The sequence below is a fragment of the Mirounga leonina genome, unplaced genomic scaffold (genome assembly GCF_011800145.1).
Source record: "Mirounga leonina isolate KUSES-001 unplaced genomic scaffold, KU_Mleo_1.0 Mir_204, whole genome shotgun sequence".
NCBI lineage: Eukaryota > Metazoa > Chordata > Mammalia > Carnivora > Phocidae > Mirounga > Mirounga leonina.
This window is the reverse complement of record NW_023270513.1, coordinates 14,686,759-14,758,847: the sequence shown is the minus strand read 5'-3', so window position 1 is coordinate 14,758,847 and position 72,089 is coordinate 14,686,759. Positions and strand designations below refer to the sequence as shown.

The following is a 72,089-nucleotide window of genomic DNA, read 5'->3' as shown; positions in this document are numbered from 1 at the left end:
TCTCAGAAAGCATATAAATGGAGGGATCTTGAATGCCAACAATTTCATTTAGATAGGAGTTGATATACAATAAACTATCATTCACTTGTCTATTTCTATAGGTTGGGAATATTGCTCTACCAGCCATCTTGCAACAAACACAAAGTGTTGTATATTATTTAATGCAAGTAAAACACCTGTAAAACCACTTTGGAAATGAACTTAAATTGAAATCTCTTTGAGAAGATGAAGTTTTATAGGATTAACCTAACGGTATTTCATTTTCTTAAAATATTTGGATGAATTGTATAGTGGAATATATTCATCAATTAATGAATTTATTAAGTCATTAATAGATCCATGAATGTTGTTATAAGAGTCTGAAAGCTGTTTTCAGTATTTTAGAAAACTTAAAGAAATTAGGTATTTAGATATAAAAAAGATGCACAGGTATACAAAATGCCAAATTTAGAGATAGGAAGATTTAATACTGTTAAGATGTCAGTTCTTCCCAAATGGACATATGTATGTGTATACATATATAATATACATGTACATACATAATATATAGGTTTGATATAATCCCAATCAAATTTTCAGCAAGTTATTTTGTAGATATCAACAAATTGATTCTAAAGTTTATATGGAATGATAAAAGACCCAGAATAATCAACACAGTATCAAAGGGAAACAAAGTTGACTGACACTGACTTCAAGACTTAATATAAAACTGCTGTAATCATGATGGAGTGATATTGGTGAAAGAACAACAATAAAAAATCAATTGATACAACAGAATAGCCCAGAAACAGACCCACATAAATTGCTAAAGGAACAAAAGCAATACAATGGAGAAAGAATAGTCTTTTCAAAACATTAGGGAATTGTAAACTAAAACACCATTGAGATACCATTACACACTTACCAGAATGGTTCAAATCCAAACCACTGATAACAGCAAATGTGTGATGTTGAGCATCTATTCATGTGTCTGTTGACTATTTTGATGTCTTCTTCAGAAAAACATCAATGTCAAATAGGTTACTGCGGTGTTCTCTAGGATTTTAATGGTTTCCTGTCTCAAATTTGTCTTTAATCCATTTTAAATTAATTTTTGTGTATGGTGTAAGAAAGTGGAAAACAGTATGGAGATTCTGCAAAAAATCAAAAATAGGCCTACCCTACCATCCAGTAATTGCACTACTAGGTGTTTACCTAAAGAATACAAAATACCTAATTCAAAGGGATACATGCACCCTGATGTTTATAGCAGGATTATCTACAATAGCCAAATTATGGAAACAGCCCAAATGTCCATCAACTGATGAATGGATAAAGATGTGTCCTATATTTACAATGGAATATTACTCATCCAAAGAAAAGAATGAACTCTTGCCATTTGCAACAACATGGATGGAACTAGAGTAGTATCATGCTAAGTGAAATAAGTTAGAGAAAAACAAATAGCATATGATTTCTCTCATATGTGGAATTTAGGAAACAAAACAAATGAGTAAAGGAAAAAAAGAGAGAGAGGAAAATCAAGAAACACATCCTTAAATACAGAGAACAAAGTGATGGTTACCAGAGGGGAAGTGGGTGGGGGGATGGGTTAAATAGGTGATGGGGATTAAGGAGTTCACTTGTGATGAGCACTGGGTGTTGTTTGTAAGTGCTGAATCACTAAATTGTGCACCTGAAACTAATATTATACTGTATGTTAACTAACCAGAATTTAAATAAAAACTAAAAAAAAACAACAACAAATGTTGTCAGGATGTGAATCAACAAGAGCTCTCATCATTGCTGGTTAGAATGTAAAATGATACAGCCACTTTGGGAGACAGTTTGGCAGTTTCCTACAAAATTCAACATATTTTACCATAAAATCCAGCAATCACATTCCTTGGTATTTACTCAAAGGAGTTTAAAACATATCCACACCAAAACCTGCACAGAAATGTTTACAGCAGCTTTATTCCCAATTGCTAAATTGTGGAAGCAACCAAGATATCCTTCAGCAAATGAATGGATAAGTAAACTGTGGGACATCCAGACAATGAATTTTTATTCAGCAGTAAAAAGAAATGAGCTATAAAACCATGAGAAGATAAGAAACAACCTTAAAAGCATATAACCAAGTGAAAGAAGCCAATTTGAAAAGGCTACATTCTGTCTGTATATATATATATATATCTATATGACATTTGGAAAAGGCAAATTTATGGAGACAGTAAAAAGATTAAGTGGTTGCCAGTGGTTAGGTTGTGTAGGGCCTAAGGGCAGGCCACCTCAAAATGGGCCACTTTGACATACTGATCATTTTAAATAAAAGTTACTCAAGAAATAACCAGTGCAAGGACACTCAAACCCTCCTCTTTCCCAAAAAAGCAGGAAATAAAACTCTCATATGAAAAGTACCCTCCCTGTAGAAGTAGAGAGACAGTCTTATCATCAGAGATAGGAAATTTAAAGCTGAGAAAGCTATAGAAACAAACCTTTTTACTTTTTAACTAATCTAGTACCTCAGCCCAAATACTTAGAATTCCTTACTAATTAAAGCTCCCAAACATCTGTTTTCTTTATCTTGTCAATTCCTCACAAGTTTATTGTTTCTTTGTCTAAAAAGTCTAAATACTGCCTGCCTTGGTAATTTCCTTAGGTCTCAATTTCAATATTGGGTCTCCTTGCACATGTAGCAAAACTGTTTGTTTTTGTTTTTATTTTGTTTTTTACTCCTGTTAACCTGTCTCATGTAAATTTAATATTTAGTCCAGATGGGAGTCCTTGAAGGGTAAGGGAAGAAATTTTCTTTTCCTTCAGGTGAAAGGAGGAATGAATAACCAGAGCACAGAGAATTTGGGGGGCAGTAAAACTATTTCATATGTTACTACAATGGCAGGTACATGTCATACATTTGACAAAAACTCAGAGTATGTACAACACCAAGAGTGAACCCTAATGTAAATTATCAGCTTTGGGCGTTAATTATGTGCCAATGTAGGTTGATCAATTGTAATAAATGCATCACTGTGGCTTGGAATGTTGATGGTGGGGGAGACTGCATGTGTGGGAATAGGGAATACATGAAAACTCTATATTTTCTGCTCTATTTTGTTATGAACCTAAAACTGCCCTAAAATATATTTTTAAAAAAACAACTCAGACTTTTAGTTTCTATTATGAATGAAGGGAAAGATTGGGTTCTACCAATAAGTATAATTCTTTTAAATTGAGATTCACTATTTGATTTATATACTGGATATTCAGATATCCTTAGTCCTCTTATCCACAGACCATTACCAGAAATAAAGGTAAAGATTGCCTTGGTTTTGTCAAAAAGCTCAGCTCAGGTTTGTTGGAGGCATGGCGGGGATTGAAGAAAGCACAGAAGCCTTATAATGCCATGCTTTTTGGTGAAGAACTGCATTCTTCAATGAAGCTAAGAAGATCTGCTTTGGAAGAAAACTAAAAAAGATACTGAGGAATTACTATAAATATAGTCACTTTTCCATCAACCATTCAGGACAAAAGCAAAAAGCCTATAAGCAGACAAAAAGAAATTGATGGAAACAATAAGAACACTTATACAAATTATTTCAAACTGTGATAGATACTAATACTGTCAAAATATTGCAGATATATATCTATATACGTCATGCTTAACCACCTGGTAACTCTGACAACCAATATGGGAAATGAATATTCTTCAATGCAAGAATGTGTTCCTAGTCTTTACACCTCCATGCTTTTTTTTTTTTCTTTATGCATACTATACAACTATAACTTCTCACTTGGGAGAAACTGCTTAGGTGTTTTAAATCTGAGCAATATGCTTAGAAATGTGGGAAAATATTGAAGACAAAAGGAAAGAAAGATCTGCTCATCACACATTAATGATTCATTACTTAGTGAAGAAGTTCCTTGGTCTGGAATACTGGTGTACAAACCGTCTGATTGTCATGATATACAAAATAGAGAACATATGTATATTTTGAAGGAGAGAGTCTATAGTTTTCATCAAATTTTCAAAGGGATTAGGACTTGTGACACTTAAATGTTTAAGAAGTCATCTTCTATGCAATGCCATAGGTTGCTGGCATCTATTACAGACTGTTAAGCAAAACAATTATATCAGTATACTCAGTAATAGCATCTGGAACTCTGAAAGCTAAAGCAGCTCCCCAGGTACCCAAATTACAATTTGAACGTAAATAACTTACTATTGTAAATTTGTGTATAACAGTATATAAACAGCAGTGGTAGTCATCCCCACCTGGTATTAATTATCAGGGCAAAATCTCCATCCCCAGAACTTGAATAAGGATAGAAACCAGGAAGGGTGGCATCTTTTTTTTTTTTTTTTCAGAACTGTCCTGCTACTCAATACTAGCCTTAGACATGAGATAAAGACAGCACAGCCAGTCATCTGTGAAATATAATTTAAGAAGCATTTGAAAGAGCCTTACCCACAAGTAAAAAACTTTCTCTCTTGTTAACGCATCATATTTCATAACTGGTGATTTGTACCCAACCTCTTCCAAAATCTATATAGGTATTTTTATTATTTCAGGGAATAGGCTATAACAGTTACTTGGTCTCTTTCCTGATGTTTTGATACCAACCATTCTTATTTTTAATATGAAGCCCTTCTGTTCATTCACAAGTCTCTTCCAGAATGATAATTCAATATTGTCATAGTCACTATAGTAGAATGATTTCCCTTATCAAATATATCTTGCATAGCTTATGATTTTGACAATATCAGTGTACATCAGCAGTGAGGGAAGAGGACCATGGCTGCCCATTATTATGAACTTTCCTAATTTACTAATTTTGTAAGCTCTCCAATTTAATTAATCTTTTCCAGACAAATATTCTCTTAATGAAAATTATCCACTAATTAATGCTTTCTAATCAGAGGTATACCTGGTTTTATGTTATTAAAATCCATATATAGATAGAGATAACAATCTTCTAAACCTGTAGGATCCAAGAAATTTGATAAACAGTAACAATATGTTGGTGCTTCTGACAGTGTAGACACTAGCCTAATAATAACAATAGTTGAATTGATAGTGGGATAAAAATAAGAAGAACAATGATAAAATACATTCCATATTTATTTTGAACTTTAATCATCCCCAAACATTTATTATTGATTTTTAAAAGATTTTATTTATTTATTTGAGAAAGAGAGAGAGAGAAAGAAAGAGAGAGCACAAGCAGGTGGAACAGTAGGCAGAGGGTGAGGGAGAGGTAGGATTCCTGCTGAGCAGGGATCCTGACAACACGGAGCTCAATCCCAGGACCCTGAGATCATGACCTGAGCTGAAGGCAGACGCTTAACCAACTGAACCACCCAGGTGCCCCTGATTTTTACTTTTCACTGCAACAAAATTCTCAGACATACATAACTGTATTGCCAATTTGAGAAGAAAAGAAAGAATGAAAGAAGGAAGAAAGGATGAAAGAAAGAAGAAAAGACAAAAAGAAGGAAAGAAAGATACTGAAAGAGAAAGAAAACCAATGTTAAAAAAATAAAGAAAACTTTAGAAATCCTAACAGCCAAGTGCCCGTCTATGGTCCCAATGGAGTTTAGCAGTAATATCAAACCTAGAAGTCAGGGCTCCAAATTCAGCTTATGTTTTTTCAATAGATTCAAGATGCTCCAGCTGTCAAATTTAAATCACATTTTCTGAGGAGGAGCAAGATGGCGGAGGAGTAGGAGACCTAAATTTCATCTGGTCCCAGGAATTCAGCTAGATAGGGATCAAACCATTCTGAACACCTATGATCTCAACAGGAGATCAAAGAAAAGAATAGCAGCAACTCTCTGAACAGAAAAACGACCATTTTCTGGAAGGTAGGATGTGCGGAGAAGTGAATCCGAGGAGATATTCGGGAAGATAGATGGCGGGGTAGGGGGCCTCCGTCAGCCGCTACTTGCAAGTGATAGAGCAGCGGAGCACAAAATCGGAACTTTTAGAGGTCTGTTCCCCTGAGGGACGTCGCTCCAGTGGCTAAGCCAGGGGTGGAACCCTCGCTGGGACAGTGTGGTCTCAGGACCCTCGGGGTCACAGGAAGACCAGGGGTGCCTGAGTGTGGCAGAGCTCCCAGGTATCGTAGCAGGGAGCCAGCTGCAGAGATGGAGCTGAGGAGTGGGCTCTCAGCTCAGGGTTGCCATAAACTGTGGTCCGCAGCACAGTCAGGCCACTGCTCTTCCAGCAGGGACCTAACAAGCGGCAGATCTGGGGAGACTCCCCTTCCTCCCCTGGGAGGAGCAACGTGGGAGTGCACCGCAGGAATCTGCTGGGTTTGGAGACTCCACAAGGGGTCGTGTGCCAGAGATAGAAATGCTCAGTCACAGGCCAGGTGAGCACGGGGTGCAGCCAGATACCGGGGAGACAGGAGTGATTCACTGCTTTTCTCTGGGGGCTCACTGGGGAGTGGGGCTCCGAGGTCTCAGATCCTCCGGGGCAGAGATTGGGAGGCCGCCATTTTCACTCTCATCCTCCAAAGCTGTATGGAAAGCTTTCAGGGAACAAAAGCTCCTGAGAGCAAACCCGAGCAGATTACTTAGCCCAACCTGGCAAGGGCAGGGCAATTCTGCCTCCAGCAAAGACATTTGAGAACCACTGCAACAGGTCCCTCCCCCAGAAGATCAGCAAGAACAGCCAGCCAAGACCAAGTTTACCTATCAATGAGAACGGCAGAACTCCAGCACTGAGGGAATACTGCACATAGAATTCATGGCTTTTTTCCCATGATCTTTTAGCCTTTCAAAGTTAATTTTTTTTATTTTTTTAATTTTTTTTAAATTTTTCTTTTTCCCTTTTTCAACCAACATCTTATCAATCCCTTTTTTAAAAAATCTTTTTTATTTTTCATTTTTAGAGTCATAATCTATCCCTTCATAGTAGTTAACCGTATTTTTGGTATATTTTATATATAAGTTGTTCTGTCTTTAAAATCTTGGGATACAGTTTCTTCTAACAGACCAAAATATACCCTAAATCTTTAGTGTATGGCTTTGTTCTAGTCTGCTGCCAGATCACATTCTCTCCCCCCCTTTTTTTTTTAATCCTCTTCTTTCTTTTTTCAACCAAATAAATAAAATCATGAATGAAAGAGGAGAGATCACAACCAACACCAAAGAAATACAAACAATTATAAGAACATTATGAGCAACTATATGCCAGCACATTCCATAATCTGGAAGAAATAGATGCATTCCTAAAGATGTATGAACTACCAAAACTGAACCAGGAAGAAATAGAAAATCTGAACAGACCTATAACCACTAAGGAGATGCATTCCTAGAGATGTATCAACTAGCAAAACTGAACCAGGAAGAAATAGAAAACTTGAACAGACCTATAACCACTAAGGAAATTGAAGCAGTAATCAAAAATCTCCCAACAAACAAAAGCCCAGGGCCAGATGGCTTCCCATGGGAATTCTACCAAACATTTAAAGAAGAATTAGTACCTATTCTTCCGACACTTTTCCAAAAAATAGAAATGGAAGGAAAACTTCCAAACTCGTTTTATGAGGCTACCATTACCTTGATCCCAAAACCAGACAAAGACCCCATCAAAAAGGAGAATTATAGACCAATATCCTTGATGAACATGGATGCAAAAATTCTCACCAAAATACTAGCCAATAGGCTCCAACAGTACATTAAAAGGATTATTCACCACGACCAAGTGGGATTTATCCCTGGGCTGCAAGCTTGGTTCAACATCCCCAAAACTATCAGTGTGACACAATACATTAATAAAAGAAAGAACAAGAACCATATGATTCAATAGGTGCAGAAAAAGCATTTGACAAAGTACAGCATCCTTTCTTGATCAAAACTCTCCAGAGTATAGGGACAGAAGGTACATACCTCAATATCATAAAAGCCATCTATGAAAAACCCAGAGCGAATATCATTCTCAATGGGGAAAAAACGAGAGCTTTCCCCCTAAGGTCAGGAACACGGCAGGGATGTCCACTATCACCACTGCTATTCAACATAGTATTAGAAGTCCTAGCCACAGCAATCAGACAACAAAAAGAAAAAGGCATCCGAATCAGCAAAGAAGAGGTCAAACTCTCACTCTTTGTAGATGATATGATACTTTATGTGGAAAATCCAAAAGACTCCACCCCAAAACTACTAGAACTCATACAGGAATTCCGTAAAGTGGCAGCATATAAAATCAATGCACAGAAATCAGTGGCATTCCTATACACCAACAACAAGACAGAAGAAAGAGAAATTAAGGAGTTGATCCCATTTACAATTGCACCCCAAACCATAAGATACCTAGGAATAAATCTAACCAAAGAGGCTAAGAATCTGTACTCAGAAAACTATAAAATACTCATTAAAGAAATTGAGAAAGACACAAAGAAATGGGAAAACGTTCCATGCTCATGGATTGGAAGAACAAATATTGTGACAATGCAAATGCTACCTAGAGCAAGCTACACACTTAATGCAATCCCTATCAAAATACCATCTACTTTTTTCAAAGAAATGGAACAAATAATCCTAAAATTTGTACGGAACCAGAAAAGACCCCGCATAGCCAGAGGAATGTTGAAAAAGAAAAGCAAAGCTGGTGGCATCACAATTCCGGACTTCCAGCTCTATTACAAAGCTGTCATCATCAAGACAGCATGGTACTGGCACAAAAACAGACACATAGATCAATGGAACAGAATAGAGAGCCCAGAAATGGACCCTCAACTCTATGGTCAACTCATCTTTGACAAAGCAGGAAAGAATGTCCAGTGGAAAAAAGACAGTGACTTCAACAAATGGTGTTGGGAAAATTGGACAGCCACATGCAGAAGAATGAAACTGGACCATTTCCTTACACCACATACAAAAATAGACTCCAAATGGTTGAAAGACCTCAATGTGAGGCAGGAGTCCATCCAAATCCTAAAGGAGAACACAGGCAGCATCCTCTTTGACCTCAGCCACAGCGAATTCTTCCTAGAAACATCACCAAAGACAAGGGAAGCAAGGGCAAAAATGAACTATTGGGACTTCATCAAGATAAAAAGCTTTTGCACAGCAAAAGAAACAGACAACAAAACCAAAAGACAACCGACAGAATAGGAGAAGATATTTGGAAATGACATATCAGATAAAGGGCTAGTATCCAAAATCTATAAAGAACTTATCAAACTCAACACCCAAAGAACAAATGATCCAATCAAGAAATAGGCAGAAGACATGAACATTTTTCCAAAAAAGACATCCAATGGCCAACAGACACATGGAAAAGTGCTCAACATCGCTCGGCATTAGGGAAATCCATATCAAAACCTAAATGAGATACCACCTCACATCAGTCAGAATGGCTAAAATTAACAAGTCAGGAAATGACAGATGTTGGTGGGGATGCAGAGAAATGGGAACCCTCCTACACTGTTGGTGGGAATGCAAGCTGGTGCAGCCACTCTAGAAAACAGTATGGAGGTTCCTCAAAAAGCTGAAAATAGAGCTACCCTATGACCCAGCAATTGCACTATTGGGTATTTACCCCAAAGATACAAATGTAGGGATCCAAAGGGGTATGTGCACCCTGATGTTTATAGCAGCAATGTCCACAATAGCCAAACTGTGGAAAGAGCCAAGATGTCCATTGACAGATGAATGGATAAAGAAGAGGTGGTATATATATACAATGGAATATTATGCAGCCATCAAAAGGAATGAAATCTTGCCATTTGCAACAACATGGATGGAGCCAGAGACCATAATGCTAAGTGAAATAAGTCAGTCAGAGAAAGACAAATACCATATGATTTCACTCATATGTGGATTTTAGGAAACAAAACAAATGAATAAAGGAAAAAAAGAAAAAGAGAGGGAGGCAAACCAAGCAACAGACCCTTAACTACAAAGTACAAACTGATAGTTACCAGAGGGGAGGTGGGTGGGGAGAAGGGTTAAATAGGTGTTGGGGATTAAGGAGGGCACTTGTCATGATGAACACTGGGTGATTTTTGGAATTGTTGAATCACTATATTATACCCCTGAAACTAATGTAACACTCTATGTTAACTATATTGGAATTTAAATACATACATACATACATATATACTAATATATGATTATGCCTCAATAAAAATAAAATTTAAAAAACATATATATCTCTCACATCTTTATACATTCATACATATACATATGTCAATCACATGGAATATAACTCAGCCATCTAAAAGAATGAAATCCTGCCATTCGCAACAATGTGGATGGAGCTAGAGTGTATAATGCTAAGTGATTCTGCAATTAAATCCACACTGAATGGACTTTCTGTGGGAACCTTTGTTAACTCTGAGGACAACCTGAGAGATTTTGGAAAGCCCAACACCTGAACTGGGCTAGAAATGCAACCTAGGGACACAATCTGTCTACATTGCTCATACAAACAAACAAACACAAATAAAAAGGAAAGACTAAATAATGACTTTTCTAAACACTGGCAGTCTCAATAGCAGTTTATTCCTCTAAAGTATTTTTTGAGTCTCAAACTGCACCCAAACTTCAATAGATAGTGCAATATGACTAATACTCTTAATCTGTTTATGCATGATGATATCTTGGATATGCTACAATAACAGCTCCCTGAAAAACCATCTTGCATTCTCAGTTTTTTGTGTTTTGTTTTGTTTTGTTTTTGCATTTTCAGTTTTAATAGTGCTAGCCTGCTCTAGGTTTTTCCCTCTAAATTAACTGTGTAAAAAGGTCTCCAGTAAGTCAAATTGTTATAATCATCTTTGGTTTTCTGTTCATATAACAGAAACCATTTACCTTTTTAATAATATTGTAACTTACCACTAATCAAAGACAAAATCCAAGCTAGGATACCAATAAGGCATTGAGGTCTGGTGCCTATAATTCATAGCCTGTTTATTTGAAATTACTTTCTTTTACAATTACTGTTATAAGAATATGCCAATATCACCAAACAAAAGTTAACTAAGAGTGACAACCTGAAAGTTTCTGTTTATTAGGCCAATTTTATAGGAAAAATTGAGAAGTGAAATATTAAAGTCATTATTTTGTCAATAATAACAAAAATATTTGCTAAACACCTAGTCTTTGCAAGGTATTGTGCTGAGTGTTGTCAGAGATAAGTAAATTATTACATTTTGCCTTCAAACTATTTGCAGTTTGATAGGAAAAAAGATACCCCCCCAACACACACACACAAATACAGTGATAGGCACAAAATGATTTGAAATGCAAAGGAAATATTATGGAAACACAGGGGGAGGAAGACATTTCTTCTTGCATTAGTATTATTCTCAGTAGTTTGCAAATGCAAGGTCTGAAATTTAAAAGGAATCACTCAGAAAAAAAAATTGCAATGCTGATGAGAAAACTTGGAATTTCTTTTCAAAAGCAGGAACCAATATTTTATTCCCTAAACTAGTAAGTAGGGTGATGTTAAAATGTTTAAGTTTTTTGATGTTAAAGATTATAACATTTATGATTAAAATGTGAGCCAAGAAAACTTGAAGTTTATTCTTCATTTGAAATTCTTCTGCATTAAAATAATTTTGTTGACATAATTGAAATTATTTTTATAATAAACTCACAAATATTGTGCTAGATAACTGTATGTACTTAATTTATTGGGAGGGAAATCTTACTGAACTGAATTTTATGGTGAAGAATTAAAATTTCAAAAAGATACTATAATTCTGTAATGATAATATATTATTTTCATCTATGTAGTACCTAATCCACTCTACTTAACACAACAGAATATACTAAACCAGCTTTACATAAAGAAAACATTGCAATAGAGCAAAGCTTCATAGTAATTAATCATCTTTAGAAGAGTTTCTATAATTAAAAAATGGTGAGCACTGCCAACCTTTCTTAAAGTGCTCCTTGGTATGATGCTAATAAAGACAGCTGATAATATAGAGGACTTTGGATTTTTCCTCCCTCTTAAATCATTGAATATATTATTCTTTAGTACCTATTCACGTAAACACTAAGTGATGGAGGCAGGAAAAGCATTTGCTCTTAAAGGTAAACTACATATTAAATGGAATAAATTATAATTAATAATAAAATTATTTAACTTAATTGCATTTAATTCCTCCTTTCATTGCATCTATTCCTTTACACAATCCATTCTCTTCAGTCAATGGCTCCTTCCAACAGAAGAATGTAAATCTTATCTGTTAGTGTGTTTTACTGTTTATCTAATGTCATTATTTTAGAATATTTGGTTTCTTCCCAAATTCACATATTACTTCTATTAAGAACAAAATCACACATTAATATGTTAATTTAAAATACTATATTAATTATAATATTTATACAAAAATACATTAATCAAGAAAAGGAAATTATTCTTGGAATGTGATTATTAAAACACAATGTTATGACCTTAAAGTTACAGACTTCAGGTTCAAATCTTTAATATTGAAGCATCTTCCTTAAAAGACTGCAAAATAATGTGTTTTTATGCACTAGTACCTGTGAAATCTGCTCAGCTGAGCCTGTAAAAGATGAAATGTGAGGTGCAGAGCTAAGAAGTTTCAAAACATCTTACCTTCTATCCACACACGAACTTCAATAGGAGAGGATGTCACAGTAGGATCTTGTTGAAGAAGGTGAAATAATTGTGCCATGTCTCAGAATGGATACATAGAGAAAATCCTCTGGCGTTCAATGTTTAAGGCTTAGATAATCTGAGTAGCTAAGAATGAAATAACAGAACTTAATCAGGTTCAGGCATTATCAATTCATACAGACTGCATTATATTAGCATATGCTGTCAGGTGTGGGAGTTTGGGATAAAATAGTCCACCATTAATTAAATAATTAATATGTATTGCACATCTCTTTAGTAAAATACAAAAACTCAAATATAAATCTGAATGAAATACTGATACAATATGGATGAACACTGAAAACATTATGCTAGGCGAATGAAGACAGACACATAAGGTTGCATATTGTCTGATTCCATTTAGTTGAAAAATTCAGTATAGGTAAACCCATAGACACAGAAAGATTAGTGGTTGCCAGGAGCTGGGGAGAGACAGGGAAGAGGGACTGTTTAATGGGTACAGGGCTCCCTTTGGGGGTGATGAAAATGTTTTGGAACTAGATAAAAGTGATGGTTGTACAACATAGTGAAAATATTAAGTACCTCTTAATTGCAGACTTTAAAATGGTTAATTTTGTTATGTAAATTTTACCTCACTGAGATAAAATTTAAAAGGCAAAAAAATAAATAAATAAACCTGACACAACTTCTGTCCAAAAAGAACTGTGAACCTATTAAGGAGGATCAAAAACACATGAATAGCATCGTTAATTAGCTTGAGACAAGTACTAAATAGAAAAAGTGCTAAGGAGTTTAACTGCAAGGAAAAGAGAGAGCTTCATGCAGCAAGTGGCATCTGAATCAAGGCAAAGACTAGACAGAAAAGAACCTTGAGAGAAAAATAATATCTTCCCTACCTACATCAGGAGTGTCTTGTGAGACCCAAGAAAAGAAAAAAAAAATTGGGAAGGAGAATGCTTTTTAAAATGTGAAACAGGGGCACCTAGGTGGTGCAGTCGATTAAGCATCAGACTCTTGGTTTCAGCTCAGCTTATGATCTCAGCGTCCTGGGATCTAGCCCAGCTTAGGGCCCCATGCCCAGGAGGGAGTCTGCTTGAGAGTCTTTCTCTCTCTAACCCTCCCCCAGCTCGCACTCTCTCTCCCTCCTTCTCTCTCTAAAATAAATAAATAAATCTTTTTTTTTTTTAAAGTAAAACATTCATTATGGAAATGTGACTCATTATTAGTCCTGGTTTTAAAACTCCAATTTGTTGCTGCTTGCAGTTTTCCTATCTGTATTACTCAGCTCTTGAAACCAAGATACAAAGGACACATTAATCACAATTTAAGAAGTAGTATTGTGTAACTGTGATAATGCTATTAGAATTAACGGTTCTCCCCTTCCATTTACCATCTTTAAACTAAATTGTATGACCTTGTATATAGAAATGCTTTACAAATGTAAATCATTGATGTTCATGTTAAACAAAAGGTCTACAATCATAGCTAAATCCATTCCTGAAAAAAACTTAAACATGGGTAGTGCTTTCCCAGCCTAAATAAGTATGACCAAATCAGATGAGTGGTGCTGCCATGTTTTACTTCTTCACTTAACCAATGAACTCAGACCTTGCCTTTCACAGACACTTTTTCCAACTACTACAGCATATTTGTGTCTACCTTTCTTTATCTTGCCCTGCAAGAAAACTGGGTTTGAGGGGCGCCTGGGTGGCTCAGTTGTTTAAGCGACTGCCTTCGGCTCAGGTCATGATCCTGGAGTCCCGGGATCGAGTCCCGCATCGGGCTCCCTGCTCAGCTGGGAGTCTGCCTCTCCCTCTGACTCTCCCCCTCTCATGCTCTCTCTCTATCACTATCTCTCTCAATAAATAAATAAAAATCTTAAAAAAAAAAGAAAAAAAAGAAAACTGGGTTTGAAACTGAATATCTTTTAAACTGCAGAAATGACAAGGGGTGCTTTCTAGAGCAGCACTGTCCAACAGAACTTTCTGTAATACTGGAATATTATACATCTGCACTATTCAATATAGTAGCTACTGACCACATATGGCTATTAAGCATGAAAAATGTGGCTACTGAGACTTGAAAACACAATTCCTAACTTTATTTAATTTTAATTGATTGAGATTTAAGTAGCCACATGTGGTTACCATATTGGACAACACAGTTCTAGAACCTCTGATCAAGCATTAGGTTTACGTACTTGGTAGACAATCTCAGACTGAAAATGAGGGCTGCTAGGGGAATAGGAAGATCTGAAAGAATCCTGATGCTTACTGTCAGATTATCTGTAGTCTTAAAATGCACAATGAAAGTGGCAGTGAGCCTACCAACACCAGCAAGTCTCTGGTCCTTCTCTGATTTCCCCTTCACCTGAGGTGTGAGGGTAGGAGAGGCTGTACAGAGTGGGGGCGGTGAATAAAGGAAAGATTTAGGTAGCCTCCACTGGTGAACTGAATCTCCAATAGGGTTCAGTTATTCTGAAAAAATAAAAATAAAGTTAGTAAGACAGAAATACATAGTGAAGTTCTCACATTCAGCAGAGAGTGTTAAAATAAATAGGTAAAAATTTCACTCAAGCACATTCAACAATAATGTGCTTACCATGTGCCAGGCAGAGGAAATTTCATTGATTAAAAGATGTGGTTGTGTTTTATATAATTGTACAGCATCACCTAAAGTCCTTTAATTTCAAGGAAAGGGGTTCTTGGTGTGCAGTGGTTTCCCTTTTTTTTTTTTTTTGGCTATTTAACATTTACATTACTTCTGGAATCTACCTAAATGACTTTTTTCTTCCTTTCTCTCTGTTTGTTTGGTCTTTCCAGTTTTCATTGCTTTCTTCCTTTAATTTCAGTTCAGAGGACTATTGCCTGTTTTCTTCTCTTGTCATTCCATATAGCTGTTTATGCAAAATATTCACCAAGGTGTTCCATTTCAGCTTTAAAAGAGCCCCTCCCCCCCCAAAAAAAAAGAAAAGGAGGAAAACAAAACTGCCAAAATAAACAGTAAAAAATAAATAAAAATTAATGATCTAAGATAGTAGTGAAAAATTTCCTTCCTCAAGACTTCAGTGTCTATTCTTATGAATGTTGACTAGCTTTAAAAAATTTTTTTCCAATTACATTTCTTTATGTTGAAAGGCTTGGGTCTATCGCCTATGTAGGGTGGCAAACTAGATGCTAAATGGTTCCTAATTGTTAGCATTTTAATTAAGCCTAATGTATTTTAAACGCACAACCACAGAAGTCCTATTATCCATTTCCTAGACAATAAAGTGTTAAGACTTAAAAAAATTCTAAATTAAATCATCAGCTGTTCTGAGCATGGTGGATTTCTTTTTCCATAAGAGAATAACATAAAATAATGTTGAGATGGATTACTATATTATTACTATAAAGAAAGAATCATTGACTCGGGGGATTTAAAAAAAAAAGAGGTAATATCTAACTATAAGGTTGGAATTCGACGGTTGGAATAGCCGCCAACAGCTAAAATTCTATGGGAAGTTTTCCTCATTTTTGAGCTGAAATCAGCCTTTTCTGAACTCTCGCCCCTACTCCCTATTTTTGTCCTAGCTCTGCCTCACGCTGTTCCTGTGAAGGAGTCTCTAGAGACTTTTACCTCAGAGAGCATCATCCAATCTACCGCCGAGTCCCAATGAGTTGTCAGTTGGACAATCTAACCGTCCCGCACACCCTTTCTCCCTCTTGTTTTCCATAGGACAGTTTCCCAGCGCTGTCCTCACCCAAAGGTCTGCCACTAGTCTATCAGGACTTCCATCCGCGCAATGTGGGGTTCGGAACTGAGATTCAAGGCCAAAGCGGCCTTACCACCTGAGTCTGGGGGGACCAGGTGCCGCTCGGTCACCCTCACACTATCCCTGGCCCCTCTGTCCAGGCAGTCCAGGTAGGCCTCCTCCTATCCAGGGATAATGGCGTTCCCGTCGGACAGCGTCGCCATTTTAGGCTTTAAAAGGGATGCTCCTCAGAAAAGTAAACACCTCCCTCTACAGCCCCACGCGAGGGCTACAGTAAACAATCTTGCTACTTGCCTCTTTCCCTACCCTGTCAGGCCTGACGCCACGGGGACAGGATCCCCTCAGCCACCAATCTGGCGGTTGGATCTGGTTAGGATAGTTCCCAGCGGCCCCGCGCTGCGCGCGCGGCTCAACGCTCGCTCCAACGGCCGCCCCAACGCCTGGCGCGTTTCCGGGCGTTGCTGGTGACGTAGCTCTTGCCCTAACACCGCAGAGGGGAGGGGGATGGTTGGTGGGGAGCTGGTCTTCATCCTTTCCCACTCATAATAGCTGTTGAAAGTTTGTTTTTCTTGTGATACTGCCCAGATACCTGTGGGTGTGCTGTAAGGATTCTCATGAAAAGATTAAACACATACACAAAGTGAATATGAATTCAAGGAAAGAAGAAAACTAACCTGGAGGCAACAAGTGGTCACAGATTTCTCAATAAAAGAGACATTTGCTGGAATGCTGAGCTGAAGACAAGACCCTCACTGGTGTTCATGTGAAATCCACTTTTTTTCTTTTTTTTTTTCAAGTTTTTTTTTTTTTTTCTAAGTGATCTCTGCACCCAACTACAATCCAGAGATCGAGTGGCATGCTCCAGTGACTGAGCCAGCCAAGCGCCCCTTTTCTTAATGTAACTTTATAGACCATAAAACTGAGGCCCAGACTTGGGGGTGGGGAAAGACTAGAATTAGGATCTCTAGCAGGCTTACATTCTCAGATTACTTCAAGTAGCTCCCATTTTGATGTGCCATGGATTTAGATAATGCCAGTTTAAAAGTGGACTTGAAGTAGTACTCCGTGTTCAAAATGAAATTTAAAATAGTTTGTTTCATTTGAACACAAATTATCACCAGAACACTGCATTCCTTGACTTTGTGAGTTTGTGAACCCCATTTTGACCAAAGCTGAAATTATTCTTTCATGCTATTGTAGTACTCCTCAACATCATACCTATACCATTTTTGAAGCTGTGAGCCCAGATATGGTACCATAATAGGTGAATGCATTTGTGTTTAAAGTCCTTTATCAAAGCAAACGTCTAAAAGCAGTAATAAACTAAATCAAATTTCTATTACTGGTCCTATTCACTGGAAAACATTTCCCTAGGCATTCCATACCACCAAAGGAGGCCATCTAGCCCACCAACTAGAATAATCAAATGCTAAATGTAGCTGAAATGAACCTGAAAAATAATTTTATCTAATTCTTTCATTTACAATTGAGGAAACTGAGCCCCAGGTAGAAGAGACATTTTTTAAGTTACACAACAATTTAGTGCCAGAACTAGAAAAAGAGCCCAGGTATCTGAACTTTGGTGGTCCTTCCACCAAACCCCATACATACCAAAATTAAATGGCATCTCAAGCAAATGGAGAAAGTTTTGGGAAGAAGTCACACAAAGTTTTTCTGTCTCCCAAGATTTAGACACAAGAAGGGGTGAGAAAAACAAAATGAAACAACCAAAAAACACCCAAACACTCTCTAATGATGAGAAAGGAAAGCAGGGGATGATGAGTGGGAAGAGGTAGAAGCAATATTTACAAGAAAACAGTGAGTTTTTTACAAGTGTGAGCATCCATGAATCACTTCTGGCCACATGAAATTATTAGAATCAGCACACAGGGTAAAAGATTTTGGCTCACATCCACTTTTACAAAGACAGATATTTGCCATTTTAATCAGCTGTCTCAAAGTAGTTTCTCTCCTGTTTGCTCAACCACTGAATCTTATACATACTTAATCTTATATACAAATTTAAGTAATTATCATGATGATTATGGTTATAAATAACATAACTTATGTATTCGTGCAGTCAAAAACTATCTTTTTGGTAGTTGAATGTGTCATTCAAAAGCCTTTGTATTACAGAAGGTAGATTAACGCTGGCATATCCAAATTGTGGAAATTTTACTTTTTTTGTCATTTAACTAATAGAATATATCTCTTTGGAGTTGAAGCATAACACTTTTATTTTATTCCCCAAGGTTTCAACTTTGTACAAATTAATCTGACAAACCAATCTGTGCCAATTTGTTAATAATTGTTGCCAAACTCCATTGAAATATACTTGCAATTTAGCAGTAGCTTTGTGTACTGAATGGCAATCAGGGAAACCTGGAAAGGTTTAGTTACTCTTCAATTCCTTTTCTGTTTGTTCCTTAAAACTATATATATACATACATATATATATATAATACATGCATAAATAAATGTAATATATTAATATATTGAAGTGTTCAGAATGGCTAAAATTAACACAGGAAACAATGGGTGGGAGTGTGAAGAAAGGGGAACCCTCTTACACTGTTGGTGGGAATGCATACTGATGCAGTCACTGTGGAAAACAGTATGGAGTTTCCTCAAAAAGTTAAAGTTAGAACTACCCTAGGATCCAGCAATTGCACTACTAAGTATTTACCAAAAGAATACAAAAATACAATAATTCAAAGGGATATATGTACCCCAATGTTCATAACAGCATTATCTACAATAGCCAAATTGTGGAAATAGCCCAAGTGTCCATTGACTGATGAATGGATAAGGAAGTGGTATGTGTATATATATATATATATGTATATGTATACATATATATATATATGTATACATATACATATATATATATATATATATATATGGAATATTATTCAGCCATAATAAGAATGAAATCTTGGGGCACCTGGGTGGCTCAGTCATTGAGCATCTGCCTTTGGCTCAGGTAATGATCTCGGGGTCCTGGGATCGAGCCCCGCATTGGGCTTCTTGCTCCGCGGGAAGCCAGCTTCTCCCTCTCCCACTCCCCCTGCTTGTGTTCCCTCTCTAGCTGTGTCTCTCTGTCAAATAAATAAATAAAATTTTAAAAAAAAGAATGAAATCTTGCCAATGGCAATGACATGGATGGAGCTAAATATGCTGAGTGAAATAAGTCAGTCTGAGAAAAACAAATACCATATGATTTCACTCATATTTGCAATTTAAGAAACAAAAAAATGAACAAAGGGGGGGAAAGAGATAGAGGCAAACCAAGAAACAGGCTCTTAACTATAGAGAACAAAGTGACGGTTATCAGAAGGTAGGTGGGTGGGGGGTATGGGTTAAATAGGTGATGGGGATTAAGGAGTGCAGTTGTCATCATGAGAACCCAGTGTTGCATGTAAGTGTTGAATCACTAAATTGTACACTTGAAACTAATATTACACTGTATTTTAACTAACTGGAATTTAAATAAAAACTTTTTAAAAAGTTCATGTACTTACAAATGCTTATAATTATAAATATTTAAAATATATATAATAAAAAACAACGAAAAATACAGGAGTAAGCTTCTGAATATCATGTCACAGATTTCAAATGGCTTTCAAATGTATTTTCTCATTTCCTTCCAGTGATATACTATTGGCCAGAAAACAAGACTAAATTCTTATGAGTACATAGCCACTGCTGTGTTTTGTTAACAAAGACAGTTAAATTCATGGCTTGATAATAACTATTAATTAACATGTAATAAAAGTCAATAACTCATTTTGATGAATATTACAACTACATCCTATTTGGTGAGTTTCATATTACTACTATGGAGTATTTGCAAAGAATCCTTGGCACAATTTCCATAATAATAACCATACCAAATATTAGTATAGAAGGTACAGCTTCCCAAGCTTCTCAGAGACATTATTGATTTGCCATTTTCAATATATTATATCATAAATAGAATATTTAGCTTTTTTTCTGTCTCTTCTACTTCATGTGCAAAATATTGCCAAATAGGACAGGAGTAAGGTGCTAGTAGCATATTTCCTTATTTTACTAAGATATAAATGAAATCATGAATCCAATTTAACTGTGTAATCTTACACTTGGTTCATATTTCCCATTTCCTTTTTTTGTAATACTCAGGTACCTCAGATAAGATATACTTCTGATTGTGTTAAGCAGGAAAGATTCCATTAAAAAATAAATATGTCAGTTATAAAGTCCTGTTTCCCAAACATTTAACCCTGGAATTTAGTATTTACAATAAAATTCAGTTCTCCAGATTACAAACTCACAAACATCCTTCTGAGAATCTAAATAGAGCACGTTAATTGATCCTTTAACTCCTAAAATATTCTTCATCTTTACAATATTAGCTAATATAAGCACTAGCAACAAAAGCACCTCATTTTCTTTCTTTACTATTTTCTCCACTGAACACCCCCATACAAGTCAGGCACAGTTGATTACTGGGATTTCATTATATATTTATAAGAATGACTTATCTATGAATAAGCAGCAAGTTGTCACGTTCAGGATGGAATTTAAACAACACTGACTCTTAAAAGCAAGAGAGCTCACCACCAAGTCTGTACTCTGGGAACTGTCTCCAATTCCAACCTACTCCCCTAAGCTACAGCCTTCAGCCACCTACTGGTCTTGCTATCCTTGACATCATTTGCTGTGCTGTAGTAACACCCAATCACATGGCAGGTGCATGGGAAGGGATATGTAGCAAATACCTTACAAATCATCTCCTGCATTTGTGTGATACCATGCGAGCTGCAAAGCATCTTTACATATGTCAGTTAAGCCCCACAGAAAACTTTTGAAGGTGATTGAGAGGAGAGACTATTATATAGATCAGAATATGAGAAAACTGAAACTCAGTGGTTTAAATAATTTACTGAGTACAGCACTACTAGCTAAATAGAAGGGCTGATACTTGAACATAGATTGTCAAACTTATGTCTTAGTGTTCTCTCTACTATCCCTCAAATGGGGATATCAGTGATTTTTAATGATATTTTACACATTTTATTGCAATCATGTCAATTTTACCTTCAGAGATTAATGTACAATTAATTGCATATCACAAGCACAAGATTTGGTTGTCTGGACAAAAATACACGATTGTGAGTCCAACTTTAACTCTCCAAAAATTCCTTCTCTGTCCCCCATATATGTGCAAATTATGGAAAGTTCTGTATGTATGTATAAATGTATGAGAATTCACAGAACTTTCCATAATTAAAAAGAGAACTGTTAACAAAAACCTGACTGAGTGGTATTTGAGTGTAGTAGCCCAGGTATATCAAGGAAGCCAAAGGAATAAAAAAGATTTAAAGTAATTGTGTTTATTCTTCAAATAGGAAAAGGCATTGGATATAATTTTTTAGTGGTCACTGATGAACTTGGAGTGGTAGAAGTGGAATTCAAACTGCAATCACTAGCAATAAAAATAATAATAGCCACAATTATTGAGCACCTACTCCATGCTACGAACTGCACTACCATTTATTTAATTTCAAACATAAAAATATAACATACATTATAATATATATACAAAAGAGGGCACATGTCATTAGTGTAGAGGTCAATGATTTTCCAGAACTGAACATGCCTATATAATTGTACCAAGATCAAAAAGTAGAACATTACTCACACTAAGCACTTTTTATTTTTTATTTTTTTATTTTTTTTAAAGATTTTATTTATTTGATAGAGAGAGACACAGCGAGAGAGGGAACACAAGCAGGGGGAGTGGGAGAGGGAGAAGCAGGCTTCCCGCCGAGCAGGGAGCCCGATCCGGGGCTGGATCCCAGAACCCCGGGATCATGACCTGAGCCGAAGGCAGACGCTCAATGACTGAGCCACCCAGGCGCCCCTAAGCACTTTTTAAAATACAGTATTTCATTCTTACAACAATTCAATGAGGTAGTTATTCTTGTTCCCATTTTTTAATATGAGAAAACTGGTTCAGAGATGTTCGCATGTTCAAGATTACCCAGTTTGTAAATAATAGAGAGGGGTTTGGAATATTTTCCTCTACCTGCAAAGTTCGTGCCACACATGCTTTTTAAAAGTTTAACAGCAATATGAAGGATAGATATAGGACTAAAATTTGAGTAACCAATAGAGCTGAGGGAAGATTTGAAAGATGATCCTTGAGGATAGTTGCAGACTAAGGGGAAGGAACTAGTGGAGAGGAAATGATCAAAGATACAAGAAAGAGAAAAGTTAGGTTGCTAAAGAAATGGGAGATACAGGGTTAACCAAGAAAAACAGAAACATGTTCTTTTACAACAGAAGGAAAGGAGGATGAACATATGGGGAAATACTGAGATGGAGTGGAGATTGTAGAAGCAAGAGAGTCCATCTGTATTAAGAATAAGAAGCACAAGGGTAAGGTGAAGTTTTAAGTATCGTTTCAGGTAAAATCCATGCTTTAATTAAAGTGAGACGGTGGAAGAAATATAATAATCAGCCAACATTTATTGAACACAAAATAATACAGGCACTCTTATAAGTGATTTACATATTCTGACTCATCTAAGCCAATAAACAACTCTGTAATATAGGAACTAATGGTCTCCATATTTATAGATCATGAAACTGAGGTTAAGTATCCAGCTTAAGTTCACATTAAAAAAACTAATAAGTGGTAGATTCAGAATTTGAACCCAAGCAATCTGGTTCCAGATTCCTTGCACATAGATATGGAAGTGTTTGTTCACAAGAAAATGAGAGTGTCAAACACACAAGAGATGAGCTATCAGAAAAGTGGATGGGTGAAGCAGGAGGAGGGACATATGAATAAGTAGAATTGAATTCAATTAGGCATAGAGTCCTGAACTGAAGTCTCAGTATGGCACTTACCAGATGTGTTCTAGTAAGCATAGAGAATGTATAAATTATCCCAGTGAGAACTACTCTGCAGAAAGTCTATGTGCTACTAATTCTAGAAATCATTATTATGTGGCTAAGTGTAGAATCTTTCATGTTTTGAAATCAAGAGCATTAATCTGAGGTAAATCTCCTAATTCTTCTTTTTACCACCTTAACACCCTTGGTTTTTAAATCCTCCACCAGAAATTAGAGTACATATGCAGGTAGTGAGGATCTCTGTATATAGTGTCAAATGAGGGACATGTAAAACACACATCAATCCTCCAATTCCCTGGTAGCTAATAGCCTGTCACATTGGGCAACATTTTCAATCCCTCCTGTGGCTTAATACCCAAATGTAAAGGTCCAGAGAATGACAAATTGAATATCATTTGCGCTCATTAACAATTTACTGGTGATTTATCAATTTCCTAGCCAAGAGATTGAGGCAGAGGACATTAAAGTTTCAATATGATAAGTGGTAAAAGGAAAAATCCACCAGGAAAAGATACAGAACGTCAGATGTTACATGAACAGAAAGGTGGGAAGTTGGGATTAAGACAGACTTGCCTATTTCTCAGTTTGACCAAAGAGCCAGTCTTATGCTTTTGCTTTGCCATCCATCAATTTGTGCTCTTTCAAATTTCAGCACAATTCCTTCAAAAGGAAAGCTTGGTGTTTGCTCTGGCTTCTTTACTGAGTAAATATGTTCTACTATCAGACAAATCAAACAGATTCCCTCCTCAAAAACTACACTGAAAAATATTAAAGGGAGAGAGGCTAATGTCAAAATAGCAAAGCTCAAAAATATCTGAAGGGAAATACATATAGCTTTGCTGAACACTTACTGTACTTTGCTAGTCCAAATCCTGCAAAAATACTCCCCATCTGCTTGTAAAGAAAGTTTCCAAATTTCTTAGTGGCTCAGTGTCATGAGAAAATAATATAATCACCATAGCAAAAGTAGTTACACATAAGGGAAAACTGGCTGCATTCTCAAAATTCTTTGTTCACTAAGGAAATGCCTTGATATCTATAATAACTTCAGAAACCACAAGTGCGTATGCATGGGGACAGCAGATACCTTATAGAATTTCAGTAATAGTACTTTTTCCTATTCTAAAGGCCAAGTGATTCCTGACCAAGAATATGACTTTACCTGTTTCTTTACTATACAAAATAGTGATTTGTCTGTTCAAATAAGATACTTAAAAAAGGTTTGACATGGTGCACTGATTCCGAATGGACAGATTTAAAATACTTCATTGCATTATTATTTTTCTTGGTGGTTGTAAATGGAGGTTTGACTGTGTTGATTTATACTACATTGAAAATTCCTGCATTAGCCTGGAAAAAACATTAAGAGCCTTATATCCACTTGCTTCTGGAACTGGCAAATGAATCTTCTCAACCTTCTTATGATCTAAAATATTTCACAGGTCCGAGTTTCTGTTTTTCCTTTTAGAAACCCAACAGTTTTATTGCTGCTTTATTGCTTAATTGTCTTTGTCAAGTCATTTTATACTTCTGAGCCTCAATTTCTTCATCTGCAAAATTGGGCTAAGAGCACTTCAGAGTGCTGGTTTGAAGATAAAATTAGCGCTAATTTGAAAATCAAATTCCATAATTTAAGAGAAAATGTTTTGTATAGTAAATGTAAGGTGAATCATTTCATAGGAATACTACACAAATAAAAGATAAGATTTTTTTTAAAAAAACTAGTTGCCATTCTTGCTTAACAACACTAGAAAGAGAAAAAAGAAAACTTTATTTTTCATATCATAAAACAAACATGATGGAATGACCTTTAATATTTTTTCTGTCTTTATACAAAGAGGAAACTGAACAGGGACATTTAGAAAGGAGTGTTCAACCCTGAATTGTCCCTCTCATGTACAAGCCCCTAATGAGCCTCATTAGGGAAAAGGGATAAACACACAGATAAGAGTAGATTGCTCATCACAGTCTAGCTTTTATACCGACCACCTGGCTTATGGTTTTTATAATAATTCAACATTTTGCAGTAGTAGTACTTGGCAGAAAAATACTGGCCTTCCTCGAGGGCCTGACAGTTTAACTGGCTACAGAGCTACAATTGGACTGCCTCAAATTACAATGCCATTTCAATTTTCTATTGAGAAAAAGGATGTAATAGAGGAAGGCACAGAAAGGCTAGAAATGAGCCTAGTGGCTGAGAACTCACATCACCTGTTTAATCATGACTATACTATTGGTAAAATATCCTCATAAGTATCACACCTTAGTTCATGCCAGTGGCACATGACATATGTTTTCAAGCATCCCAGGCCTATTTTGGACTGGAACGATAAATACTTCATTTTGTTTCTTTATTTGGATGGTAAGGAAAGCCTGGTAAAAACCTAAAAGAAAAGTACCTGTGCCTGAAATTGTGTTGTTAATTCTCTCTGTCTCTCTCAGTTAAAGGTATTCCATTACCCCTGTGCCTTATTTTGCTACTGAGTCAAATCTGTATTTTTGGCCTCAGTTATGACAGCGATATTGCTCTGTGCCCCTTTCTAGAATTCTAAAATTTTATTATTTACTATGGATGATCAAAGGGATAGGGTTTTAAGAGAAGAGAACTGCAAGCTCCTGGGTAATGCACATAAAAGGATACCATATTCTTATATTTATTATTTTGCTCACAATTTAAATCACTGTTTAAAAATGTTATACAAACTGAAGAGTTCAACATGCTGTAATAACACAAAGTAGCTGATTTAATGAAAATAAAAAAAATTGAAAGGGAGTCACAGCAAGCTTGTTTGATTGGAAAGTTAATGAGATCCACTAACATCACCAGTATCTGCTCCCTCTTGGACCCTTCCTCATTTATGAGCCACTTTTAAATCAGGGAATTACATTTTAAGGAAAACCATTTACCCAAATTTAATTAATCTGAATGAGAATCAATGTAGCCCTCTTAGTCAGCTTACCAACTGAATTAATTAATTTTATTTTAATTTCTGTCTCTAGATCACCTGGTAGGAATACAGGGATTAAGGAATAATACTAATGAAAAGTAAGTCACATTTATAAAAGAAGTGTTTATATATGAGTGGTCATTTTGGAACATGCCTTTCTTCCCAGCTGCTCTGCAAATAATCACTGGGATCAATCAGTACCAATTGGAATAATTGGCTTTATATGAAGTTATTACCAGAAGGGGCACAGCTGAAGTGCAGTCCATTTTATTTTCTAAACTCCAACTTGATAACCATATTAAAGTAAACATGTTAATGCTATCAATTTCAGGATAAAATTTGTTTTGATTTCTAACCACAATGTCCAATTATCTTTCATTAAATGTATTTTATAACACAAAACAACATTGCTAATTTACCCTAGGGCTGGGAATCATAAAAATTTGTTGAGATAGTATTTTATGAGTCATGTAATTATTTTCCTGTATTCTATCTACATTTTCAAATTAAGCTATGGGTAGGGAGGCAATATAAAGAACACATGGCTGTATTTAAGAATTTTGAGTTCAAACTCCAAGCTTAACATGTAATTTTCTAAGTAACCTTAGGTAAGTCATTTAACCTCTCTGAGCCAGTCTGTGTTTCATCTGTAAAATAAGGGATTTGCATTAGATTATTCCTTATGTGTGACATTCTATGTTTTTTTTTTTCATTTTAAGGCCAAGAAGTCAACAATGAAGCTATTTTAAATGATTATTTACTTTAACACCCACCACAACCAACAAATGAAACTGGTTATATTTTTCTATTGTTATATGCCAACAAATTGGACAGCCTAGATGAAATGGATAAATTCCTAGAAACAAAAAATCCTAAAACTGAATCATGAAGGAATAGAAAATTCAAACAGACCAATTACTAGCAACAAAATAGAATCAGTAGTCAAAAAACTCTCAACAAAAAAAGTCCAGGACCAGATGACTTCACAGAAGAATTTTATCAAACATTTGAAGAAGAGTTAATACCTATTCTTCTCAAACTATTCCAAAAAACAGAAGAGGAAGTAATGCTTCCAAATTCATTCTACAAAGCCAGCATTACCCCAATATAGAAACAAGGTAAAGACACTAGAAAAAAAAAAAAAGAAAACTATAGGCAGATATATCTGATGAACATAGATGCACAAACCCTCAACAAAGTATTAGAAAACTGAATCCAACAATATATTAAAAAATAATCTATCATGATCGAGTGGATTTATTCCAGAGATCACAAGTCAATCAACATAATATATCACATTACCAAGAGAAAAGATAAAAACCATATGATCATTTCAATAGATCCAGAAAAGATATTTGGAAAGTACAACATCCATTCACAATAAAAACCCTCAACAAAATAGGTTTATAGGGAACATATCTCAACCTAATAAAGGCCATTTATGAAAAACCCACAGCTAACATCATCCTTAAAGAGGAAAAACTGAGACCTTTTCCCCTAAGGTCAGAAACAAGACAAGGATGCCCATCCTCACCACTTTCATTCAACATATTATTGGAAGTCTTAGCCACAGTAATCAGACAAAATAAATAAATAAATAAATAAATAAATAAATAAATAAATAAATAAATAACATCCAAATTGGTAAGAAGTAAAACTTTTACTATTTGCAGATGACAAGATATTATATATAAAAAGCCTAAACACTCCACCAAAAAACTACTAGAATTGATAAATGAATTCAGCAAAGTTGCAGTATACAAAATTAATGTACAGAAATCTGTTTCTAAAGAATTATAGAATACGTATGTTACCTACATACCTAGAGAATCCCTTTCTAGCATTTTTCCTCCCCTTGTTCCTTGATTCACGTTGGCATGACACTATGACAAAGAAGAAACCACATATCTATCACTACTAAGTTATCTCTGAGAGTGCCTCTGTTTCTAGGTCAGCTTCTATCCAGGAGGCTGTGAACTTCACTGTCCTCAATAAGGCCCTTCTATTGTCAGCACTGACCTTCACCATTGTTATATTGTTCACTGCACTGACCTTCACCATTGCTATATTATTCGCTGCAGTAATAATAACAGCAATAACAACAACAGTGGTAACTTTGAAAGCATCAACATTTGGGTACTTATTATTTGCCAGGCACTGGCTTAAAGACTTTGCATGCTTTATCTCATTTAACTCACACACAAAAAAAGATAGGTATGAATGTTTTCCCCTATCTTACAGATGGGGAAACTGAGACTCATAGAAGTTAAGTTACTTGCAAAAAGCAATATTTGGCAGATCCAGGATTGAACGTGAGAAGGCCCAGGTCCAGAGCCATCATCCTTAGCCATCGGGTCATATTGAATACCCATTGTTATATCTAGCAATGTTTTAGGCACTAAGAGTGTGGGTTCATGAAAATATTTGAAAGAAGCTATGGCTGATGTGATAAAAGATCATGGAATGTGCAAATACACAGCTATGGGTAACATTATGGAATGCACCCAAGTAGTTCAAAATTTTCAGGGTTAAATGCTATTATAGTACATTTCTAAAGGAAAACACTTTATTAGAATCAGGACATCACAAATCAGTGAAAAAAAGGAAGGATGATTCAATAAAATTTTATGAAACTATTATTTTAGCTAATTGGAAAAATAATAAAGGGGTATTATTACTCATATCTAATATCAAAATTCATTCTAAATGGATCAAATAGTTCAGTAAAAAATATGTAATGAAAAAAATAAGGGTAAATATTTGTTGGATCTAAGATTAGTAAGGTCTTTTTAAGCATAAGAACTCCTGAAGAAGGCTGAAGACAAAAGTTTGGTAAGTTTTCTATATGTAAAATGCCATAAACATTAAAAGTCAAATGATAAACTGATAAAAAATATTTACAACAAATATAATGGATTAATATTTCATATAAAAATGTTCTTACATATCAATAATAAAATATTCTAATACATTAGAAAAAATGTGCAGAGGCATTGAAAAAATGAAAAAAGAAATACATAGGCCAATACATATACAAAGAAATTTAAATTCAATAACAACAGATATATTATTATGAAAACAATGAAATTGTGGTTTTTTTCTCTGTGTCTTTTTTTAAGTAAACCTTATGCCACTGATGAAATAAATTGAAGATGACACACACAAAAAAAAATGGAAAGATATTTCATGCTCATAGACTGGAAGAACAAATATTACCCAAAGCAATCTACACATTTAATGTAATCTATTGGAAGGACAAATATTATTAAAATATCTATACTACCCAAAGCAATCTATACATTTAATGCAATCCCTATCAAAAACCACCAGCATTGTTGTTGTTTAGAGCAAACAATCCTAAAATTTGTATGGAACCACAAAAGACTCCAAGTAGCCAAAGCAATCATGAAAAAGAAAATAAAACTGGAGGTATCACAATTCCAGCTTTCAAGTTATATTACAAAGCTGTAGTAATAAAAACAGTATGGCACTGGCACAAAAATAGACACATAGATCAATAGAACAGAATAGAGAACCCAGAAATAAGCCCAAAAATATGAGGTCAATTAGTCTTCCATAAAGGCAGAAAGAATATCCAATGGGAAAATGAATGTCTCTTCAACAAATGATGTTGGGAAAACTGGACAGTGACATGCAAAAGGATGAAACTGGATCGCTTTCTTACATCATCCACACAGTAAACTCAAAATGGATTAAGGACCTAAATGTAAGACCTGAAACCATAAAAAATCCTAGAAGAGAGCACAGACAGTAATTTCTCTGACATTTGCTGTAACAACAACATTTTTCTGGGGAAAAGGAAATAAAAGCAAAAATAAACTATTTGGTATTACATCAAAATAAAAAGTTTCTGCATAGTTAAGGAAACAATCAACAAAACTAAATGGCAACCTACTGAATGGTAGTAGATATTTGCAAATGATATATCCAATAAAGTGTTTGTATGCAAAATATATAAAGAATTTATAAAACTCAACACCCAAAAACCAAATAATCCCATTAAAAAATGGGCAGAAGACATGAACAGACATTTCTCCAAAGATATCCAGATGGCCAACAGACACATGAAAAGATGCTCAACATCATTCATCATCAGGGAAATGCAAAACAAAAGTACAATGAGAGATCATCTCACACCTGTCATAATGACTAAAATCAAAAACACAAGAAAAGACAAATGTTGAAGAGATGTGGAGAAAAAGGAATCCTTGTGTACTGTTGGTGGGAATGTAATCTAGTGCAGCCATTGTGGAAGACAGTATGGAGGTTCATCAAATGTTAAAAATAGAACTGCCCTATAATCCAGTAATTGTGCTACTGGGTATTTACCCCCAAATTACAAAACACTAGCTCAGAAGGTTACATGCATCCTATGTTTATAGCAGCAATTTACAATAGCCAAATTATGGAAGTAGCTCATGTATATATCAGTAGATGGATGGATAAAGAAGAGGTGACATATATAGATATATCTTTATATAAATAAATAAATAAAATAATGCTGGTGGTATTTTGATAGGGATTACACTGAATGTGTAGATTGGTTTGGGTAATATTTGTTCTTCCAACCCATGAGCATGAAATATCTTTCCATTTCTTTATGTCATCTTCAAGTTATTTCATCAATGCTTTATAATTTTCACAGCACAGGTATTTCACCTCTGGATAAGTTTATTCCTTGGTATTTTATTTTTTTGGCAATTTTTTAATTTTAATTTTTTTTTAAGATTTTATTTATTTATTCATGAGAGACAGAGAGAGAGAGAGAGAGAGAGGCAGAGGGAGAAGCAGGCTCCCAAGGAGCAGGGAGCCCGATGTGGGACTCGATCCCAGGACCCTAGGATCATGACCTGAGCTGAAGGCAGACGCTTAACCATCTGAGCCACCCAGGCGCCCTTTTTTTGGCAATTTTAAGTGGCACTATTTTCTCAACTTCTTTTTCTGCTGATTCATTTTTGGTGTATAGAAATGCAACAGATGTCTATACATTGATTTTATATCCTGTGACTTTACTGAATTTATTTATCAGTTCTAGTAATTTTTTGGTGAAGTCTTTAGGTTTTGCTGTATATAGTATCACGTCATCTACAAAGAATAAGTGTTTTACTTCCTACTTACCAATTTGTATGTCTTTTATTTATATTTTTTGTCTGATTGCTGTGACTAGAACTTCCAGTACTATGTTGAGTATAAGTGGTGATAGTGGACATCTTTGTATTATTCCTAACCTTAGGGGAAAATCTCTTAGTTTTTCACCATTGAGTATGATGCCCACTGTGGGTTTTTCATATAAGGGCTTTATTATGTTGAGGTATGTTCCCTGTAGGCCTACTTTGTTGAGGGTTTTTATCATGAATGAATGATGTACTTTGTGAAGTGCTTTTTCTGCATCTATTGAAATGATCGTATGGTCTTTATCCTTTTTCTTATTGATGTAATACATCAGATTGTCTGATTTGTGAATATTGTACCATCCTTACATCCCAGGAATAAATCCCACTTGATTGTGGTGAATGATCTTTTAAATGTATTGTTGGATTTGGTTTGGTAGTATTTTGTTGAGGAATTTTGTATCTATGTTCATCAGTGATATTGGCATACAGTTCTCTTTTTTGTGGTGTCTTTATCTGGCTTTGGTATCAGGGTAATGCTGGCCCCATAAAATGAATCTGGGAGTTTTCTTTTCTGTTCTTTGGAATAGTTTGAGAGGAATAGGTATTAACTCTTCTTTAAGTGTTAGGTAGAATTTGCTGTGAAGCTGTCTGGTCCTGGACTTGTGTTCGTTGGGAATTTTTTGATTACTCATTATATTTCACTGCAGGTAATCAGTCTGTTCACATTTTCTATTTCTTCATGCTTCAGATTTAGTGGAGTATATGTTTCTATGAATTTATCCATTTCTTCCAGGTTGTCAAATTTCTTGGAATATAATTTTTCATAATGTTCTCTTACAATTGTTCATATTTCTGTGGTGTTGGTTGTTATTTGTCCTCTTTCATTTGTGATTTTTTTTTATTTGAGTCCACTTTTTTGATGAGTCTGTCTAGAGTTTTAGCAATTTTAATAATTTTTTCAATGAATCAGCTTCTTGTTTCATTGATCTGTTCTATAGGGTTTTTTTTTAATTTTCTGTATTATTTATTTCTGCTTTAATCTTTTATCATTTCCTTCTTTCTGCTAGTTTTGTGTTCTGTTTATTGTTCTTTTTCTAGCTCCTTTATTGGTAAGGTTAGGTTGCTTATTTGAGATTTTTCTTACTTCTTTGTGGTAGGCCTGTTTTACCATAAAGTTCCCACATAAAACAGCTTTTGCTGCATCCTAAATATTTTGGTCATTGTGTTTTCATTTTCATTTGTTTCCAAGTAATTTTTTATTTCTCCTTTGATTTCCTGGTTGACCCATTCACTGTTTAGTAGCATGTTATTTAACCTCCATGTATTTGTTCTTTTCAGATTTTTTTCTTGTGGTTGATTTCCAGTTTCATAATGTTGTGGTTAGAAAAGATGCATGGAATGGCTTTGATCTTTTTTAATTTAAGACTTGTTCTGTGGCCCAAACTGTGATCTATTCTGGAGAATATTTTGTGTGCACTTGAAAAGAGTTTGGGGTTGCCTGGGTGGCTCAGTCATTAAGCGTCTGCCTTCGACTCAGGTCATGATCTCGGGGTCCTGGGATCGAGCCCCGCTTCGGGCTCCCTGCTCAGTGGGGAGCCTGCTTCTCCCTCTCCCACTCCCCCTACTTGTGTTCCCTCTCTCGCTGTGTCTCTCTCTGTCAAATAAATAAATAAAATCTTTAAAAAAAAAAAGAAAAGAGTTTGTATTCTGCTGTTTTAAGATAGAACATTCTGAGTATATCTGTTAAATCTCTCTGTTCTGGTGTGTCATTTAAAACCATTATTTCCTTGTTGATTTTCTGTTTGGGTGGTCTATCCATTGATGTAAGTGTGGCATTAAAGTCCTCTACCTTTATTTTATTACTATCAATTATTCATTTATGTTTGTTATTTTATGTATGTGGTTGCTCCCATTTGGGTGCATAAATATTTACAATTGTTATATCTTCTTGTTGGATTGTTCCCCTTATGATTATACAGTGTCCTCCTTTTTCTCTTGTTATAGTCTTTGTCTTAAAATCTAGTTTGTCTAAAAAAAAAATCTAGTTTGTCTGATAGAAGTATTTCTACTCTGGCTTTCTTTTGACATACATTTGCATGATAAATGTTTCTCCATCACCTCACTTTCAATTTGCAGGTGACTTAGTTCTAAAATGAGTCTCTTGTAGGCAGCATATAAATGGGTCTTGTATTTTTATTCATTCTATAAACTTTTGTCTTTTATTGGAGCATTTAGGCCATTTATAGTCAAAGTAATTATTGAAAGATATGTGTTTATTGCCATTTGTTACTTGTTTGTGGCTGTTTTTTAGTTTTTCTCTGATCTTTTCTTCCCTTTTTTTTAAAGATTTTATTTATTTATTTGACAGAGAGAGAGAGAGAGATAGCATAAGCAGGGGGAATGGCAGGCAGAGGCATAGGGAGAAGCAGGCTCCCCACAGAGTAGGGGGAGCCCAATGTGGGACTCAATCCTAGGACTGCGGGATCATGACCTGAGCCAAAGTCTGTTGCTTAACCAACCAAGCCACCCAGGCACCCCTCTGATCCTCTCTTCTCTTTCTCTCTTTCATGGTTTGTTGGCTTTCCTTAGTGATATACTTAAAGTCCTTTCTCTTTATTCTTTGTATATTTATTAGTGGGTTTTGATTTGTGGTTACCATTTGGTTTGTATATAATATCTTATCCATATAGCAACATATATTAAGTTGATGGTCACTTAAGTTTGATCCCATTCTTTATTCCTGCCCCCATCAGCCCCCTACATTTTAGGTTTGGTGTCATATTTTACATTCCTTTATCTTGTGAATCTTTTGACAGATTTTTACAGATATGCTTATTTTTACTGCTTTTTTACTTCCAACTTTTCATACTCTCACTTATGGTCTTTCCCTTCTCCCCAAAGAGTCCCCTTTGATATTTCTTTTAGGGCTGGTTTAGTTTTCATGAACTCCTTTATTTTTTGTTTGTCTGAGAAATCCTTTATCTCTATTTCTATTCTGAATGACAGCCTTGCTGGATAGAGTATTCTTGGCTGCAGATTTTTCCTATTTGGCACTTTAGAATATATAATGCCACTCTCTTCTGTACTGCAAAGTTTCTGCTGAAAAATCTTCTGATAGCCTTATGGGGTTTCCCTTGTATGTAACTGTCATCCAGGTAACAAGAAAGGTCAAGTTGTTTGTATTGACAATATTAAAAGGAAGGTAATTTGTTTTCTTCTCAGCTGTGGACATTTTAAGCTTTCACTATTCTGTCCTTAAAATTTTAAAGGATATTTAGACTTTCTTTCTGTAATTATGAACTACCCCAAAATAAATAGAAACTGTGTGATAACAAAAAGGTATTATTCATATACCAGAGAAGAAATTATATTACCAGAGATATTTGAAGCTTCGTTACTAACATATCAGTGAAACACTGACAGAGGTATATAATTTGAATGCCATTTTTAAAGAATAGGATTATTCTATTAATTCTTCAGTTTTGTTGTTACACACCAAACAGAACTGCCATATTATCAGTAGAAATAAACTTTTTCCCCTCAGATTTGTCATCACTAAGTAAAACATTCACTTCAAACTTTTTAATTATTAAAATATTTAATAAACAATTTCAGAAGTCTCCTTGCTTATCTTTTTACAACCACCTGAAATTCTCCCTTCTCTTTGTTTTATCTTTTACCTGTGTCTCTGAGGCACTCAGTAGCTGCTTTAGTAACTGCATCAAGAACACAGATAAACAAGGGTGCCTGGGTGGCTCAGTTGGTTAAGCATCTGACTCTTGATTTCAACTCAGGTCATGATCTCAGGGTTGTGAAATCAAGCCCCACATTGGGCTCCATGCTAGGTGTGGAACCTGCTTAAGATTCTCTCTCTGCATCTCCCTTTGCCCCTTCCCCCCACCCCCACTTGCACACACGAGTGCACAGTCTCTCTCTCTAAAATAAAAAAAAAGAATATAGATAAACAAAAGCTGCACTGTAGTTAATCTATAGTCACTATGTAAGTTTATAGTTATGGTGATTTAATTCTTTTTATCTGTTACAAAAGGGACTTCCTGCTGTAGCAGAGAACAATTGGGCTATAATTATTTTATTATGTGTATATTAGTTGGAAATGCTTTTGGTTAATTACTGACATGACTGTGTCTATAAAAACTGCAGTGATTGACTATTAAAAGGAACTGAAGTATAAAATAACCAATAAAAATAAATATATAGAATGATCAGAAATGACCTCATCTGGATTTGGCAAGTGAGAACCCATTAACCAAACACAATCTCTGACTCTAAAAGAGGCTTTTAACTCAAGATAGAATTATGGCAAATAAGTTCCTTCATGGTGTCCAAAATATTTCAGTAGTTGTAAGTCACGCAGTTAAACACCTTCATGAGAGGAGAGAAATTACTATCTGTGTCCACTACCTCTCCTCCATCAAGCCTCTCTAAAGCTACCATTTCATTAGACCCTTGAATAACAGGGTTTGAACTACACAGGTCTGCTTTTATGCATATTTTTTAAAATAAATGCATTACTGTACTGTAAATGTATTTTCTCTTCCTTATGATTTTCTTAATAACCTTTTTTTCTCTTCCTTACTTTATTGCAAGAATAATACATATAATATACAAAATATGTGTTAATCAATTGTTTGTTATTGATAAGGCTTCTGGTTAACAGTAGGCTATTAGTAAAGTTTTGGAGGAGTCAAAAGTTATGAGCAGATTTTCAACTGCATGGGGGAAGGGGATGGTCAGTGCCCCTAATCCCTGCATTGTTCAAGGGTCATCTAAATTGCTTCCTTAAGGACTCTAGAATTTCCATGACTAACATGAATTTGGGCAAATTAATCTTGCTGTCTGTGATGGTAGTGTATATAGATATATGCAAAAATCCTATATTATTTATTTTATTTCAGTGTATTAAAATTTTACCCTCTGAAGACATTTGCAGAGGCTAAAAATATAAAATAAAAACAGTTCTTTCAGTGATTATTCAACAGAACATCAAACAGAATGTTAAAATAAGCAGTTAAGTCTCCATTAACTTCATATGTATTATCCATTGCATTTTTTAATCCTAATCTAGCTTTTCTCTGCCTTCTATCCTCTCTCTCTTGCCCTTGTGAGCCTAATATAGTATGCAACTAGGAAGTTAGACTCACCATGCCCCACTAAAAAAATAGTTTTATAATATATTAGATAACATATAACAAATTTTGATTAAATATACACAATGTCCAAATACCCATACCACAATAAACCCCCATTCATGTAGATAACCAAGAACTGCTTATATTTTAAGTCATCCCTAGGATCCCATTCAGCAAAGTGATGTTTGGTTCATTTAAAAAAGGAATCTCCTACCATAAGCTAATATCTCATCCTCATTGGTGGTGTTTCCCAGCATCTGACTGCTATATTCTTGTTATTTCCTTTACTTACATTGTTTCTCATATTTTTCATAATTTCTTACCTTCTGCAAAATTAAATCCTCAGTAATGACCATACCTTAGCAGCTGAAATCTTTATTTCCTTTTTCACTTTTGATATTTACATAAAAGTTTTTTTTAAAAGGGAGGGGGGATTCAAACCTATCTGCTGGTGGCAGTTCCACATAATCTTTTACATAGCCAAAACTGGCTTACAGTTTAGCAGGGTAAACACCATTGATGATATCTGGAAGCTTACTTAATTATATAATTAATCCTTAACCCAAGTTGACTGTTGTTAGCAACATTTAAAAAGAAATCTCTTTATTGGTTGTACTAAAGACTCTGTCTTAAATGGTAATGTTTATTTTATTTTTGATCTCTAAACTTCTACATTACTAATTAATCTTCAAGACTCTCTTCATTTCAAATTCTTGTTTTAGTTGTAAGACTCAATCAGGAATTCATATGGTAGCAAAATTCTGCATAATATCTGCTTTTCTTTTTGCTTCTGTATCTATGAAAGGTCAAGTCACATTTGATATTAGAACAAAAATTATTGATGAGTTCTTTGATGTGACTGGTACGTTTAGGTTATACTTTGATATTATGGTCAACTCCTATTTAGTCATGATACTGGTGTCTAAAGGTAGCATGAATAATTGAAATCAATCCACAGATTGTCTTAAACCCTTATTTCACTTCTCCTATTAAATATTTTCCCATGGGAACTAATAAGTAGTAAAATGGAATGTATAAATTCTTACCTGCCGAGGCTTCAGGGGACAAAAAAGGAGCAAAAACAGGAGAAGAAAGGAGAAAAGCAATAATTTGTGTAATTCAGAACCTGTATAATTAATCTTTAACCCAAGTTGACTGTTGTTAGCAACATTTAAAAAGAAATCCTGTAACTACTTATTAAATGCATTTCCTGTTATAATAGGTACATTATAATCAGTATGTAATAATTGCCTTGACCACATATAGCCAATGCTTCTTAGAATGAATGTACCTTCTAAATAGGCTTAGCATCCAGTTGCAGCCTTTACTTAAACAATCAACAATTGAACAAAATACAGTATATGCAGCTTTATTCTACTTTTCTTCCATGTACCTGAGACACAAAAAAAGTGCTTAATAAATACCTGGTAATTTTGTTAAGTTGTTGCTGTGAATTATCAATAGAATATGATGTATTCTGCTAAAAGCCTTTGAATCAGCCCTCCCTAAATGAAGCATCCCCTCATCACTTTAGCTTTTATTTCCATCATGATTACACAGGAATATATGTATTTGAGACTTCGATCAAATGTTCTTTAATCCCTATATATGTTTATATGCAAATTATTTTATTTATAGAAAATAAAAAAAACAGAAATCTCACTACCATCAATACTAGTGAAACCTGATTATAATAATCAAATACCAGGCTGACTGCCAGAGTTTACCAGCCTTAAACCCAGAATTGAATTTCTTTTTTTTTTTAAGATTCTATTTATTTATTTGTCAGAGAAAGAGAGATTGAGCACAAGCAGGGGAAACAGCAGTCAGAGGGAGAAGCAGGCTCCCCGCTGAGCAAAGAACCTGATGCAGGACTCCATCCCAGGAACCTGGGATCATGACCTGAGCCGAAGGCAGACACTTAACTGACTGAGCATCCCCATAATTGAGTTTCTTGTTATATACCTATGATATTCTGAAAATGGCTGACTTTTTTCACAGTTGACTGTAGATCTTAAATAAATGTAACTTATTCAAAGGAGCAGCCATAATATATCAGTAAAAGAAAGGGTTTCTAATCAATCTTTGGCATTCCAATATATTTAAGAGGTAAAGCCTAGCCAGTGGATGAGTCTGAGGCAATTCCTATGAAGACAGTAGATATCACTTGAATATCAGAAATACTCTAGAGTTTCTTTTTTAATTTAAATTAAATTAGCCAACATATAGTATATCATTAATTTCAGATGTAGTGTTCAATATAGAGTTTCATCTTGGTTAGTAATGAAATAGCCATCTGACAAATGCAAGCAGCACAGTGGCACTAATTAGGAAAACTACAGGGAAGTTACCTCTTGTCTTTCTGGTAAGTGAAAGACTAAAGCACTATGACACTACGTAAGCTTTTAAATGACATTCCTTGTAATGAAAATGCACAATATAAAGGGTTAGTGAGATAATGTAAATGTTTTAAAACATAGTTTTATGACTTTTTTTCAGAGTTGGAAAATATATCCTGGGCTACGTGTAGAGCCAGTACCCCTGAGATAATTATAAGTCCCCAAAATAGGCATATAAATTTAGTAATAAACAACTGTCAGTTTATGTGTGCTTTCATTCATATTTACAAACCTACTGGTTACTACAGTAGACATTCTCAAATTGTCGTATTTAACAATTAACTTGTGCAAAAGCATGTAAGAACATTGGAAAATGCAAGAGTCTTGCAATGGTAAATATTTCTCCCATTATATTAACAAAATATTAAGAATAATAACATGGACAGTCTAATTAAATATGGAGAAACAGAATTTATTATGTGGAGATGACAAACTAATCATCTGTAGAGAAATAGTTCCCCAAAACAAACACATTAGCCAAGATTTAATTAAATTTGCTTCATAGGTATTAGTGCAGGTTTGAAAAGTAATAAGTGTTATTTAATTTGTCAACAGGATTTTATCACTCTAGGCTTTGACTCAGTCTTTATTGTCATTATATATTTTCTTTTTGCTCACTTTCCCTATACAATTTTGAAAAAGACTTGTATTAACAATATTTTTGGCATTTGATACATCTTATTTTTTGCCAGAGGTCTTGTTTCTATCTGAAGTAGACTCTCCAGGAATGGAAACTCAAAATCTGCATTTTAGGAAATTTCCCAAATAATAATAATGTATCTTAAATATAAACCCACTGGGTTAGTTGGTCACATCCAAATAAAGACAAACTTCATCATGTGTTTTCTAATTTCTAATGGTGGAAATTACAATTACTTTTGGCAGGCAAGATTTTTTACACGCTACTATCTTGTCCTATTGACTGTATCTTTCCCAGAGTAGCCTTGGTATCTGGGTTTTGGAGAGAGACATTATGGCACAAATATAAGAGCAGCATTCAATATAAATTCAACAGTATTATATAAATAACATTTATTTATTTATTATTTATATAATCATTGCATAAATAATTTCTATAATAAATAAATAAGAGTTATAATGTAAATTATGTAATGAATAAATTAGCATTATGTATTATACATTACTATATAAATTGTTTATATAATAAAAATAATATATATAATAACAGTCTTCCTCTTCTATGCTCCTGTCCCAAGCAATCAAACAAGAAAAAGAAATAAAAGGCATCTGAATTGGTAAGGAAGAACTAAAACTGTCACTGTTTGCAAATGATAGATACTATATAGAGAAAACCCTAAAAACTCCACCAAAAATTATTAAAAATGATAAGTGAAGTCAATAAATTTCAGGAGAGAAATTTAATGTACAGAAATCTGTTGCATTTCTATACACTAATAATGAAGTAGTAGAAAGATAAATTAAGAAAACAATCCCATTTACAATTGCACCAAAAATAATAAAATACCTAGGAATAAATCAAACCAAATAGTCGAAAGACCTGTACTCCAAAAACTATAAAAGACTGATGATAGTAATTGCAGATGACACAAACAAATGGAAAGATAATCCATGCTCATGGATTGGGAGAACCAATACTGTTAAAATGTTCATACTGCCCCCCAAAATGTAAGAATTTAATGCAATTTCTATCAAAATCAGTCACAGAACCAGAACAAATAATACTAAAATTTGTATGGAACAACACAAGACTCCAAATGGTCAAGGCCATTTTGAAAAAGAGGAACAAAACTGGAGGTATCACTATCCCAGATTTCAAGATAAATTACAAAGCTGTACTTATCAAAACAGTATGGTACTAGAGAGTACTATGGTAAGCAAAATACATGTGTCAGAGAAAGACAAATACCATATGATTTCACTCATATGTGGAATTTAAGAAACAACAAATGGCAAAGGAAAAAAGAAAGAGAGAGAGAAGCAAACAAAGACTTTTATCTATAGAGAACAAGCTGATGGTTACCAGACGGGAGGTGGGTGAGGGGGATGGGTTAAATAGGTGGTGGGGATTAAGGACTGCTCTAGCTGTGATGAGCACTGGGTGTTATATGGAAGTGCTGTATCACTATATTATACATCTGAAACTAATATTACACTATATGTTAACTAATTGCAGTTTAAATAAAAACTTAAAAAAAAAGAAACAGGCAAGGACATTAAAACAGTTATAACTGTATTTCTGTTCTAAAAGTTACGTAGATACATGAAATATAAAGAAAAAGTAAAATGTCAGAGATGAAAGATAGAAATGAATAGAGATGAAAAAGGTACAAATTTCCAATTATAAAATAAGTAAGTCATGGGAATGCAATGTACAGGATAGTGGCTATAGTTAATACTATTGTCTTGCATATATTAAAATATCTGGAAGAGTGGATCTTGAAACTTATCATCATGAGAAAAAGTTATAACTATGTATGGTGGATGGATGTTAACTGGACTTATTGTGGTGATCATTTTGTAATAATACAAATATTGAATTACTGCATTATACACCTGAAAATAATATAATGTTATGTCAATTATACCTCAATTTTTTAAAAAAGTTAAAAAAAGAAATTTTAAAATATTTTTTAAAAAACAAATATATCCGGGGCACCTGGGTGGCTCAGTCGTTAAGCGTCTGCCTTCAGCTCAGGTTATGATCCCAGAGTCCTGGGATTGAGCCCCGCATTGGGCTCCCTGTTCCATGGGAAGTCTGCTTCTCCCTCTCCCACTCCCCCTGCTTGTATTCCCTCTCTTCGCTGTGTCTCTCTCTGTCAAATAAATAAATCTTAAAAAAAAAATATATCCATGATACCTATCACCAGGCATGTGTTGTGATGAGCACTGGGTGTCATACACAACTAATGAATCGTTGAACACCACATCAAAAACTAATGACGTACTATATGTTGGCTAACTGAACATAACAACAACAACAAACAAAATATATCCTATGATGGAAAAACATTTACTTGACATTAAACAATTCCTGTAATGCATTTTCTTTTTCTGTTATATTCAAGAATTAAATAGTTAGCTTATATTTTTATATAATTCTACCAGATGATCAGACTGTCTTTCTTTCTTTCCATTTATCCATTTGTGATAGATTGACTTATTTGTCCCAATTATTCACTCCCCTATAAATAGAATTCTATATTCACACTTTTGTCTCAAGGTAAGTGTACTTGTCTGATCTTTGACCTTGGATTTAACCACATTGCTTGCTTTGGCCAATTGGATTTTAACAGTCAAGATACAAGCAGAGACTTGAGATGTGTCTGCCCAGGTTTTATTGGCTCTTTTGTACTTCTGCCATCACCGTGAAAAAAATGTACACTGTAACCACTGCTCCTCCAATCTGAGCAGCAAAGTGAAACGTAAGGAGCAACTGACAGACCTGCAGGCTGTAGAAAAACCTTCCCTAATTGACCCACAGAAATATGAATGAGAAGTAAGTGCTTATTTTTTAATACCACTGATGTTTTGTGATTATTTTTTAAACAGCAATAGATGACTGATACAGTGTCTATCCATCCACCCATTCATCCATTCTTTTATCAGTATATGCACCAATTGAGATGTCTGGAGTGATGTCTATCAAATGTTAACAATGGTTGCTTCTGAGTGGTATAATATAATTTTTAAAAGTACATTATTTGTTTCTTTATGCATTATTTGAATGTTTATAAAGGTAAAGTCTAATTGCTACAAAATTATAGTTACTATTCCTTCAAAAAGTAGGAACAATATTAGAAAAAATAAATAAGAATGATGTTAGGAAATACTCTATTTTTTAGGAAATATTTTATTTCTGAGAAAAATTAGAAATTATTTCTTATTATCTTTAGTTTATTGGTATGTATCTAAGAGTTTCATGCACAGACATAAACTTTTATTGCATTAATTATGTGAAAAAACTTTCATTTTGCTCTCAAATTCCATATATGTAAATATAAGGTACATTAAAAGCCAACCCACTGGGATAACTAACTGCTAAATTTGGGGATATGCTGATCTCCTATAACTTATTAAATGTTTTATTTGATGCATCTTTTCAGTGTGATGTACTTATTACAACTTCCATAAAAAGTGACACATTCCATATCACATATATAACACAGTAACTATTTAATAAAATGAAAAAGTGAGGTAGATTTTAAACAATGGGCAGGGGAGGAGGCAAGATGGTAGAAGAGTAGGGGACCTCATTTCATCTGGTCCCTTGAATTTAGCTGGTATCTATCAAACCATTCTGAATACCACAAATTCAGCCTGAGATATAAGAAAATATATCAGGAAGTACAAGAAGAAGAGTGACTGCTTTCTGCAAGGTAGGAGATGTGGAGTCATGAATCTGTGGGGAGATATCAGAAGATAAATGGAGGGGGAGGAGGAGCCTCCATAAGCTGGCTACTGGAAAGTGATATAACACTGGAGCACAAAATCAGAACCCTTAGAAATCTGCTCCAGTGAGAGACAACCATTTCTGAAAGGGGCTCAGGGGATGAAAAGGGCAGAATTCTAGGTTGGTCATTGTGGTCTCAGGATCTGAGGAGACACAGAACTAATGGGGGTGCCTGAACCAGTAGAGTGCCGAAGCAGGGGAGCAGGGAAACTGGTCACAGCAAGACCAAGAGGGGACTCTCAGCTCAGGTCACCATAAACCATGAGCTGGGCCGGTTGGGTGACCACTCTTTGCCTGAGCACCCTGAAAAGGACTGGAATAAATAGGTCAGCCATTTACCATCCCCTGGAAGGGGTGAAACGGCTGCACCCACGACCAGGCAACAACTCTCAGGGCGGTGGTGGTCCCAGAAAGGAGAGTAGAGCAACACCCATTACTCCCCCCAGAGCAGACGAGTAGGTACATTCACGAGCCCGCAAACACTCTCAGTTCCTGGGCGCACAAAGGGCAGTGGCACGGGTCCCTCAGACTCCCCCTGGGAGGATTACAATGGGCAAGCACTGCAAGAGTCTGTGGAGTTTGACGCACACAAAAGTGAAAACTGTTTGTCCCAGAGGGTTTATTGAAGAGGGGGGCCTCTGATTTCTGAGCAATGGGCCACAGATCCAGGCTCGGCCATATTTACTGTGATCCTCTGAAGAAGCATAGAAAGCCTCCAGGGAACAAAAGCCACACAGAGGACCAGCTTCCACTGAGCTCACCCCTTGACAAGGAGTTGGGCAACTACGCCCAGGCAAAGACACCTGAGAAGCAGCACAGCAGGCCTCTCCTTCAGAAGACAAACTGGAAGAACAGGTGAACAACAAGCGTATGGATCCCACAAGACTGTAAAACTACAGCGCTGGGGAAAATAGTATATTCAGCTCCAGGTGTTTTCTCACGATTCATTTATCTTTCAGTCTAAAATTTTCCATTTCTTTTTTTTACCTTTTTCCCATTTCAACTAGATTCTTATTGTACCAACTTATGTTTTTAAGTTGGTTTTTAACTTTTATTTTTTACATCTACATTTTATAGATATATGCTTCATTCAATTAATATATATAATATACATTATATATTATATACATAAATAATATAATATATAATGTATATATAAAGTTTTGCTTTCTTTGTAAATTTGGAATGTAGTGTCTTTTAACACACAGACCAGAATTCAATCAGGAACAAGAGGATCACCCTGCTTTGTCCACCCTGAGAGATTATAGTCTCTCCCCCTGCCCTTTTTTGTTTCATTTTGGTTTTGTTTGCTTTTCTGTTGTGGTTTCTGACCTCTTCAGATTTGTCTAGGGTGTATTTTGTTTGGGTCATGGTTGATATTTTGGACTCTGCTCACTTGCTCACCCATCCTTCTTTGGGCAAAATGACTAGAAGGAGGAATTCACAACAAAAGAAAGAACCAGAGACAATGTTCTCCGCCACAGAGCTAATGGATATGGATATAAGTAAGATGTCAGAGATGGAATTTCAGGATAGCAGTTATAAATTTAATAGCGAGGCTTGAAAAAAGCATAAATGACAGTACATAATCTCTAAGGGCAGAAATGAGATCTAATCAGGTCGAACTTTAAAATGTTATGAATGAGATGCAGTCTAAATTGGATGCTCTAACAGCTAGAGTCAGTGAGAAGAGAGAATAAGTGATCTAGAGAACAGGCTGATGGAAAGGAAGGAAGCTGAGAAAAAGAGAAAAGACAACTCAAGCCCATGAAGAAAGACTTCGAGAATTTAATGATGTCCTGAAAAGAAAAAATGTCAGGATTATTAGGGTGCCCGAGGGAGTGAAGAGAGAGAGAGGGCCAGTATATTTGAGCAAATCATGGCTGAGAGCTTCCCTAATCTGGGAAAAGAACAAGCATTCATGTCCAAGAAACAGAGAGGACACCTCCTCAAATCAATAAAGTAGATCAACATCCCGACATATAATAATGAAGCTTGCAAATCTTAGAGAAAAAGAAGCTATCATGAGAGCAACTAGGGAAAGGAGGTTCCTTATGTACAAAGGGAGGAACATCAGAATAACATCAGACCTATCCAAAGAAACCTGGCAGTCCAGAAAGGGCTGGCATGTTATATTCAGAATACTAAATGAGAAGAATATGCAGCCCAGAATACTTTATCCAGCAAGGCTGTCTTTCAGAATGGAAGGAGAGATGCAGAGCTTCCAGGACAGGCAGAAACTGAAAGGAATATGTGACCACCAAGCCAGCCCTGCAAAAAATATTAAAGGGGATTCTGTAAGCAAAGAGAGACCCAAGAGTAATATAGATCAGAAATTAACAGAGACAATCTACAGAAACAGGGACTTTACAGGCAATACAATGGCACTAAATTCATATCTTTCAATAGTTACTCCAAATGTAAATGAGCTAAATGCTTCAATCAAAAGACACGGTATCAAATTGGATAAAAAAGCAAGAATCATCCATATGCTGCCTACAAGAGACTCATTTTATTTTATTTTTTTAAAATATTTTATTTATTTGACAGAGAAAGAGTGAGCACAAGCAGAGGGAGCAGCAGGCAGAGGGAGAGGGAGAAGCAGGCTCCCCACTGAGCAGGGAGCCTGATGTGGGGCTTGATTCCAGGACCCTGGGATCATGACACGAGCCCAAGGGAGCCAATTAACTGGCTGAGCCACACAGGCATCCTTACGAGAGACTCATTTTAGACCTAAAGACACCTCCAGACTGAAAGTGAGGGGGTGAGGCCTCCGGACTTCTCTGGAGCTAGCAGCCACCAGACCAGGGGCCCTGGCCAGGTGTTTAGCGGACTACCATGGGCTCTGTGTCAAACCAGCAGTTTGCAGGTGGCTGTGCCAAGATGCCTAGGAGGAGCCGGAGGACGCCGCCCTAGCAGCAGAGGAGCCGCAGCTGCTGCTTGTTGCCGCTGTCTGTAAGTGGTTCAACGTGTGCATGGGGTTTGGCCTCCTATCCATGACCGCCCGTGCCAGGGTCGTGCTTGACCCCTCATGGATGTCTTTTTGCACCAGAGCAAGCTGTACATGAAGGGCTTCTGGAGCTTGAAGGAGGGTGAGGCAGTGGAGTTCAGCTTTAAGAAGTCGGCTATGGGCCTAGAGTCTATCAGGGTCACCGGCCCTGGTGGGGTGTTTTGTATTGGGAGTGAGAGGCGACCCAAAAGGAAGAACATGCAGAAGCGCAAGTCAAAGGGAGACAGGTGCCACAACTGTGGAGGTCTAGACCACCATGCCAAGGAATGCAAGCTGCCACCCCAGCCCAAGAAGTGCCACTTCTGCCAGAGCATCAGCCATATGGTGACCTCGTGTCTCCTGAAGGCCCAGTAGGCCCCCAGCTCACAGGGAAAGCCAGGCTACTTTCAGGAAGAGGAAGAGGAAGAGGAAGAGGAAGGGGAAGAAGAAGAAGAAGGAGAAGGAGAAGGAGAAGGAGAAGAAGAAAGAAGAAAGAAGAAAGAAGAGATCCATAGCCCTGCCCTACTCCCAGAGGCCCAGAATTGAGCTACCATGGGTGGGAGCAATTCTTTTGTCATCAGGAAGTTTTGAAGAGCAGGCATCAATTGGCAGAGTGGAGAAAGTGGCAGCAAGGTGGGAAGGGCAGCAGCTGGCTCTGCCATGCATCTCAGGCTGGGGTCCACATCATCACCCCCCCTTCCCTCTTGGCACAGGGTAGGGGGGAAGGGGTGAGGCCAATGATCTCCAACAGTGCTTTATCCATATGCTCGAGAGGGTTCTGGAGAAAATCCCTCCCTGTGTGCTTTATCTGAGTCTCTGCCCCCAGATCTCCAGCTTTTGAAAGTGGCCTGGAAAGGGAAATTATTTTCCTTTCAAAGAAGGATATGTAATAATAATTTTACCCATGCCAGAATGTAGAGATTTAAGCATGAAACCAGACTAATGGGCCCAACCCATGAACCACTACATTCTGTGGGAGGTAGTCTCTCAGGGGTAAGGCAGGGTTTTTCCACATCTTGTCTCATAACCCACTGTTGGGATATAGGGTGCTGAGGACTGTCTCAAGCAATGGGTTGTGACAGTAGCCACAGGATTGTTGGGGGAACAGCTGAAGACCTACTGCTCCGAAGCTGACTTCCACCCCATTCTGGGCTGATAGAATTTTATTTATTTGCTCCCATGGATAACCACACCTCGGGCCCTGCTTTCTCCAGGATGCCGACAGCACTAGCTGTGTGCAAATGACGTATCTTGTGCATTTGTTTTTGTAATATAAATATTCTGGTTTTGTAAAAAAAAAAAAAAAGAAAGAAAGAAAGAAAAAAAGAAAGAAAGTGAAGGGGTGGAGAATGATTTATCACACTAATGGACTTCAAAAGAAACCTGGGGTAGCAATCCTCATATCAGACAAATTAGATTTTAAACCAAAGACTATAGTAAGAGATGAGGAAGGACACTATATCCTACTTAAAGGGTCTATCCAACAAGAAGATATAACAGTTGTAAATATTTATGCACCCAGCATGGGAGCATCCAATTATATAAACCAATTAATAACCAAAGTAAAGAAACGCATTGATAATAATACATTACTAGTAGGGGACTTCAACACCCTCCTCACAGCACTGGACAGATCATCTAAGAAGATCAACAAAGAAACAAGGGCTTTGAATGACACACTGGACCAGATGGACTTAACAGATATATACACAGAATGTTGCATCCTAAAACAACAGAATACTCATAATTTTCCAGAATAGACCACACACTGGGTCACAAATCAGGTCTCAACTGGTACCAAAAGATTAAGATTATTCCTTGCATATTTTCAGAACATAATGCTTTGAAACTGGAACTCATTCACAAGAGGAAATTTGGAAGGAACTCAAACACTTGAAGGTTAAAGAGCATCCTGCTAAAAAATGAATGGGTCAACCAGGAAATTAAAGAAATGAGTGTTCCCATTGCCCTACATTCTCTTCAAAAATTGTTACTGTTTGTTATTTGCTGTTTGGGTATTAGTAATATCCAGCAATACTGAAAATAGTCTGGGGTGGCCCCTTCCCCTCCTCCTAGATATGAAGTTGAATCACAGCCACAGCTACTGTGGAAGGTGTCTTCTGGCCCCATCTTCCCAGAAGGGCTGGACACAACTCCAGGAAGATTTGTGGACCACAACATTTGAGCTAAGAGGTGGGTGGGCATAGCCAATAGTGTGTAGAGCAAAGTCAGTTGCTTAGTTGATCAAGGAACTTTGGGTTTGAGTCAACTTGAATTAAGACAACAAAATTTTTTACCAGTTTTAGAGATGCTTTTCTCATTACACCTGGGCAGAGAATCTACCTTGTATCCCTACTCATCACTGAATACAGCCTATAGCTTCTTTGACTAGGGATCCTTACCAGAGCACATAAGAAGCTGTATAACTACTTAATATCCCTACATACAGTGGCACTAAAATGGAGAGCACAGCCTGTGGCTTCCCTCACCTGCAGAACAAAACCAGTGGCCTTACCTGACCAGGGAAGTTGGTGTACACTCTGGCCTGATTAAGATCCCTAAACAATGAGCTATACAGGCCCTGGATCCCACCCTGCTGCCCTACCAGGCCAAGGAAGCTAATTCATAGCCCCACTTACTATATTAATATAGTAATCAGTTCTAACCATCTAATAGGACTGACCAGAAAATCCAGGCAACCATGAAGCCCATACTAGAGCCTTACTTAGGTACAGAACCAAGCCAGCAGTCCTATCTAACTCTTTTCAGCCAGCAGCATACTCTGCCATCTCTGTCCTCAGAGCTCAAGCAGTTGCCTCACCAAAAATAGGCCATAATTGCAAGCCACAACTGTCCCAGGACATTCTCAGCAGATACAATCAAAATACCAAGCTGAGCTACCTGGTGAAGAACTGTCTCTGCCAAAGTAAAATAGTAAAGTTGGAAGATGAACCTGGTTACTCAAATGAGCAGACACCAATGTAAGGAATCAAGGATCATGGAAATCCAAGTAAATACAACACCACCAAAGGAAACTAATAAAGTTCCAATAATTAGCCCTAAAGAAATGGAGACCTGTGAACTATCAGACAAATAATTCAGAATAATGCTCTCACTATAGTTTAATGAACTGCAAGAAAACAACCAGACAACTAAACAAAATTAGGAAAACAATGCATAAACAAAACAAGAAATTTGAAAAGGAAATGGCAACCATCAATAAGCACCAAACAGAAATCCTAGAGTTAAAAAATAACTGAAGAATTCAACAAAGAGTTTCAAAATAGACCTGATTATACAGAATAAAAAATCAGTAACCTGGAGGATAGGACACTGGAAATTGCCCAGAGGAACAAATAGGAAAAGGAATGAAAAAGGGTGGAGAAAGGCTGTGGGAATTATGGAACACAATGAAAAGAAACAATATTTGCATTATGAAAATTCCAGAAAGAAAAGAGAAAGAAATAGGTAATAGAAAGTATACTTGAAGCAATAATGGCTGAAAAATTCCAAAGCCTGGAATAGAAATGGACATCCAGATCCATGAGGCCCAAAGGATCCCAAATAGGTTCAACCAAAATAGAGCTACACCAAGACACTCTAAGTTGTCAAAAATCAAAGGAAAATAAAGAATTTTAAGAGCATCAAGAGGAAAGAGAGAAATTACATTCAAGGGAACCCCCATAAGACTATCAGTGGATTTCTTAACAGAAACTTTTTAGGTCAGGAAAGAATGGGATGATATATTCGAATTGAAAAAAAAACTACCTGTCAACCAAGAATTCTATATCCAGTGAACTTGTCCTTCAGAAATGAAGGAAGGATAAAGACTTTCTTACACAAACAAAAGCTGAAGAAATTTATTACCACTAGACCTGCCTTACAAGAAATGTTAAAGGGAGTTCTTTAAGTGGAAGTAAAAGAATGTTAATTAATATCATAAAAACAGAAAAAAATGTAGCATATATCTCCCTGGTGATGGTACATATATAGTCATAATTTAGTTCTGCAATATGGTAATAGTGGTGCATAATTCACTTATAACTCTAGTCTAATTTTTTCAAAAAAAGAACATGGTAAAAATAATCATAACAACATTAATCTGTTATTACTTACACAATATTAAAAAACACTGTAAATTATAACAGCAACAACCTCAAATGTGAGGGTGAAGAGAAGTGAAAAGTGTAAAGTTTATGAATCCTATAGAAGTTAAGTTGTTGTCAGTTTAAAATAGGGTGTTATAAGTTTAAGATATTTTATGTAAGCTTCATGGTAACCACCAGAGAAAATCCTATGGTATTACATAAAAGAACACAATAAAGAAGCCAAAGCATACATAGTGATACCAAAAGACATAACACAAAGACAGCATGATAAGAAACAAGGAAAAACAGATCTTACAAAACAACCAGAAAACAATTAAGAAAATGACAATAGTAAGTCCTTACCTGTCAGTAATTATTTTAAGCATGAACTGATTAAATTTTGCAATTAAAAGACAGAGAATGGATGATGGATATAAAAAATCCAACAATATGCTTCCTACAAAAGACTCACTTTCACCTTTTTTAACATACATAGGCTGAGAGTGAAGTGATGGAAGAAGACATTTTAAACAAATGATAACCAAAACCAAAAAACAAAAAGCAGAGATATATTTATATCAGACAAAATTCATTTTTAAGAAATGGTAAAAAGAGTCAAAGAAGTTTATTATGTAATGATAAAGTGGTCAATCCATCAAGAAAATATAGCAATTATAAGTATTTATGCACCCAACATTGGAGCACCTAAATGTATAAAGCAAAAAATAACAGAACAAACTGGAGAAATAAACAGTAATACAATAATAGTTGGGAACTTTAATACTCCACTCACAACAATGGACAGATGATTCCAACAGAGAATCAACAAGGAAACTGTGGATTTGTACAACACTATAGACCAAATGGGTCTAACAGAATATGGAACATTTATCCAACAACTGCAGAATGCACATTCTTCTCAGGTGCACATGAAATGTTTTTTTGTTTTGTTTTGTTTTTTGTTTTTTTGTGTTGTTTGTTTGTTTGTTTTGTTTTTAGGATAGATCATATGTTAGGCCACAAAACAATCTTAGCAAATTCAAGAAAACTGAAATCATACCCAGTATCTTCTCTGACCACAATGACATTAAACTAGAAATCAGTAACAAGAAGAAAACTGGAATATTCACACACACATAAAATTAAACAATCCTATCCTAAACAGCCAATGGATTAAGGAATAACTTAAAGGGGAAATAAAAAAGTTTCTTGAGAAAATTGAAAATGGAAACACAGCATAACAGAACTTGTAGGGTACAGCAAAAGCAGTTCTAGGAGGGAAGTGTATAGCAATAAATGCCTGCATTGAAAAACAAGAAAGATCTTAAAAAAACAATCCAACTCTATGCCTTAAGGAATTAGAAAAAGAAAAACAAGCTGACCCCAAAGTTAGAAGAAAGGAAATAATAAAGATTACAGCAGAAATAAAAGAAATAGATAACAGAAAAATGATGGAAAATAAAAGCAAACTAAGAGTTGGTTCTTTCAAAAGATAAAGTTCACAAATCTTTAGTTAGATTAACCAAGGGAAAAAAAGAAAAGACCCAAATTAACAAAATGAAAAAGGAGACGTTACAACTGATAATACAAAAATTCAAAGGATAATAAGAAGCTACTATGAACAACTATATGCCAAAAAAGTGAACAAACTAGAAGAAATGAAAAAAAATCTTGGATAAACTTACAAGTTTTATCTCACTTGGTTGAAAAACCTAGGATTTACCAATATTGAATGAGGAGGAAATAGAAAGTCTGAATAGACCAATTACTAGTAAAGAGATTGAATCAGTAATAAGAAATCTCACAACAAAGTAAAGCCCAGGACCCAAAAGCCTCACTGGTGAATTTTGCCAAAAATTTAAGAATTAACACCAATCCTTCTCAAACTCTTCCAAAAAATCAAAGAGGAAGGAATAATCCCAAACTCATTTTATGAGGCTAGTATTATTTTGATACCAAATCACAAAACAACACTATTAGGAAAAAAAAAAAAAAAAAAACTACAGGCCAATATCCCAGATAAATATAGATGCAAAAATTCTCAACAAATTACCAACAAACCAAATTCAGAAGCACATTGAAAGTATCATTCACCATAATAAATTGAGATTTATCCCTGAAATGCAAGGATGTTTCAACATATGCAAATCAATCAATGTGGTAGATCACATTAATAGAATGAAGGAAAAGAATCTTATGATCATCTCAATAGACACAGAGAAAACATTTAACAACATTTAACATCTATTCATGATAAAAATTCAACAAGCTAGGTACAGAAAGACCATATTTCAACATAATAAAGGCCATATATAAGTCCACAGCTAACGTTATACTTAATGGTGAAGAATTTAAAACTTTTCCTCTAAAACCAGGAACAAGACAAAGATACCCACTCTTACCACTCCTATTCTGAAGTCCTAGCTGGAGCAATCACACAAGAAAAAGAAATAAAAAGCTATCAGAATTGGAAAGGAAGGGGGATGCCTGGGTAGCTCAGTCAGTTGAGCATCTGCCTTCTGCTCAGGTCATGATCCCAGAGTCCTGGGATCGAGCCCCATGTCAGGCTCCCCACTCAGCAGGAAGTCTGCTTTTCTCCTTCTGCCCCTCCTCCTACTCTACGCTCTCTCTCGCAAATAAATAAATAAAATCTTTAAAAAAAAGAATTGGAAAGGAAGAAGTAAAATTGTTCTTATGTGTAGATGAAATGATTTTATATATTAGAAACTCCTGAAGGCCCAACAAACTGTTAGATCCAATCAATGAATTCAGTATAGTTTATTAATTATAATTATATATATAATAATATATATATAATTATATAATTATAATTATAATTAACACACAAAATCAGTAGCATTTCTATACCCTAAAAATGAATTTTCTGAAAAAGAGATAAATCAGTTCCATTTACAATAGCATCAGAAACAATAAAATACTTAGGAATTGGGGCACCTGGATTGGTTAAGCGTGCAACTCTTGATTTTGGCTCAAGGCATGATCTCAGGGTCTTGAGATCAAGCCCCATGTCAGGCTATGTACTCAGTGGGGAGTCTGTTTCTATCCCATTCCCTCTACCCTTCCCCCCACTCATGCTCTCTCTCTTTCTCTCTCAAATAAAAAAAAATAATTCTTTAAAAATTTTTAACTAAGGAGGTGGAAGAACTCTACTCTGAAAACTATAAGACAATGATATAAGAAATAGAAGACACAAATAAGGGGCGCCTGGGTGGCTTAGTCATTAAGCATCTGCCTTCGGCTCAGGTCATGATCCCAGGGTCCTGGGATTGAGCCCAGCATGGGGCTACCTGCTCAGCAGGAAGCCTGCTTCTCCCTTTCCCACTCCCCCTGCTTGTGTTCCCTCTCTCACTGTGTCTCTCTCTGTCAAATAAATAAATAAAATTTAAAAAAAAGAAAACACAAATAAATTAAAAGGTATCTCATGTTCATGGATTGGAAGCATTAACATCGTTAATATGTCAGTACTACCAAAAGTCATCTATAGATTCAATGCAATTCCTGTCAAGTCTTCATTACATAATGTTAGGCGAGCAAAGCAGTTTAAAACACTACCCTAGACATTGGGATATAAGATGTGAACAGAACAGATATGTTTTCTTTCTTCTTGGAGAAATGGGGAAAATAAACATAAAACAACTACATAGAAAAGTGGTATTATTTATGACAAAGAAGTGAAGGGTGCTTCCAGATGATATAACAGGAAAGGTCTTCCAAAACAAATGTTGCAGGCTGAAGGAATAGCATGTATGAGGGCCCTGAAGCAGAAAAGAACATGGTGCATTCCATTTCATTTGAAAATTTCAATATGACCAAAATACACAAAATAAGGGGTAGAATGAGATAAGAGGAGGCTTAATATGTAGGTGGGTACTAGATCATGTAGTCTCTGTTATACCTTATAAAGTACCTACTGGGTACTGAGGGTAAAAGACATTAAACCTTATTCTCTAGGAATTTACCATCAAGTAGGGGGACATGAAAACCATCTGATTTTTTATAATACAAAGAAAAATACACAGTGAAAGAAGTACATATAAGTGTGGTATGTATATTCAGGAGAGACAGATCTCATTCCTCCTGGCTGGGGTTGAGGGTAAAGAAATATTTCCTGAAAGAGTTGGCACTTGGCATTTGAGACAAACCTTAATAAATGAGAAGGATTTGCCAAAGGTAGAAACTGAGGAAAAGATTTACCAGGGGAAGGAGAGTTATGAGTATAAGCATAATTATAAGGAAGGAAACCAGGGAGGCTTTTTCAGGAAATGATGAGATGTATATTTAGACTAAAGTGTCATCTATTTATAATAATAACTACCATTCATTGAGTGTCAGACATTCTTCTGAGTATTGTATGTGTATTAATTAATCCTAACAAAGATCTTAAGAGGTTGGTACTATTATGCTAATTTTACAAATTAGAAAACCAAGGCCTATGGTAATTCTCCAACTTTCCACTCTTTAAATGGGGGAGATAGGATTCAAACCCGAGGATATCTAATTCCAGATCTCTTGTATATAACTGATTATGCAACCTAACATATTAAAAAGTAAAGATAGAAGATTAGGCAGGAAGGTAGGTGGGGCTAAGAAAACAGAAGAAAGCTTTTCTGTCAGTATGCAGAGAATTTTGTTAGAGAATGGAGATCCACAGAAATTCTGTAAACATCAGAGACATAAATAGAGCTATGCTTTAAGAAGTTGGACTTGGCCAGCAGTGTACAGGGAAAAAGGTGGATTAGAGTGGGGCTACTCAAAATGTGATCCCAGAACTGGCAACATCAAAAAAATAAAAATAAATTAAAAAAAAGAACTGGCAACGTCAACACTGATTTACTAGTTACAAATTCTTACCCCCCTCCAGACCTACTGAATCAGAAACTGAACAAAATCCTAAAGTTTCTGTTTTATAAGCTTTTCATGTGATTCTAATACACACTAAAGTTTGTGAACTACTAGATAGGAAAGAGGAAAGGCCAGTGGTAAAAAACAACAACAACAAAAAAAAAAAAACCCCCAAAAAACCAGTTTGAGACAACAGTAATGATTTAAGTGAAATATATTAAAGTCTGGTTAAGATAATTGCACGGGAAAAAAATGGATTTGAGATTCCTCATGGCTCTAGAATTTACTGAATTCAATCACTTATTGGATGTTGACAGCAGGGAGATGGAGAAATAAAATAGAAACAGAAAAGTCAGGACTTACTAGTTTGAGAGAAAAATAATTTTGTTTTTTAATACATTCTTCTTAATTCCACCAAAAGGAATTTTTCAAAGCTGATAGCTTACCATCCATACTCTCCAAGCCTAATTTAAACAAACAAATAAATAGATTTCTGCTTGTGGCATGTAACAATTTGTTTGGAGGAAGTTTCTTTTAGCTATAAATTAAATTTTGTCCATTTCCAACAGGTACAGAATTCATGTTAAAGCTCCAGTGATGATAGTTGTAATCACTCACATAAAACCACCAAAATGCATGGAAACAGCTCATTAACTTTAATTGGATAACCATTAATAAAAACGGACTCTAACTTCTAACTAATTCCCAGCCCTATGTACTCAGAAATGATATTATTTATATATCAGAAGGACACACTTATAGCATTAATCTCAACTATTTGTACTCTTATTCTACTAATAAGTAAATTATTTCTCCTCCATATCAGGAGCCCTCCTTGCTCCTGATTTCAAATGATTATAAAAGTTTTGGGAAGAAATACCTTGCATGATGCCTTCCACATACTGGGGCAAGGGCTATAAATGTTAAAACAGTGTTTTCTAGCCACTTTTTTTCCAAGAATGCACAATGAGATCTCTGTGTAATTTAGATCCCTATAGAATTATCTGTTAAGTAAAATATAAATAAAATATAAATAACAGTAGAGAGTCCTTACCATATGACTGAAACTTACTAAACAGAGCTATTCTAACTATCACAATAAATAAATACTGGGATTGGAATAAAATACCACAGGGTATCAGAAGCAGATACAACCTGTTCATCTTTTTTCTCACCTCACCTTTTTATATCAGTTACTGACTTGGATATATTTAGGACAGCTGTCGCATTTCCAGATATTCTCTTATTGATTAAGTATGATAAACCATGTTTCTATTCCTCTTCCTACAGTCAATTCAAAACTAAAAGAAGAAACAGGCTCTATAAGACCCTTAATTAATCATCCCCTTTTAATTTTTGTTAGTTGGTCTACTCAAATAGGTTTACCTTTCTTTCTCTCACTCTCCCATAGCTTTCCTGCCAACAGGTGAGAATATTTTTTGTGAATAAAGGCAAGATGATATATCCATGAGCCTGGAAGAGATATGGTATAAGATGAGCTTGTACAGTAATCCTACCATGTAAGATGCAGAAAACTCCTTCTAGTTTCATTATAAAACTGAGTATTGCTTAAGGCCTGCATTTGAGTCCTAGTTCTACCACTAAATAACTATGACTTTACATAAACTTCTTTCCCTCTTTTGGCCTCAATCTTTTAATGTGAAAAAAGCAGATGACTCTTCAGGGTCTTTTGTGGTTCTATACAAATTTTAGTATTATTTGTTCTAGTTCTGTGAAAAGTGATGTTGCTATTTTGATAGGAATTGCATTAAATCTACAGATTGCATTGGATAGTATGGACATTTTAACAATACTGGTTCTTCTAATCCATGAGCATGGAATATCTTTCCATTTGTTTGTGTTATCTTCAATTTCTATCATCAATCTTGTGTAGTTTTTGGAGTACAGGTCTTTCACCTTCTTTGTTAAGTTTATTCCTAGGTATTACAACAACATAGCTGGACCTAGAGGGAATAACGCTAAGTGAAATAAGTCAGAGAAAAACAAATACCATATGATTTCACTCATATATGTGGAATTTAAGAAACAAAGCAAAGAGAAAAAAGAGACAAACTATAGACTCTTTTTTAAAATTTTAATTCTGTTTTATTTTATTTTTTACCATACACTTTTAAATACAGAGAACAAACGTGGTTGCCAAAGGGAAGGTGCATGGGGGGATAGATGACATTAGATAAAAGGGATTAAGAATACTGTCGCTGTGCACTGAAAATAATACACTCAGACTTGATACTGAATGGATGTGCAGGACTGTCTCCAGAGGAGAAGAGTGAATTGCACCAGTTTAGACATGGTTTTTATTCAGAAAATTATCTGGAGGTTTCATCAACAAATTCAAAGCAAGGAAGGAGTAAAACAAAGGGGAGCTATTACTTTTAAACAATAACTACTAAATCATGCATAGGATATGTGCAATTACTCAGAAAGTACATATAGAAAAAAGATTGGCTATAATTATCCCTGCCCCCTAGAGCCTCATAAGGGTCATGAGAGCTTTGTCTCAAATACCAATACTTGCAAGGGGTTGAGGCAAAGCTGATGCTGACGTTTCAGCAAATGCCTTAGACTCATGCCCAGAGGTTCAAATCATATTTTCTTTTTCTTTTTTTAAATATTTTATTTATTCATCTGAGAGAAAATGAGAGTGAGAGAGAGCATGAGAGGGGAGAGGGTCAGAGGGAGAAGCAGACTCCCTGCTGAGCTGGGAGCCCGATGTGGGACTTAATCCCGGGACTCCACGTTCGTGACCTGAGCCGAAGGCAGTCACTTAACCAACTGAGCCACCCAGGTGCCCCAAATCATATTTTCTAAAATTAACTCCACAGAATACACTTATCATGATGAGCACTCAGTAATGTATAGAATTATACTGTACACCTAAAGCTAATATAACCCTGTATATTGGTTATACTTCAATAAAAAATAAAATATGGAAAAAGGAAAACAAACAAACAAACAAACTGGGGCACCTGGGTGGCTCAGTTGGTTAAGCGACTGCCTTCGGCTCGGGTCATGATCCCAGGGTCCTGGGATCGAGCCCGACATCGGGCTCCCTGTTCCACGGGGAACCTGCTTCCCCTCTCCCTCTGCCTGCTGCTCTGCCTACTTATGCTCACTCTCTGTGTGTCAAATAAATAAATAAAATCTTTAAAAACAAACAAACAAACAAACTAAAAGCACATGATTGGACTAGACAATCTCTAAAGTCCCTTGCTGCTCTAAAGATGTATTATGAAAAACCCATTTTGAGTACTTAATTACATTCATTCAAATAAGCTGGTAACTATACATTATTTATATTGCCTTAGAAAGCAGAGTATGGGGGTGCCTGGGTGGCTCAGTCCATTAAGTGTGTGCCTTCACCTCAGGTCATGATCCCGGAGTCCCAGATAGAACCCTGCAACCAGGCTCCCTACTCAGCCAGGGGTCTACTTCTCCCTCTACCCCTCATCCCGCTCCTGTTCTCTCTCTCACACTCTCTCTCTCTCAAATAAATAAATAAAATCTTTTAAAAAAAGAAAAGAAGGGGCACCTGGGTGGCTCAGTCATTAAGCGTCTGCCTTCGGCTCAGGTCATGATCCCAGGGTCCTGGGATCGAGCCCCACATCGGGCTCCCTGCTCTGCGGGAAGCCTGCTTCTCCTCCCACTCTCCCTGCTTATGTTCCCTCTCTCACTGTGTCTCTCTCTGTCAAATAAATAAATACAATCTTTAAAAAAAAAAAAAGAAAAGAAAGCAGAGTATGTGGAGGCAGTGTAGTAGAGTAGTTAAAACATGAGCTTTGAAATCACACTACTGCTTCCAGGCTTGATTCATCATGTACTAGCTGGGTAAACTTGAACAAATTATCAAACCTCTCACAGCTCTTGTTTCCTTATCTATTTAATTGAGACACTGATTAAACCTGTCAGAAAGGGCTGTTAAAATTAAAATAATTGTGATTCTCAATGCATATTAGATATCATTGTTATTAAAAAATGTAATTTTAGAAAATTTTCAAATTCCAGTTTTGTCATTTACTACTGACTTAAACTCTGTCTTTACATTTCCTCAAAATTGAAGGTACTAATAAAAATAGTGCCTACTTTGTATACATTAATATTCCCCCTAAAGCTGGTTATTTTTCTGCTTATGGATATATGGAGGATTATGTTTCCCCACCTTCTCTATTTTAGACATGATTACATGAGTAGTTCTGGTCAATGAAATGGGAGCAAATTTGGCAGGTTTTTCCCAATCTAACTTTGCCTAATTAGACTGACACATCCACCTAATATAGTGGTTCCCTGCAGATTAAAAAAAGAGAAGGTATTAAATTACCTAGCACAGTTTCTAACCATAATGGATACTTGTAATTCTTTGTAGCTGCTCTGCATCTTGAACAACTGTTTATGTTTTGGCAATTCTTCACTTTATGAGGCATATCCCACCTCCCACTATTGAAACTGAAAATACCAGATATTCCCTTTACCAACTTCCCTTGCAAGTAAAGCTCGAGAATATTAAGACTCTGTCAGTCAAAATCACCTACTTTGAATGGAAGCTAGAAATGTGAGGACACTGGAGTCATTCAGAAGTAATTTTGGTGATGGGTGATGGCAGTAGAAGTAACTATGTCCAATTACTGGAATCAGTGGTGGTATAAGTTTTAGTGATAGTTTCCAGAGTCAATGATCTCATGAGTGCAAACTGTGAAACCTTCAAGTTTGTTTCTCTGGTCCCATTAGACTGTGAGTGTATGAACTACCCTTCTATGCCTAATTTAGTCATAGTCATTTTCTCTTTCTTGCAGCCCCAAACCCTAATACATATACTAAGTCTTCAATATAAAGTATCTATTATTATTTCCTGCTGCTATTAGATAAAGGCAGACACTTTGCTTTGTCTTTGTCTCCACAGAACCTAGCACAGTGCCAATGATAGGGTCAGTAGTCAAAGAATCAATATAAGGTTTAATAAATCAAAGCACAAATGCTTTTTGGGAATTCGATAGACTTCTCTTTACCTCCACCTCAATTCTAAAGCTGTTTGCCTTTTGTGATAATCTATTCCTCCTTCTACAACAATTATTCACAATGGAACATTAACCATCAGGACTGATATGAAATGTGCTATTTATCTATATTTTGTGTGAATATTTTCTTTGGCATTACAGCATAATTTTAGGGAATCCTTTTTCATGTTAAAAGAACAGTAATGAGATTAAAATAGAGTTGTAAGAACAAGCTTTTGATTCTGATCATCACAAACCAATTTTCAGTTTTAATCTATTCATCTGGATTTGTTTTTATTTGGTGAGATGGCTTTGCTACATCCCCATATAGCCTTTCTACTGAATATCTCATTGCCCAACAACCATTTCCTGGCAGTCCTTGAAAGCAGAGCTTCTGTTTTTGCTTTTGAATATATGACTTTGCATCAATCTCCCCAAACCTATTCACATGCAAATACAGGGCAGTCAGCATAATAAATTGTATAAAGCAAACACTTGATATAAGCTTGTTGAGAGACTCTTGCCATTTTGACCCCATTACACTTTCACTTCTGTTGTATGTCAAGGGTACACATATTCTGAAAATGCTCAGCTCTGCTGATGGAAAATCATCTGGTGCTCTGCTTTTTTCCACTCTCATTTGGTGATATCTGTGTTCAGCTGCAAGCTTCTGAGTAGTGTCCTGAATTTAATAAAAAAATAAATGTATGGAACATTGATTTGGACTACAATATTAGCCAAAAAGAAATAAATGCACTTACATACATATATTATATCAAGTGCAAAAAATAATAATAAATCCTTGAATATATGTGTAGCTATTTCTTCATGTAAAAACAAAAACAAAAACTGATGGATACTCTTTCTACAGCAACATAACATAAACATATAATGCAAACATGCATAAGGCCAGCTCTAGCTTGACAAAAAGTGTAAAAAGTCTTATACTATGCATGATCTTTCATCTAGCAATTCTTTCTTTCTTTCTTTCTTTCTTTCTTTCTTTCTTTCTTTCTTTCTTTCTTTCTTTCTTTCTTTCTTTGACAGAGAGAGACACAGCGAGAGAGGGAACACAAGCAGGGGGAGTGGGAGAGAGAGAAGCAGGCTTCCCATGGAGCAGGGGAGCCCAATGTGGGGCTCGATGTGGGGCTCGATCCCAGGACTCTGGGATCATGACCTGAGCCGAAGGCAGACGCTTAACAACCGAGCCACCCAGGCGCCCCTCATCTAGCAATTCTTCTCCTAGGGATTTATACTAAGAAAATAATCAGAGATTTATGCAAAAATTAATGCATAATGATTTTCATTATAATATTATTTATAATAGTGAAAAATTAGAAACAATCAAAATGTCCAGCAATGGAAAATTGTTTTAAGTAAATTATACTAACACTATATAAAGGTAAGGTATATACTGCCTTTAAAAATCATATTGTTGGAGAATATTTGTTGACATGGGAAAAAAACAATCCAGTGCTAAGTTAAAAATTTAGGGGTCAAAAATATGTACAATATGATACCACTTTAGAATATATATAGAAATGTAGTTATGCAATACAACTATAGAAAGAGAATTTAGAGAAACAATTCCATTTACAATAGCACCAAAAACCATAAGATATCTTGGAATAAACCTAACCAAAGAGGTAAAGGATCTATACTCTAGGAACTACAAAACACTCATGAAAGAAATTGAAGAAGACACAAAAAGATGGAAAAGCATTCCATGCTCATGGATCGGAAGAATAAACATTGTTAAAATGTCTATGCGACCCAGAGCAATCTATACCTTCTATGCCATCCTGATCAAAATTCCAATGACATTTTTCAAAGTGCTGGAACAAACAATCCAAAAATTTGTATGGAATCAGAAAAGACCCCGAATCGCCAAGGAAATGTTGAAAAAGAAAAACAAAGCTGGGGACATCATGTTGCCTGATTTCAAGCTATATTACAAGCTGTGATCACCAAGACAGCATGGTACTGGCACAAAAACAGACATATAGACCAATGGAACAGAATAGAGAACCCAGATATGGACCCTTAACTCTATGGTCAAATAATCCTTGACAAAGCAGGAGAAAACATGCAATGGAAAAAAGACAGTCTCTTCAATAAATGGTGCTGGGAAAATTGGACAGCCACATGCAGAAGAATGAACTCGACCATTTTCTAACACCATTCACAAAGATAAACTCAAAGTGGATGAAAGACCTCAATGTGAGACAGGAATCCATCAAAATCCTAGAGGAAAACATAGGCAGTAACCTCTTTGACATCAGCCACAGCAACTTCTTTCAAGATACATCTCCAAAAGCTAGTGAAACAAAAGCAAAAATGAACTTTTGGGATTTCATCAAGATAAAAGGCTTCTGCACAGCAAAGGAAACAGTCAACAAAACAGAGAGGCAACCCACAGAATGGGAGAAGATATTTGCAAATGACGCTACAAATAAAGGGCTGGTATCCAAGATCTATAAAGAACTTCTCAAACTCAACACCCCCCAAAAAATAATCAAGTCAAAAAGTGGGCAGAAGAGATGAACCGACACTTCTCTGAAGAAGACATACAAATGGCTAACAGACACATGAAAAAATGTTCATCATCATTAGCCATCAGGGAAATCCAAATCAAAACCACACTGAGATACCACCTTACACCAGTTGGAATGGCAAAAATCGACAGGGAAAGAAACAACAAATGTTGGAAAGGTTGTGGAGAAAGGGGAACCCTGTTACACTGTTGGTGGGAATGCAAGTTGGTACAGCCACTTTGGAAAAAACATTGTGGAGGTGCCTCAAAAATTTAAAAATAGAGCTACCCTATGACCCAGGAATTGCACTCCTCGGTATTTACCCCAAAGACACAGATGTAGTGAAAAGAAGGGCCATATGCACCCCAATGTTCATAGCAGCAATGTCCGCAATAGCCAAACTGTGGAAAGAGCCGAGATGCCCTTCAACAAATGAATGGATAAAGAAGATGTGGTCCATATACACAATGGAATATTACTCAGCCATCAGAAAAGATGAATACCCAACTTTTACATCAACATGGGTGGGACTGGAGGAGATTATGCTAAGTGAAATAAGTCAAGCAGAGAAAGTCAATTATCATATGGTTTCCCTTATTTGTGGAACATAAGGAATAACATGGAGGGCATTAGGAGAAGGAAGGGAAAAATGGTGGTGGGGGGGAATTGGAGGGAGAGATGAACCATGAGAGACTATGGACCTGAGAAACAAACAGGGTTTTAGAGGGGTGGCGGGAGGGGGGATCGGTTAGCCCGGTGATGGGTATTAAGGAGGGCATGTACTGCATGGAGCACTGGGTGTTATACGAAAACAGTGGATCATGGATCAGTACATCAAAAACTAATGATGTATTGTATGGTGACTAACATAACATAATAAAATTTTTAAAAAAAGGCAGTTTAAAAAAAAAGAAATGTAGTTATGAATGTAACTAAAGATATATATATGTATATATATATGCAAAAATGTTAACAATGATTATCTCTGGGTGGTAGTATTACATATAATGTTTTGGTCCTTATACTCTTTACTGTTTTAACAATTTTCTGCATTTGATATATATTTACTTTTCTACTTAGAAAAAATTGTTAAAAAAGGATCAGTTATGATAAGACCATAAAAGAGTTTGCTGTTATAGCAATTCATATTGCATACACATTGTCTATTAAAAAATAAGGTAGTCCTTTTGAGAGTTGCTGGTGTGATATAACTTCTATTTGTTTGGATATATGGAGTTAACCTGCATTGTATTTGAGAATGAAGGGAATCATATTGTGTTGTTTAAACTGAGACTGAAACCAATTCCTGGAGGTGGAATAAACAGTTTAGAAGCAACATTGTTGATACTCAATCCTGATTAATTCTGTTTTGCCTGATCCTTTAAGCCCATAGAACATGAGCTGCTGTAAACCTACATCGAGTTTCTGTGATGAATGGGGGTTGTGTACTTCCTTAAAAACTCTCTGGAAATCAGATCAGACTCAATAGTCAGCTTCATGCCTTAATTTTGTACCTTTTAGAGACTTCATAAGTCTCAGGGTCAGTGACTAAGTGTAGCTATGGCTGCAGGATGAGTAAGTCATTTCAGGAGCTGATTAGGATTAGAGCCAGAGCCAGGATCTGGGACAGAATTATAAGGAGCCTGTTTTCTGCAGTACAATCAGACCAAATACACATGTTGCCTAGATACCTGAGAGGATAAGGTTCATAGTGTCACAGTATATGTAGTCTAGAACGTACAGATGATGAGATTCATGGTTTTAGGAATTTATAGTCTTAATTAAATCCCAAGGAAATGATGGCTCACAACAATTTCATCAACTATGGATACCAGATTGATCTAGAAAATAGAAGTGAACCAGATATGTGTTTAACTACTATATATTTATTTCTGGCCTAAAAGCAGTAGAAAATTTCCACTGTTGAAAAGTCAAAATAACATTGGCAGCTATGCTAGCTTCCACTGTTGAGACAATATCTGGTTACCTGAATTACAAACTAATTTTTTAAAAAAAAACAAATACAACAAAAATAGACCTAAAAACTGAGATGTTTAAATGTCTGATGTAGAGAGGAAAGCACACAAGCACACTTGTAATAGCTATATGAGTATGAATTACCTTAATTCTGGATTATCTGTCTACAGTACCAGACTTCCAAATCTTTTTCAGTATTAAAGGTGGGTAAGTTTACATTTTGTTAGCTGTTAGTGAAAGCCTACTTTTTTTTCTTTTCTTTCTTTCTTTCTTTGTTTTTTTTTTTGATAAAGACCAATCATCCAACACTGAATAAGTATATCTGAGACACTGAGAAATCTCTCTTTTGTTAAGACCATATTAAAAGAGTGCCCAAATATTCAATTCATTCCTTCATATTTTTCACAATGGCAGTCTTGTATGTAGCACTGAACACCTGGTGCTCTTTTTTAAAAAGATTTATGTATGTATGTATGTATGTATGTATGTATGTATGTATGTATGTATTTATTTGAGAGAGAGACAAAGGGCAGAGGGGAAGAAGGAGAGAATCTTCAAGCAGACTCCCCCCTGAGCATGGAGCTTGACGTGGGGCTTGATCTCAGGACCCATGAGATCATCATCTGAGCTGAAACCAAGAATCCCACACTTAACTAACTGTGCCACCTTGTGCTCTTTAAAAAGACAAACACCGGGTGCTTGGGTGGCTCAGCCGGTTAAGCAGATGCTTTCAGCTCAGGTCGTGATCCCGGGGTCCTGGGATGTGGGACTCCCTGTTCAGCGGGGAGCCTGCTTCTCCCTCTCCCTCTGTCTGCTGCTCCCCCTGCTTGTGCTCTCTCTCTCTCTCTCAAATAAATAAATAAAATCTTTAAAAAATTAAAAAATAAAAAGACAAATACCATATGATCTCACTCACATGTGGAATTTACGAAACAAAACAGATGAACATAGGGGAAGAGAAGGAAAAATAAAATAAGATGAAAATTGAGAGGAAGGCAAACCATAAGAGACACTGAACTCTAGGAAACAAACTGAGGGTTGCTGGAGGGGAGTGGGGGGCGGGGAAGGTACAAATGGGTGATAGGCATTAAAGAGGGCACCTTATGTAATGAGCACTGGGTGTTATTTGCAACTAATGAATCACTAAATTCTACCTCTAAAACTAATAATACAGTATATGTTAATTAAATTGAATTTAAATAACAATTTTTAAAATAATAAAAAATTAAAAAAATAAAAAACATTTCAAATGCATTAGGAAACTTCTCAATCGGCTGTAAGTTGTTCAGAAAGGCACACAAAACATCCCCTTGCAGTCTTTGCAAAAAAAAAATCTTGTGAAAGATAACCAATAGCAGTGGTTGCAATTAAAATAAAGTGATGGCTACCTTATCTGACCTGGGTAAAATGCAAACAAAACAAAACAAACAAACAAAAACTCCCCAACTGGCCATATAAACAAAAAGCCACAGTAAAATAAATGATTTTAAAAATTGAGAAAGAAATTTAGTTCTTGTGGGATTGTTATTGACAGATACCCCAGAATGAGCAATTCTGTCAAGACAAATCATGTTAGTGTACTTCCAAGACTGCTAAAAAATCAGGCCACATTTGCCTGCAGTGGGTAGACATGATATAAAGTTTCAAAAACAACAATAGCATACAGGCCTAGTATAAATTCATGCATACATTTTTATTGGATTACAGTAAAAACCTAGATTTGTCATCTGCCCTTTCTACCATACCATATTCTTTTATACTACCAATATAAGAATCTTGAAGACAGATACAATCTCAACTTCTATAAGGCTCAGATCTGAATTATATACATTAGTCTTCTGTGTTTCCATTGCAAATATGTCTTATTTTTAGCACTACTTATATGGTATCACAGTTAGACTGCACTCTTATCGAGTTATTGTGAAAATAAAATACATTTAATGCATAGCATAAAGTAGGCATTCTGTAACTGATATCTCTTATTATATTGATGAAGTAGGCTTCTATCTATATGGATATTGAATGGCCTCAAAAAAGGCCTCTTATTCTCCAAAATATCTCTCCCGTGGTCTTTTCCCTGGTGTCTTTCCTGTCTTCTTTCTTTTTTTACTTCATTCCTTCCTTCCCTCTTTCCTTCCATCCTTCTTTCTCATGTACTGTCAAAATACCTATTAGGCAGATGTTGCTTTTGCTTGCTTATCATAACCCTGTGACATCTCTTCCTTTTTCCTTACTAACAGAAGCCTTATTTTGTCCATGGTCGTAATGTGCCAGCTAAAAACAACTCTCATTTCCCAATTTCCCTGTAGCTGCATTAAATAATTAGGAGTACCCATGAGACATAACTCTGATCAATGAAATGTATGAGGAAGTCTCTGGAAAGGGCATACCTTCCTGATTTGAAAGGTGAAACCTACCTAAGGCAAAGTCCTACACCATTTTGCCCCTTCACACTCCCCTTTTTTTGTGCCAACATTTCAATCGTGAGACCCAGAGATACAGTAGTTATCTCAAAATCATGAGGCAACCAGCATGAGAGCAAAAGGCTATATTGCTAAGAATGGTAATTAGAAAATTGGAAAGAATCCAGGTTTTTGATGGCATCGTAGTAATAACCTTAGACTGCTGACCCCAAGCTTACCTCTTTAAGCTTTTATGGAAAGATTTTTTTATTTATAGCAGAGTACATTTTAAAATTTTTATTCTATTTGAGTATAGTTGACACACAATGTTACATGAATTCCAGGTGTATAGCATAATGATTCAACTTCTCTGTAGGTTATGCTATGCTCACCATCTGTCACTGTACAACACTATTACAATATCATTAACTATATTCCTGATGCTTTGTCTTTTATTACCATGACTTATTCATTCCATAACTAGAAGCCCATATCTCCCATTTTCCTTCCTTTGTTCTGCCCATCTCCACTCCCCTTCCCTCTGGTAGCCATCAGCTTGTTGTCTGTATTTACATGTCTGATTCTGCTTGTTGTTTATTTGTTTTGGTTTTTAGATTCCACATGAGTGAAATCATATGGTATTTGTCTTTCTCAGTCTTACTAATTTCACTTAGCATTTACCCTATATGTACACCATGTTGTTGCCAATGGCAAGATTTCATTATTTTTTATGGCTGAATGATATATATCATATATATATATGTATTTATCACATCTTTCATATCCATTTGTCTACTGATGTACACTTAGGTTGCTTCCATGTCTTGGCTACTGTAAGTAATGTTGCAATAAACATAGGGATGCATATATCTTTTTAAATTAGTGCTTTTGTTTTCTTTGGATAAATAGTGAGTAGTGAAATTATTGGATCATATAGTATTTCTATTTTTAACTTTTTGAAGAACCTCCATACTGTTTTCCACAGTGGCTGTACCATTTACATTTCCACCAACAGTGCACAAGTGTTCCTTTTTCTCCACATCCTTGCCAACACTTGTTTCTTTTCTTTTTGACATTAGCCATTCTGACAGGTGTAAGGTGATATCTCATTGTGGTTTTAATTTGCATATCCCTGATGATTAGGGATGTAGAGCATCTTATCATGTGTCTGTTGGTCATCTATATGCTTTCTTTGGAAAAAAAAGCTTATTCAGATCTTCTGTCCATTTTTTTTAATTTTTAAAAAGATTTTTATTTATTTATTTGACAGAGAGAGAGAGAGGAAGCAGGGGGAGGGGCAGAGGGAGAAGTAGGCTCCCCGCCGAGCAGGGAACCCAAAGTGAGACTCAATCCCAGGACCCTGGGATCATGACCTGAGCCGAAGGCAGATACTTACCCAACTGAGCCACCCAGGTGCCCTGCCCATTTTTAAATCATATTGTTTGTTTTTTTGGTGTTGAGGTATATAAGTTTTATATATTTTGGATATTAACCCCTTATCAAATATATCATTCAGCAGAGTGCATTTTTAATTGATATATCAATCTTCCTATGTGGAATAACATATTATCAGTCATCTCTACTCTGTCTAATCGTTTGGATTATAAAAGATTCTCAGAGAATTTTATAATGAGGAGAGTCAAAGGAGAAGCTCAGAACATCATTTAGGCAGAACAGATCTGGATGAATGCTAGGAGATAGTACAAGGGTACTGGGTCCTTATAGAAGGAAGATGTTTTATTTCAGATAGAAGGCATAGAAGACAAGCATAGGATACCCAGCAATTTGTTCAGACACCACGTCTGTTAAGAATATCAGAACTCTTGAAAATTTTCTTAGCACATTTTGCTATGACTCTTGTTCATAGAATATTCAATAGAATAAAACCAGTGGGAGTTACAATTTTATACAGTAGATGAAGAGCTCGTTGTTACAAATGTCTTCTGGGATTATTCTCAATATTGATTTTTCCCCTATAAACTAACATCTGCTTCTTTATTTATTATAGTAAATCCTAAAATGCTTCACTCCCCAAGGATGTACAGATATCACAAAATCAACCATTAAGTGCTTAAGTAATATGGCCCCATTTCCACCCCCAGGCAGTTCTGAGTTTTGTAATGTATAGTCACTGGCCATTTAACCTTACACCAAGTAGACAACATACTTACAAATGGGATAAAATACTAGAAGTAAGAGCCATAAATCATTCTTAAGGGGGAAAAAAAGCCTTTCTGTTTAATCAGAGATTTTGAGACTAGAAAGAGATATCCTGCACTGATTTCCATGATCAACATATTGTCTTATTTGGCTGGGTGAATTGATCCACTTTGTATTATTTGTTTCAAAGTATTAGTGGACTGCAAGTTTATGGTCACATTAACTTAGAAAATTTACAAATTTACATGGAAATGCTTTCAAAACTTGAGTTCTCAACAGATGTAAGAGTATCATTATTATTTTAATTACCTATCATCTAGTATATATAACATATTTTCCATCAGTGATGCACAAATAAAGTAAAAATGTGTATACAAACACTGAGTAAAGCTTTATTTTCATATATTTGTTCATAGGTGGGGAAAACACAAAAATACAAACTTTATTGTCTTTAGATTTCTGAGAGAGCATGCTATGTGGAGTGAGACACAACCAAACTCACTACTAATTAGCTAAATGACCTTAAATAAGTGAGTTAACTTTACTGAACCTCCATTTTCTTTTCTGTAAAATGGGGATAATATTTTCTGTGAGGATTGAATGATTGGCATAACGAATATACAACAGCAAACACACAGCCTGGTACTTAATATCACCATTGAAATATTTGAGGAATATAGGTATTTTGTGTTGAGTTGTGTCTTCCCCCTCCAAAAAAAAAAAAAAAAAGGGTATGTTGAAGTCTGAATCCCAAGTGTTTTTGAATTTATTAGTCTCTCTTTCAGAAATAGTGTCATTATAGATGTAATTAGTTAAGATGAGTTCATACTGGAGTAGAGTGGGCCCTTAATCCAATATGACTGATATTTTTATAAGAAGATAACCATATTAAGACACAAAGATATGTACAGAGAACATCATATGATGACAAAGGTAGAAATTGGAGTTATGCAGCTTTAAGCCAAAAAAATACCAAAGATTGCTAGCAAACCACCAGAAGTTAAGAAGAGGCAAGGAAAGATTTTCTTATAGATTTCAGAGGGAGCATGGCCCTACTGACACATTGATTTCAGACTTCTAGCTTTCTGAACTGTGAGACAATAAATTGCTGTTGGAACAAGACACCCAAGTTGTGGTACTTTGTTTAGAAGTCCTAGGAAACTAATACAGTGGGTTTCTTTTTTACAAACCATTTATCAATTTAACTTTGGACTAATCATCCTCTTAGAAAATAAACATATTTCCTACTATGTATCATGAACTGCTAGGTGTGGGGGATATATTAGTGAACAAGAACAAAGACAGTCTCAATTCACACCAATTATATAATCTTGTGGAGTAAATGGACATTAATCAAATAATCACACAAAATAATGGATAATGTGTATTCAGTGTGTACAGAGTACAGATTTCAATGCAAAAACACAAGTACATATGAAATAAAATTTATTTTTATATGACAGAACTTAATTTTTACCATGAGCCCTCATTCCACCAACTGTTTCCTCATCTTCCAGGGTTGAATCTGAGTGTCAGGGTTGGGTTAGGGGTTATGTAGTATGTAGGTATCAGTAATAGAAGGTGATATCCAGGTGGGTCTTCATTTATCCAGGTTAGCATCTAAGACATAGATAATTTCTGTTATCTTTTCTTCACAAGCCCAAACTCCATGAGATTCAGTTTTATCTCAGCTAGCTATGTCCCTCTCAGTTACACAAGGAGGTTCTTGCCCCGTCAGGCTCTCTGCTCAGCAGGAAGCCTGCTTCTCCCTCTCCCACTCCCCCTGCTGTGTTCCCTCTCTCACTGTGTCCCTCTCTGTCAAATAAATAAATAAATCTTAAAATAAAAAGGGATATGGAGAAAAGAGAACCCTTGTGTACTGTTGGTGGGAATGTAAATTGTTGTAGCCCCTGTGGATAAACAGTATGGAAAGTTCCTCAAAATATTAAAAATAGAATTACCATATGATCCAGCCATTCCACTTTTTGGTATTCAAGGAAAACAAAAACAATAATTCAGACACATGCACCCCCATATTCATTGCAGCATTATTTGCAATAGTCAAGATACAGGAAACGATTACTTATTGATGAATGAATGGATAAAAATTGTAGTGTATATGAATACACACACACACAATGGAACAATACTGAGACATAAAAAAGAATAAAATCTTGTTATTTGCTACAACATGGATAGGCCTTGGGGGCATTATGCTGAGTGAAATAAGTTAGACAGAGAAGGAGACATACTGTATGACCTCACTTATATGTGGATTCAAAAAAAACCACAATGAAGTTCAAAAATACTGAGAACAATTGGTGGTTACCAGAGGTGGGGGATTTGGGTGGTCAAAATGGGTGAAGGGTTTAAAAGGTACAAACTTTCAGTTATAAAATAAGTCATGGGGTTGCAGTGTTTTTATCTCACAGAGTTGAAGAATGAATCTTGCTGACACAAAAAGGTGAAGTGAAAGTTTATTAAGCGAAGGTGAGAACAGAAAGGAAAGAAAAAAGCTCTCTAGAGTGAGAGGGGTCATGAACAGGTTGCCACTGAGGGCTTTTATGGTGGGTCTTTTATAGAAAACTGACCAGGAAACTTGATAACTTTCAGTGGTCAATTTGTAACTATTATGAAAATATCTCGACTACAACATTTAAGACAAACAAGGTGGATTCCTTATGTTCCCTTCTCTCTGGTTTTGCAGGCTTCAGCATTTCTCCACATCTGGGATTTCTGTGAGCCCCGTCATGTAG

General features: G+C 35.8%; 1 pseudogene; it reads left to right on the top strand.

The window, feature by feature from the left end:
* The first annotated feature begins 45,917 nt into the window (after positions 1 to 45,917).
* LOC118025968 lies at positions 45,918 to 47,003 on the top strand (annotated as a pseudogene).
* Positions 47,004 to 72,089: the final 25,086 nt, after the last annotated feature.